Consider the following 60,948-nt stretch of genomic DNA (forward strand, 5'->3'; position numbering starts at 1 on the left):
TATACTATAGCTGCGCATCATCTGGTAGATGGATGTGTCCATCATAGCATGATCCACAATTGCATTATCACTGCCCCCACTCATGTGCAGTAACCCAGTAGCGGATCTTGCCACGGGCAAGCAGGACTTTTGCCCGGGGCGCCGTTGCCCCGAGGGTGCCGACGCCGTGGCAAGATCCGCTACTTGTGCCGCACAGCATTGTGGGAGCGGCCATAGACGCTAGAGGTCATAATTGACCTCTAGTGTCTATGAGGTGGTATGGGAGAGACGTCATGACGTCTCTCCTATAGATCCATTGAGCAGCGTCGGCGGCCGAAGACAGAGGGCAGCAGCGGTCGGGAATCAGGAGCGGGCATGATGAGTATTTATTTTTGTAAGCGGCACAGCTACAGGGGGCACAACTACTGAGGGCACAGCTACACAGGGGGCACGACTACTGAGGGCACAGTACTGGGGCATAACTGACCACGCCCCTTCCCCATGAAGCCACGTCCCTATTTTTGCCGCACTAACCCTGTTTTACCTGTCGGGTGAGGGGGGGGGGGGAAACGGGCGCCAAAGGAAACTTTCGCACTGGGCGCCACAAGGTCTACAACCTGCCCTGCCCAGTAGGGTTGTCTCCAGTTCCTGGATCCCGGTAGAGCTCTCTGAAAATCATGAGTCTCCCTAATGTGCTGGAACAGTAGGCAAGTATGTGCTATACCCAGGAGTATTTAATTTGGATGATTAGTAATGTGGCTTATTTGTTTATATATATTGAGAGATGTAGGTCAGAGACACTGGAGGAGGTTTTGTGAAGGATTCCACTGATCTTGCGGGGTGTGGATTAATAGATCAACAATGTCTAGGTAGACAATCAAACGTCAGAAAGGTTAACAGAACAGGGTCAAAAGGTCAATGGTGCCTAAGGTCAACAGGTCAACACAAAAATGGTCAATGTGGTTTTGTTAGTTTAGCCCAACCCCTAAGAATTCCCTTAGTGCTTAACCCTAACCGTCCCCTCCTAACTATCCCCCTTGGTGCCCAACCCTAACCATTGCCTAAACCCTAAAAACATCATTTCATATGACCTTTTGTACTTGTCGACTTAATGCATGTCGACCATGTGTTATCGACCTAGACATTGCCTATATTTCATCTGGATACTGATCTTGCAATCTTTATATCTCACTAATAGATGTCACTAGAACATTAATTTACGATTCATATTAAAGTATAACATAAAGATATAGATTGCCTTTAATGTCATTCTGCATTCAGGGCTACATGTTGCCTACCTATACTTAATCCTTTTATTTCTCTTTCTTTAGTAGGTTTTTTTTTCGTGACAGAGATTAATCTGTAGAATATGGGTAAAAATGCCACACCTCCGAGATTGCGTGACGTCATGTGGCATCGTTTGTTTAATGTGATTTTTTTTTTTTTAGTGGCTAGTGCAATCACGTCAGCAACCTGTTGACTTGGAAGGTGATTTGAGATTTTTCAGGATGATTCTTCATTCACTATTATTGAAGACTCAGGCCGGTATTCAATTACCGGCGAAGAGTCATCAGCGTGAAAACGCCCGGTTTCTTCATGTTTTTTTTTTCTTTCGAGCTATTCAATTTGAACACCCATAAAAAAGTACTTTATCACCCGAAAACACAGTTTCAGTGAAACCTGTGTGTTTTCGGTAGAAACAGCCCCATTTTGGGGGATTTTGCTTCGCCAGCCGGAGGCAGGTGAAATAAATCCCTGATAAACCGCGGCACCTGCCGGCTTATCTGGGCTAATAGAATAGCTCCCTGGCGATACTTTTACCCGCGATCACTGATTGAGGGTAATTGAATACCCACCTCACAATTGCCACTATGAAGCTGGTTAAAAGTGGACAGTCTGGGTGAAATAAGAACATTCTCAATATTAAATGAATCACATCTCTCATCATGTATATTAAATTCTGCATTATCAGTGCCTGTGCATTGCACTGTCCCCCTCTACTTCCTGTCTGCTGCTGCAGCTGTTCCTCTCTGCTCCATTTCTGCTAGGCTAGGGTCTGTCCCGTCTCTGTATCAGTGGGAGCCGTTGAGGTACATGACTGAGCTCCCACACCTATGCGTGTTGACCACGGGACAGGCCTTTGCACATTATGTAGATGCCCATTATCCACAATACCTTATGGGAAACAATGCATATTTTGACATATCAGACTTAGATGTGTACACATTCACCTTTGTTCAGATTCCGCCAAATAGCTCAGTTTAGTGCACCACATTCCCTGTGACTTAGCCACAACAAGAGGGAAATTCAATTGGGTTCAAGGTTTAGCGAGGTAGAAAGCCTCACGGGCCGCGGGCACAATTTTGGATCCCGATACCGGTGGTATCCAATTCTTAAAAATGGTCATGTGAAAGAAATAAAAGGGTATTCACCTTTGGTCGCAGTAGCTTGCCCCCAGTGGTCTTCCCTCCATCTGGGGAGGGGGCTGCTGGGAGATGTAGTTCTCCCAGCTACCTCCAGGGGCGATGATACTACTACACACACACACAGCACATACTTACCGCTTCTGCAGGAGTCTGGATCCAAGACGCTGTAGGAGAAGACAACGCTTTGGACAGTAATTATTAATGAAGCTAATTGAAAACCTCCAATTGACTAATTAGTCCTGGGGGAGGAGGGAAGGTGGTGGCTCTGGTGATTTTTCCTAAAAATAAAGATTCTAGAAATAATCAGGTTTGCGCTGGAGGTGCAAGAAAAAAAGACGCGTTGATTTCTATAGAGATCACCGCGTCTTGTTTTTTTTCTCTTATAAATGAATTGAGGAATGATTGACAAGCTACAAAGCCCTCCAACTCTCCCCCCCCCCCCCCCCCTTTCACTGGCATCCAACTCAACTATGTCAGTCATTACTTTATGAAACTCCACATAACTACAGAGCGGCAGCTTGGGATCGGGAGCTCTGTTATTGTAAGGCATAGGCGGGGGGGGGGGGGCTGGCCGCATTGCTGCGAGTGCTGAATCCTGGCGCTGTGCAGTGATAACAGTCACGGTGTCAGGTCTCTGGTTTTGTCTGTCCCCGGCGGGGGCGCTAGTGGGTCAGTGTTGGTGCGGTGTACAAAGCGGGGAGGCAATATGAAAGTCCTGCGCATAAGCGCTGATGTTTATTAATGCAAAGCAGATGGTATAATACTGAATACACTGAAAACCGGTAATGTGGAAAACAATGACAGGTAACTGTATCCAAACAACTTAAAAGTCTCTTGCAGCAGAACGTAAAATAACTTGATACTGAATGCAGGTGAAATAACAGAACTCCAATATATACTAGAAACTCACAGTCTCTGTAAAGCATAAGTCCATATAGCCACACTTAGGCTAAAGCAGGAGACAGTCTCTAAGCAAGTAGATGTTATTACTGCTGAGTTGCACAGATGGTATGCTGACAATTAGTGCACAGGTAAGGTAATGAGAAAGAACACCTGAGGAGAGTCTCTTACTGCTGATGGGTTTGAAGCTGGATGTAGCTGAAGTCCGGAGTAACAGGAGAGCTATAGAGATGGTAACTGGAACTATGAAGATAACCACAAGGAACGCTGGAAACAGGAACACAGGAACTGGGAGAACTAGACACAGGGTATGTGACTCGTTGTCCGAGGCGATGTGAGTGAGCCCCGGACAGGAACTTCTACCCCTTGCTCTGCAGTGATTGGTCACAGGGGCCTGGCTGGAAACACAGCGCTGGATTGGATGCCGGGATCAGCTGAGTGCAGGTGTCATGGCAGCGTCCATACAGGCCAGATGCCGGCACACAGCGGAACACATACGCAGGACCAGACTCAGGGGCACTCAGCGGCAGGGGAGATGACGCTCGCGGTCAGCGCATCCATGCAGCCGCGACTGGGGCCATGACCTCTGGAGGCCTGCACACCAGCGCGCTGGTAAGTGAGACGCAGCTGACCGCCGATTCCTGACACACGGTTCTCCACGCACCGCGGCGCCAGCGGGTACACTCATCAGTCTGGAGACCTCAGAAGACTGTGACCATAGTGCAGAGACAGTGCTTCTCAGTTAAACGCTGTACTCTGCTAACAGCAAAGTATGATGCTGTGTTAGACCCGGACCCCACTTCTCGTTTAAGTTGCGAAGGGCTCCTGAGGTTGAGGAAGACTAAAGTACTCCCTTGCATAACAAGAAAAGAAACCAAAAATCAAAGGAAAAGTAGAAACTGAGCTGGAGCTCAGTTAGCAGTGACCGGCTCCCTTCGGCACAAATTCAAAACTGAGGGATGATGGGGGATAGAGGGGGAGGAGCCTGTTTCACGTTTGGATTATGTAAAGTGCCAGCTCCCTGTAAGCCACATCATCACTCCAGCATCTTGATTTTGTGCCAGTGTCCCCTAGTGGCTGACAGAAAATAAGGTTTTTAAAATTTCTTGCCATCAACTGAATTCCGCTCCCCACCCCCTCTCGACACCACTGACAATTAGAGTGCAAGAGTACACAGACTACTGGGGCCAGCAGTACATGTACTTTTGTGTGCGCAAACCTGGGTACATAAGGCAAACAACAGAGTTCTGGTAAGAGTGTTCACTTTATACTGGGTGTACATAAACGTCAAACTACAAGCAATATAATGGCCGTCAATCAAACAGTGTGTATGTAGCAGAAGATGCGCAACTTCGGAAAAAGCGCACATCGTTACAAACGCACATATATGCTAGGTGAGGACACATCTGTGCATTATAGCCTTTGAACAATGTAGAACGTAAACCCGAACACACCCCAGGAGAACCAGGAATGAACAGGAGGGCATTCAGAGTCCCCATGGTATCAGAAAAACAGATTAATCAGGTAAAAATAAAAAATATTGCTTTCTTCTACAGCCATGGGGATATCACAAAGCTATCCACTAAGGGAGAAAACACTCCTGAGCTGCACGGAGGACCCTTCGCCCAAAACTAGCGTACCTAGAGGCATCAAAATGGTAAAACCAAAACAAAGTGTGTGTCAAGTGCCGGCCCTGCAATTCTGCTCCGCCAAAGCCCCATGACGAACTGCCCATGAGGACCCAACTGGCTTGGTAAAGTGGGCAGCAACTAAATGAGGAACCAGGAGACCAGCCAAGGAATAAGCATGAAAGATGACTTACTGTATCAAACGAGCAATGGTTTGTTTGGAGGCAGGCCAACCTCTCTTGACCACCGAATAGAGGACAAGAGTCTGAACGGCGGAAATCCTTAGACCTCTCCACATAAATGCGGAGAGTTTGCACGGTACTTGAAAGATGACTGTGAGTCACTGGTCAGTTAGAAAGACGGGACAACAATCTAGTTTATATGGAACTTGGAAACAACATTTGGAAGGAAAGAACAGGTCGTTCGTAACACCACCCGGTCCAAATAAAACATCAAGAATGTAACTGCTTAGGTTTTATGTCCAAACTGGAAAGTTATCATTGTCTAACTTTGATGTTAAAAATAAAAGAAGGGAAACTCATAAGATTAAGCACTCAGTTATGAGAGCCGGCGAGCTGAAGAGATAGCCAAAAGAAAAGCAGTTTTCCAAGTCGACTGACTCCAATTGTTTAAAAAGGAGGATGTTGTGGAGCCTGGAGAAACAAGAGCTGAACTGGAGGCAAAAACGGGGGTTGGATGTGAAGGTCCTCCTGGAGAAAATTTTGAACAGCAAGGATAGTAGCCAAGAGTTTCTGAAAATAAACAACAAAAATCTAGAAACCTGGACCTTCAAGGCATGGAGGCCAGACAAAAGGCCTACATCCAAACCCAACTGCTGGAAAGACAAAGTTTTTTTCTGCAAGAAAATATTTTGGTCTGAACTTCTGCCGAATACACCAGGAGAAGTAGGTTTTCCAAACTCTGTAGTACGCCCAAGCTGATGTTTGCTTTTGCGCACAGCAAGGTACCAAAAGGTGAGAGGCCATCAAGTCTATGAATAGGTATCCCCAATGGCTTTCTAGTGGATTGAAAACCTCCTGGGGAAGAGACCATTCCCTGGGGAGCACATCCTGACAGCTAAGATAATCAGACTCCCAGATATCCATCATAGGGAGGTAAACTGCCGACAGAGATGGAAGAAACCGTTCCGACCTCCTAATGATTATGCCAACCTCTCGCATGGCCTTGCGGCTTCTTGTACTGCCTTGATATATGTAGGTGATGGCTGTTGCGTTGTCAGAGCAGATCTTGACAGGAAGGCCTTGAAGAAGTGGACGCACCTGACAAAGGGGCCCTGTAGATCCAGAATGTTTATTGGAAGACAAGATTCCCTGTATGACCAGCGACCCTGAAAAGTCGCCTCCTGATTGACTGCCCCCAGCACCTGAGGCTAGCATCCATGGTGAAGAGAACTCACTAATGGACCAAGAATGGATGACCCTTGTCCAGGTGAGATAAGTTAAGCCACCACAGAAGAGAAACATGAGCCTCTAGGAACAAAGAAATCATTAAGATCTGGAGGAAAAGCTGTTACAGTTGGCCAGAAGTTCCATCTGGAATATCCAAGAATGGAACTGGGTAAATTCCACATGTCCTAAGATGTGCATGTATTGATGCACAGATACTCTCTGTAAGTGGAGCAGGTATTGTTATCAACACCCGTAATAATTTTGTGCCTAGGAAGACAAATTCCTTGAAGCTGGATTTCAGAGGGGACTCCAGGTGTACGGAGCGCTGAGTCAGGGTCAAGCGGGATTTGCGCCAGTTGATCAGCCACCCATGAGATTGAAACAAATTTGTCAGGGAAAGATGTTCCTGCAGAAAGACCTGCGACTGGGCCACCTGCAGAAAATAGTACAGGTATGGAATAATCTAGACCCCTTGAAGTCATAGGGCAGCTGCCTGAAACGGCTAGTGGTCTGAGATGACCGCAAATCATAGAAATCATTGATGTTCTGACATGTTCTACTATGAACAACAGGCTAGAACAAAGACCCACACACATGGAGTCAGACCATTTTTAAGAGCCACGCTGTCAAAGCCAGCCTGGCCAGCTCTGGGTAGAGACAAGAGGCCTGTACGAGGTGGTCTGGTCATTGAGGAAATAGAAGAGGACGCTCTGTCGATAGCCCCTGCAGGTCTGAGAACCAATGCCGTCTGGGCCACGCTGGAGCGACTAGAAGTAGTATTCCTCCTTCTTGCTTGAACTTCCGCAGTACCCTGGGCAGGAGTGACACTGGAGGAAACACGTATGGCAGCCGAAAGTTCCATGGAATTGCTAGTGCGTCCACGAATGCTGCTTGAGGATCCCTTGTCCTTGATCCGAAGACTGGAACCTTGTGATTGTGTTGAGACGCCATCAGGTCTACATCTGGTAGGCGCCGCTTGTCCACTAGGAGTTGAAAGAATTCCGGATGAAGACACCTCTCCGGCGTGCACGTCCTGATGACTGAGGAAATCCGCTTCCCAGTTGAGGACTCCCGGAATGAACACTGCTGATATTGCTGGAAGATGGCGTTCTGCCCAACAAAGGATTTCTGACACTTCTATCATTGCCATGCGGCTTCGAGTGCCGCCTGGATGATTTATGTATGCCACCGTGGTGGCGTTGTCTGATTGTACTTGAACAGGCCTCTTCTGCATCAGAGGCAGGGCTAGAGTCAAAGCATTGAACAGTGCCCGCAACTTCAGAATGTTTATCGGAAGGAGAGATTCCTCCCTGGTCCACCGATCCTGGAGAGAGAGTGTTGCTCTAGCACCGCGTCCCAACCCCTTAGACTGGCGTCCGTGGTCAGTAGAACCCAGTTGGGATTCCAGAAGGGATGGCCCCTGCTCAACTGTTGGTCCTGTAGCCACCAGCTCAGTGACAGACGAACCTCCGGAGTCAAGGATATCATTTGAGACCTGATCCGATGAGGCAGGCCGTCCCACTTGGAAAGGATTAACCTTTGCAGAGGGCGGGAATGAAATTGAGCGTACTCTACCATGTCGAAAGCCAACACCATGAGGCCTAGTATTTGCATCGCTGAGTGTATCGACACTAATGGGCGAGAACGGAAGTATCTGATCCTGTTCTGAAGTTTCAGGACTTTTTCTCTGGAGATAGAAATAGTCTTTGGCTGTGTGTGTCCAGCAATGCCCCCAGGTGCACCATGCTCCGAGCAGGGACCAACGAGGACTTTTTCCAGTTGATGAGCCACCCGTGGGCTTGTAGGAATTGGACAGTCAGTTCCAGATGACTGAGGAGAACCACTTGGGAGTTCGCCAGGATAAGCAAGTCGTCCATATACGGCAGAATCCTGATTCCCAGACGATGTAGAAGGGCCATCATCATGGCCATGACCTTGGTGAAGATCAGAGGGGCCGTGGCCAGTCCAAATGGCAGAGCCTGGAATTGATAATGTAGGTTGCCAATAGCAAACTGCAGATATTGCTGATGCGATATGGCAATAGGTATATTCAGGTAAGCATCCTGTATGTCCAGGGATACCATATAGTCTTCGGGTTCCATGGCCAGTACAATAAAGCGCAGAGTTTCCATACGGAATTTGGACAATCTCACAAATTTGCTCAATGATTTGAGGTTGAGTATAGGCCGGAAGGACCCATTGGGTTTCGGGACTAAAAACAGGGTCGAATAGTATCCCCTGCCTCTCTGGGACAGCGGTACCGGCACTACCACTCCTGTGTCCAGGAGAGATTGCACAACCATGTGTAGAGCTTTCGCTTTTAACAGATCTGCTTTTAACCGTCGAGCAGAACTGGCGAGGGGGACGTCTCTTGAAAGAGATTGCGTACCTGTGAGAGACAACTTCCCGTACCCAGGCGTCCGAAGTGGTCTTTAACCAGGCCTGGGTAAACTGCAGAAGTCGGCCTCCCAACCTGGGATTTCCCAGGGGGAGGCCCGCCCCGTCTTGCAGCAGGCTTGTCTTGTTTGGAAGCAGGCTGACGGGCGGCCCAGGATTGCTTAGATTTGGGCTTAGTGGTTTTGGAAGCACGAGCCTGTCTCGGGTACGCCTGAGCCTTTGCTTTCCTTGAAGGTCGAAAGGAACGAAAAGTGGTACTCTTTGACTTCGGTGCAAAAGGATTAGTACTTGGGAGAAACGCAGTCTTAGCAGTCGCCAAGTCATTCACAATCTTATTCAGATCCTCCCCAAATAGGATGTCTCCCTTAAAAGGGAGCAACTCCAAGGTCTTTTTGGAGTCTAGGTCCACCTTCCAGAACTCAACCACAGAATTCGGCGAGCCAGTATAGACGTAGTAGACGCTTTGGCCGCCATTACACCTGCCTCAGGGGACGCCTCCTGAATATAGTGGGAGGCTGTGGTAATATGAGACAGATATTGTCTGGCAGTGTCAGAAATATCCTGAGGCAGCTCATCCTCTAATGCCTGGAACCATGCTTCAATTCCTTGCGGTCCAGGAAGCTGCTATAGTGGGTCTATTAGGTACAGCACCGGTAAGGTAGTAGATAGACTTCAGGCATCCCTCCACACGCTTATCCGTCGGTTCCTTCAGTGAGGTGACAGTGGTGACCGGCAGAGTAGATGACACCACAAGACGGACGACATGAGAGTCCATCGGCGGTGGAGATTCCCACTTGTTACTCAACTCCGCAGGGATAGGATAACGAGCTAGCGTCTTTTTAGACAGGGAGAATTTCTTTCCTGGAGATGACTAAGATTCCTGCCGAATGTCAATTAAATGGTCAGAATGTTGTAAAACTACTTTAGTAACCTTCTGACGTTTGAATTTCTCAGGTTCTTTAGACGCAGTAGTGGGATCTACCTCATCATCAATTTGTAGAATCAGCTTAATAGCCTGCACTAGGTCAGGGACATCAACTTGGGTTGTAGATTCCTCGTCAGAAGCGACTGCATCAGTGGCCGACGGATCAGTATATTCCCCATCCTCATCGGAATTATTTGAAATATTAGTGGATTGTCAGGAGGAAGCGGCCCGCTTAGATGACCCCTTGACCCCAGAGGGGCATGGGGCAGACTTTTGTCTAACCAAAGATTGATTTAATTCTTGTATCTGGGTAGACAGAGTGTCCGACCAGGGCGGATTAACTACAGCGACAATGCATATGCACCTTGACAAAGGGGCGGCTGTGCCCCGAAACGTTGGAGCTTGTATGTTGCAGTTTGGACACATAAATCGACTCATTCAAATCTCTGAGTGCCGCAGTATATTTTCTACTATATATATATATATATATATATATATATATATAGAAGAAAACAAGAAGACTGCGGCACTCCAAATGCAAAGAGATTGTATTAAATTAAAAAGTCATGACAACACTGCATTAAGCAACGTTTCGGTACTCGCAGGTACCGTTGTCAAGCCACATGCTGTCTAGCTGAAGAGCAACAAATGATGCAAACAGAAGTGACAAGAATCACTTACCTAAATACCCCCCGCCGCTGAAGGAAGCCGGGTAACGGCAGCGTCCCGCGTGGTGTCCGTCCAGTGCGGGCGCCGGCCAATGACGTCATGCCGCTGGGCGCCGGCAGTGATCCAGGCGGGCGTCTTGCGTTGCCTGGCAACCGGACGCTCAGTGCAGCGTCGTCTCCCCGGCTTCCCACAGCGGCTGAAGGAGACAGACACATAGTGTGTTATTACTAACATGGAACAAGTAAGGAAAAAACACATTTGCGCATTATGGTACATCTATGCACAGATGTGGGCACACGTAGGTTCTATGATTGGAGACAACATACGTTAAATGAACCAAATGCTTAAATGCAATAAGGACATAAACAGGATAGGTTTGGTTAAGTACCGTTAAGCATAAGCACTGGTAGCAAAGAACCTGTAGACCCTGATCGAGACAATGGAAGTCCTTGGTCACTACCTGTAAATATATACATATTAATATTGCTATTAATGGTTACTGTAACAAAATAAACGCAATTGTGGTGGGTGTGAAACCGCCACTTAGAGGAAAATGTTCCAGTTATAGCGTGCGTTCAAGCCTGCTGGCGATACTGTATTGAGGCTGCGGATCCACTTCATTTCACACTTTAACAGCTTGCCACTGCGGTCGCCACCTCGCAAAGAAGGCAGAATGTGGTCGATGAGCATATGTTTGAGTGAGGAGAGAGGGTGGCTCATCTGTTGAAAATGTCGGGCCACAGGTTGGTCTGAACTCCCGCTGGCAATGGCCTTACCAATCGAAGACCTATGCAGCGCCATACATTCCCGGGCTGTGCGAATTGTTTTGCCCACGTAGTACAAATTACATGGGCAAATAATGATATAGATCACGTGGGTGGAGAGACACGACAGGGTATGCTTAAGGTAAATATTCTTAAATGTGTGTGGATGCTTAAATGAAGGGCTCGTCAGCATGTGGGCGCAAGTAGTGCAACGAGGACACTTGTAGCAGCCTGGTGATTTCGACATGAAATGAGGAGCAGGAATGGCTTTGGTGAAGCCTGTAATGTCCGTGTGGACAACCATGTCTTTTATATTGCGTCCTCTGCTGAAACAGGCCATTGGCCTTTTAGATTTAAAACATGGTAGATTCTTATCAGACGCTACAATGGGCCATAAGGCACGGCTTGCTCGCTGGACTACTTGACTAGATGTTGAATACTCCATCTTCCAGGGGATCGTTGTTTTGGAGTCCTTCACTTTGGGAGTAAGCAATTGGGACCGATCCAATGCTAACACTTCCATTTTCTGTTTCTTTAAATCGGTTAAATTGTATCCTCTAGCCACAAATTTATCAATGATCCCATCAATGCTATTAGCTGCTATTGCTTTATCACTTGCTATTCTTGCCACACGCATCATTTGTGATTTTGGCAAGCCGCGTTTGAGAGGTTTAGGATGGAAGCTTGATCAAGAAAAAAGGAATTTGATTCCCCAGCACCCTGGATGATAACAGTAACCAGATATAAATCCCACATGATAATAGAATTCAGAGATCTTCGTTACACATATTTGCGCAAATGTGTGGTTAAGCCCCAAAGCCGCATCAAGGCCTCTCTGTATATTTGGGGTCCCTAGCGCTATATCTAGGTGCAGGGTGTGGCACCCCAAAACACCAGAATGAGCCAGAAAGCCCAGCGTGGCATACCAGTGTAAAAAACTATAGTGTTAATAAATTAGTATTTAGGAAGCCGAAGCTATAGAGAGGGTGATACAAACATGAAATGTAATTAAAATAGAGAAATAGTGTGAGAAAATTAATAAGTAAAAAGTGTTAATAGAATGTAAAGGTATGCCACACTAAAGCCATCCAGCACAGCCAGTCCAGAGGCACCACACCTCACACCTCAATTACCCCATTCTGGGTCTAATATTAACCAGCAAGGAGCCACATGATAATGGCTCCTTACTAAAATATGTCTAAGCTAAGAGCTACCTACCTTGGAGCAACCCCATAATGCTTCATGTGGCATGTCAGGGCCTGCACCTCCTCCTAATGCAGGACCTCTCTGCCTCTCACAACAGACATATAGATTGGCAAATGCTCAATTAGCTTAGTGATATCATTCAGGTGCTTGAAAGGAAGGGGTATTTCTGAGCAAGAAAAAAGGAATTTGATTCCCCAGCACCCTGGATGATAACAGTAACCAGATATAAATCCCACATGATAATAGAATTCAGAGATCTTCGTTACACATATTTGCGCAAATGTGTGGTTAAGCCCCAAAGCCGCATCAAGGCCTCTCTGTATATTTGGGGTTCCTAGCGCTATATCTAGGTGCAGGGTGTGGCACCCCAAAACACCAGAATGAGCCAGAAAGCCCAGCGTGGCATACCAGTGTAAAAAACTATAGTGTTAATAAATTAGTATTTAGGAAGCCGAAGCTATAGAGAGGGTGATACAAACATGAAATGTAATTAAAATAGAGAAATAGTGTGAGAAAATTAATAAGTAAAAAGTGTTAATAGAATGTAAAGGTATGCCACACTAAAGCCATCCAGCACAGCCAGTCCAGAGGCACCACACCTCACACCTCAATTACCCCATTCTGGGTCTAATATTAACCAGCAAGGAGCCACATGATAATGGCTCCTTACTAAAATATGTCTAAGCTAAGAGCTACCTACCTTGGAGCAACCCCATAATGCTCCATGTGGCATGTCAGGGCCTGCACCTCCTCCTAATGCAGGACCTCTCTGCCTCTCACAACAGACATATAGATTGGCAAATGCTCAATTAGCTTAGTGATATCATTCAGGTGCTCGAAAGGAAGGGGTATTTCTGAGCAAGAAAAAAGGAATTTGATTCCCCAGCACCCTGGATGAGAACAGTAACCAGATATAAAGCTTGATGCCAGTGGTAAGGTGTTACGATCGGTCGGTTTGGAGAACACCTCAGTCCTGAGCTCATGGTTTTCAATGGATACTAGGACGTCCAAATAGTGAATTGATGTTTTACTATAATTTGACGTGATCCTGATGGTGGATGGTCGAGAATTGATGGCTGCAATGAGGCCTAGCAAGGCCTTTTCATCCCCTTGCCAAAGAATGAACAAGTCATCAATATAGCGCATGTATGTTGAGATGTACCTGGCAGTATCAGGGACAGAGAAGAACATGTCCTCCTCTTCAAAAAACATGAAAATGTTTGCGTAGCTGGGCGCGACGTTACTACCCATGGCACAGCCCAGGAGTTGTCTATAGAAAGTGCCATTGTAGATAAAGTAGTTGCGCGTGAGTGTAAGTTCAAGCAGCTGCATGAACAGGTCAACGTTCAAGTCTGAAATCCCCTCATTAAGATAGAAAGTTCTAACTGCAGATAGTCCTTGTGCATGTGGTATCGACGTATACAGGCTATTAATATCCATAGTAACAAGGATAGCATCTGCTGAGATGTCAGTGATGCCTGCTAAGCGATTAAGGAAGCTAGTGGTGTCTTTAATCAGTCTGGCATGTCGAATCACATGCGGTTGGAGAATATGGTCCAGGTACATCGCGATGGGCTGATATAAAGAATCGCGAGCCGAGATAATGGGGCGCCCAGGGGGGTGCATCGGGTCCTTATGAATCTTCGGGACGGTATACAGAATCGGACTCACTGTAAATGGTTGTTGTAGAGCCTGTAAGAGAGCATCATCCAGGAGGCCATCAGACATTGCTTGTTGAAGGATGCTGGTGAGTTCCGTTTGTTATTGATAGGTCGGGTCGGCATCTAGTTTCTGATACACGGCAGTGTCTGCTAATTGTCGCTCAATTTCTGCCATGTAGTCCCCCAGGTTCTGGACCACGATGGCACCCCCCTTGTCCGCCGGACGAATCACAATATCTCTGTACTCGGACAGATTTTTTACAGCCAAATGTTCACTTTTACTTAAGTTGTGATGTGGTGTGGGTTGTGCATCCACGAATTTCTGGACCGAGTCATCCATCATTCTGGAGAAAGTTTGAATGGAGGTATTTTGGGAACTAGGGTCAAACTTGGAGCAACTTCTTTTCCTCAAAAAGTGTTGAGTTGGAGATACGACAGGTGCTTCTGTGACATGTTGAAAGTGCTCCTGCAACCGGAGCGTCCGGGAAAATCTATAAAGGTCAATGTTCCACTTAAGATCATGATGTCTATTGGTCGGTACGAAGGAGAGGCCTTTGTTAAGGACCTTCTCCTCTACCTCAGTCAACACATGGGAAGATAGGTTATAAATCATTTTTTCTTTTGGGAGGGAGCTTCTTTTTTGCCGCGTGTTTTGACCCCCGCGACGGGTGGCTTTGACTTGACGGCCTGGTCTTTTGGTTTCTTGGTGTATCCGCCTGCCAGGGTAGAACCAACTAAGTATTCTGACAGCATTTGAGTGCGGGTTCTCATCCTGGACTATATATTGTGACAAGAACACTGGGATAGTGTTTGAGGGCAGGTATATTTGTCCCAGGTTCTTGTCTTACATGTTTTAGAAAATGTTAACTTCTAGGAAAAATGCTTTTTGTTTTGTCTGAACCTTTTCAGTTTGCTGTAAAAGCTGGGTAAAGGCTCTGAGAGAGAGATAAGGCGAGTTCTAGACATTGGGCCCAGTTCGGGTCTTTGGCCTCACAGAGGGCTAATCAGGGTTTCAGCTGTGTAAGAGTGATATAGTGCTTCTAACCTGATTAGTATGGGCAGACTGCCTGGGAAGGCTGCAGGATCTGTGTGTGAGAGACACGCTTTCTGATGCAAGTAAGCTATACAGTATGTACTGAAGAACTCTGTGTTTTGTTTAGTGACAGTTAGGAACATCTTATGTTTAGTTAGTGCCGGACAGGCAAGGTATTTTTATTTTGGGGTTTGTTTTATTTTCTGTTTCAATAAAACTGGCCGGGGTCAGTTGTACCAGAAACTGGACTTGTGTTGTTCCTCAGCTGCTGCATGCTGCCATATTCCCCAGGAAAAGGCACCTTGCACCCCTACAGTGTTACAACTTGGTGGAGAATGCGAGCACACCGTTCTGCGCATAAGTGAAAGCAGCAGCTTTGTGAGGCCTGCAGAAAACGGTGGTTTATGCAGATACAGCCCAGTGTGAAGTTACTGAGACTCACCCCTGAGGGTTTGATACATGTCCTGGGTGAAAGCAGCTGCAAAGCCGCCTGAAAAATCTGTTGACATGGAGGATCTGCTTAAAGCCTTGCTGCAAGCTACAGCGGCTCAGCAGGAGGCCAACCGACAGCAGCAGGTGGCAATGGAGGAAAATTGGAGACTACAGCGTCAGGATAGAGAGGCCTTAGCAGAAGTGGTGCAGAGACTTGCAGCTCGGGTTGGAGATGTGGCCGTCAGTGCTCCAACCAGCTCTAGTTCTATACGAGCCAGTCACTTCCTGCAGAAAATGACAGAGGCTGATGATGTGGAGGCCTATCTGACCACGTTTGAAAGGACTGCCGAGCGTGAGAACTGGCCGAAAGCACAGTGGGCCAGTCTGCTGGCACCTTTCCTGTCAGGTGAGCCCCAAAAAGCTTACTTTGATTTAAGCCCTGCTGAGGCTCGGGACTATGATAAACTAAAGACTGAGATCCTGACCCGCCTGGGAGTCACGCTGTCAGTACGAGCACAACGGGTGCACCGTTGGCTGTACGCCATGGAGAAGCCTCCGCGCTCCCAGATGCACGACCTTATTCAGCTAACAAAAAAATGGCTGCAGCCAGAGACATTAACTGGTCCCCAGATGGTGGAAAGAGTCGTCATGGACCGCTACTTGAGATCTTTGCCCATGGTCCTGCGCAAGTGGGTGAGCCATGGAAACCCGGGTACTGCTGACCAATTAGTGGACATGGTAGAGAGGTATTTGGCAGCAGAGGAACTACTGATGACCACCCAGCAACCCATAGATCCTCGACAGCGCCCTTCAGTAAAGACTGGTAAGACTGTTCCGTGGGAAAACGTTGCTGGGCGGTTAAGAGAACGCAAGGCTGGAGAGACTGTAAACACTGGCCCTGGAAACAGGCCAATGGGGCTAGAACGGTCTATGCTGCCCAAATGGGTTGATAATCGTGTGGTTAAATGTTTTAGGTGTGGTATGCCAGGTCATGTTATTGCCAATTGCCCAGTCACGCAAGAACCCATGCAATGTGATGCTGCCTTTGAATGTCGCAGAATGTGTTTCTTTGCTAGGTTAGCCTGTACTGTGGTACCTTCACCTGAGCTGGAAAAACAAATGTGTGATGTGTTCTTAGAAGGTAACCGGGTAGAGGCCTTGCTAGATTCAGGAAGTTTAGTTACCCTCGTGAAAGCTGGGTTAGTGAACCCCTTAAAGGTCCAGCAAATACCTATTGGGGTAACTTGCATACATGGGGATACCCAATATTATGCCACTGCTGAGGTGAATATAGAAACTTGTTGTGGGTCAGCAATGGTTAAAGTGGGACTGGTCCCTACCTTGGTGCATGAGGCCATAATAGGGAGGGATTTTCCTCATTTTTGGAAACTGTGGGAATCACGGTTATCAACAGATGTGAGAAGTAAAAAACCAGTTGATAATACCGGTGATTTTTTGGATGTACGTGGGTCTTCGGAACTTTCTGGCCCTTTGCCTTTTGCTAGTTTGGCTGGGGAAGTGACAGATGGGGAGTCCAGTGAGGACCCTCTTGCCGGGAACAGAGACATAGTAGTTAGAACTGAAAGCGTGCCTGACCTGGAGGTAAAGAAGGATCTGTTTGCGTCTGAACAGTTAAAGGATCCTACCTTAATAAAGGCTAGAGAGAATGTTAAGATTGTTAATGGGGAACCTGTGGTACCAGGTGACAGGGTTACGTATCCCCACATGGCCATCTGTAATGAGCTCTTGTACCACATTGTCAAAAGGGGTGAGGATGTGGTGGAACAGCTGGTAGTTCCCCAGCCTTATCGGAGAACAGTACTAGATTTAGCTCATAGTCACGTTACCGCAGGACATTTAGGGGCAGAAAAAACCACTGAAAGAATTTTACAAAGGTTCTTTTGGCCAGGGGTTTATAAAGAAGTGTCTGAATATTGTTCTTCCTGTCCTGAATGCCAGTATCATGCCCCTAGACCCCATTTCAGGAGCCCACTAGTTCCCATGCCTATTATAGAGGTCCCGTTTGACAGAATAGCCATGGATCTCGTGGGGCCCTTGTTAAAGTCTGCTCGGGGCCATCAGTATATCCTGGTAATTATGGACTATGCCACTCGATATCCTGAGGCTGTCCCTTTACGCACTATCACAACCAAGGCGATAGCTAGGGAGCTGGTGCAGGTATTTAGTAGAGTGGGAATACCAAAAGAAATTTTGACTGACCAAGGTACTCCATTTATGTCAAGGATCATGAAAGAATTATGCAAGTTATTTAAGGTCACTCACCTCAGGACGTCCATCTACCATCCCCAAACTGACGGGTTGGTGGAAAGGTTTAATAAAACATTAAAAAGTATGTTAAAAAAGGTTGTTGAGAGAGATGGGAAAAACTGGGATTGTTTGTTGCCCTACTTGTTAATGGCCATCAGAGAAGTTCCTCAGTCCTCTACGGGGTTTTCTCCATTTGATTTGTTGTATGGTAGACACCCCAGAGGGCTGTTGGATGTTGCCAAAGAGACGTGGGAAGGACAGCCCACTCCTTATAGAAGCGTTATTGAGCATGTAACACAAATGCAGGATAGGATTGCAGCCGTGGTACCTGTTGTCAGAGAGCACATGGAACAGGCCCAAAGTGCTCAACAGAGGGTCTATAACCGGAGTGCCAAGATACGGGAATTTGCTCCTGGAGATAGAGTTCTTGTTTTGGTACCCACTGTGGAAAGCAAATTCCTAGCTAAATGGCAGGGTCCATTTGAGATTAGGGAAAAAGTGAATGAGGTTAATTACAAAGTATACCAGCCGGGAAAGAGAAAACCCGAACAGATCTACCATGTTAACTTAATCAAACCCTGGAAAGATAGGTTGTCTCTGTCAGCGGAGCCTTGCCCTTCGGTGTCTTCACCCCGGTTGCTTCCCGCAGTGAAGGTGTCAGAGACATTATCAGCTGATCAGAACAATCAGGTTAAAGAATTTCTCATCCAAAATAGGGAGGTATTTTCAGAGCTGCCTGGCCGAACGACCATAATAAAACATGACATTGTCACAGAACCAGGGGTCAGGGTTCATTTAAAGCCATATAGGATTCCTGAAGCTCAGCGAGAAGCTATTTCTAAGGAAGTTAAAACCATGTTAGAACTTGGAGTCATAGAGGAGTCTAACAGTGAGTGGTCCAGTCCCATAGTGCTCATCCCGAAGCCCGACGGTAGCATACGCTTCTGTAATGACTTTCGTAAGTTAAATGAGGTGTCCAAGTTTGACGCATACCCCATGCCCCGTGTGGATGAGCTTGTAGAAAGGCTGGGAACAGCCAGGTTTCTCACCACATTGGACCTGACCAAAGGTTACTGGCAAATACCTTTATCTGATAGCGCCAAAGAAAAAACAGCCTTTTCGGTTCCGGAGGGGCTGTACCAGTATAAGATGTTACCCTTTGGGTTGCATGGGGCTCCAGCAACCTTTCAACGGGCGATGGATAAAATTTTGAGGCCCCATAGAAAATATGCAGCTGCCTATTTGGATGATGTGGTAATTCACAGTACAGACTGGGGGTCACATTTGGTTAAAGTACAAGCAGTACTGGACTCAATCAGAGAGGCAGGGTTAACTGCTAACCCAAAGAAGTGCTGCCTCGCAATGGAGGAGGTCAAATACTTGGGCTTCACCATAGGCAGAGGTCTGATTAGGCCCCAATTGAATAAAGTTGATGCTATTCAAAACTGGCCTCGTCCAGTGAATAAAAAACAGGTAAGGGCTTTTTTGGGAATTACTGGGTACTATAGACGGTTTATTCCTAATTTTGCGACCACAGCGGTGCCGTTGTCAGACCTTACCAAAGGGAAGCAGTCAAATGTGGTGAAATGGAACCCTGATGCAGAAAAGGCGTTCCAAGCGTTAAAAGTGGCTTTGTGTTCACAACCGGTGTTGATAACACCAGATTTTTCAAAAGAATTTGTGGTACAGACAGATGCCTCAGAGGTAGGGATAGGTGCTGTGCTGTCCCAAACCAGAGATGGGGACGAACACCCTATCATTTATTTGAGTAGGAAACTCAATGAGCATGAAAAAAGGTATGCCATTGTGGAAAAGGAGGCTTTGGCCATTAAGTGGGCACTAGATACCTTGAGATATTACCTCTTGGGTAGACAATTCAGACTAGTGACAGACCATGCCCCTTTAAAATGGATGTATGTAAATAGAGGCAAGAATGCTCGTGTAACTAGATGGTTTCTAGCGTTGCAGGACTTTAAGTTTACTGTCGAACATAGACCGGGAACACAATTGGCCAACGCAGATGCATTGTCTCGCATCTTCTGTTTGGGGGCTACAAGTGTTCCGGCCCCTAGGTCGAAACAGGGGAGGGGGATATGTGACAAGAACACTGGGATAGTGTTTGAGGGCAGGTATATTTGTCCCAGGTTCTTGTCTTACATGTTTTAGAAAATGTTAACTTCTAGGAAAAATGCTTTTTGTTTTGTCTGAACCTTTTCAGTTTGCTGTAAAAGCTGGGTAAAGGCTCTGAGAGAGAGATAAGGCGAGTTCTAGACATTGGGCCCAGTTCGGGTCTTTGGCCTCACAGAGGGCTAATCAGGGTTTCAGCTGTGTAAGAGTGATATAGTGCTTCTAACCTGATTAGTATGGGCAGACTGCCTGGGAAGGCTGCAGGATCTGTGTGTGAGAGACACGCTTTCTGATGCAAGTAAGCTATACAGTATGTACTGAAGAACTCTGTGTTTTGTTTAGTGACAGTTAGGAACATCTTATGTTTAGTTAGTGCCGGACAGGCAAGGTATTTTTATTTTGGGGTTTGTTTTATTTTCTGTTTCAATAAAACTGGCCGGGGTCAGTTGTACCAGAAACTGGACTTGTGTTGTTCCTCAGCTGCTGCATGCTGCCATATTCCCCAGGAAAAGGCACCTTGCACCCCTACAGTGTTACAACTTATATATATATATATACATACACACACACACACACCTGTGTGTGTGTGTATGTATGTATATATATATATATATATATATATATATATATGTCCAAAGAGAATACAGGCACTCACCACTTTCTTAATTGATGAAAGAATTTATTACCACTCACAGGTATGTCTCACATAGAGACGGTCAACAGCATGTCAGCAGATTATGTCGACGTTTCGGCTCCATCTGAGCCTTTTTCAAGACAGGTAAAATCACAACAGGTACATACCCAGCAGCCCATATATATGTATATATATGTATGCATGTGTACATATACATACACACACTGCTCAAAAAAATAAAGGGAACACTGAAATAATACATCCTAGATCTGAATTAAATATTCTTATTAAATACTTTGTTCTTTACACAGTTGAATGTGCTGACAACAAAATCACACAAAAATTAACAATGGAAATCAAATTTATTAACCCATGGAGGTCTGGATTTGGAGTCACACTCAAAATTAAAGTGGAAAAACACACTACAGGCTGATCCAACTTTGATGTAATGTCCTTAAAACAAGTCAAATGAGGCTCAGTAGTGTGTGTGGCCTCCACGTGCCTGTATAACCTCCCTACAACGCCTGGGCATGCTCCTGATGAGGTGGCGGATGGTCTCCTGAGGGATCTCCTCCCAGACCTGGACTAAAGCATCCGCCAACTCCTGGACAGTCTGTGGTGCAACGTGGCGTTGGTGGATGGAGCGAGACATGATGTCCCAGATGTGCTCAATTGGATTCAGGTCTGGGGAACGGGCAGACCAGTCCATAGCATCAATGCCTTCGTCTTGCAGGAACTGCTGACACACTCCAGCCACATGAGGTCTAGCATTGTCTTGCATTAGGAGGAACCCAGGGCCAACCGCACCAGCATATGGTCTCACAAGGGGTCTGAGGATTTCATCTCGGTACCTAATGGCAGTCAGGCTACCTCTGGCGAGCACATGGAGGGCTGTGCGGCCCCCCAAAGAAATGCCACCCCACACCATTACTGACCCACTGCCAAACCGGTCATGCTGGAGGATGTTGCAGACAGCAGAACGTTCTCCTTGGCGTCTCCAGACTCTGTCACATCTGTCACATATGCTCAGTGAGAACCTGCTTTCATCTGTGAAGAGTACAGGGCACCAGTGGCGAATTTGCCAATCTTGGTGTTCTCTGGCAAATGCCAAACGTCCTGCACGGTGTTGGGCTGTAAGCACAATCCCCACCTGTGGACGTCGGGCCCTCATACCACCCTCATGGAGGCTGTTTCTGATCGTTTGAGTAGACACGTGCACATTTGTGGCTTGCTGGAGGTCATTTTGCAGGGCTCTGGCAGTGCTCCTCCTGTTCCTCCTTGCACAAAGGCGGAGGTAGCGGTCCTGCTGCTGGGTTGTTGCCCTCCTACGGCCTCCTCCACGTCTCCTGATGTACTGGCCTGTCTCCTGGTAGCGCCTCCATGCTCTGGACACTACGCTGACAGACATAGCAAACCTTCTTGCCACAGTTTGCATTGATGTGCCATCCTGGATGAGCTGCACTACCTGAGCCACTTGTGTGGGTTGTAGACCCGTCTCATGCTACCACTAGAGTGAAAGCACCGCCAGCTTTCAAAAGTGACCAAAACATCAGCCAGAAAGCATAGGAGCTGAGAAGTGGTCTGTGGTCACCACCTGCAGAACAACTCCTTTATTAGGGGTGTCTTGCTAATTGCCTATAATTTACAGCTGTTGTCTATTCCATTTGCACAACAGCATGTGAAATTGATTGTCAATTAGTGTTGCTCCCTAAGTGGACAGTTTGATTTCACAGAAGTGTGATTGACTTGGAGTTACATTGTGTTGTTTAAGTGTTCCCTTTATTTTTCTGAGCAGTGTGTGTGTGTGTGTGTGTGTGTGTGTGTGTATATATATATATATATATATATTCACACAGATATAACAATGCACAGTAGGTACTGGATGTATATCACAGAATGCTTGTACTAAATATTCATGTAGAAGTACACTTGTTCTTAACACTGTCTAAAATGACATGTAGAATACTTAAGTGACTGTGAATGCACAGCGCTGATGAGGCAGGCGGATTTACAGAGGAGACATTGCCCTGCAGTCCCGGAGATCAGCCCAGCTACTTGTGTAAAGATGGCGCCAAAATCTCTGTCAGGGAGTGAGGGAGAGTGAAATGCAGCTCCAGGGTGGGAACACCAGCAGTAGATGGTGCCGGAGCTGAGGGAGGGGCTACAGGTCAGCGCCTTATCCACTCTGCTGGTCCTCACCACCGGGTACTGTGGAGACTATGTAAAACGGATTTATTAAAATCCGACCTGTGCTCCCTGCCCTGGTGGATATAGTGGGGTCCCTGTGCAGTACAGTGTTCCCGCCAGCGGCGTGATCTGTCTCCTGGGACCGTGACCACACCGCACCTGGGGGACCCTCTTACCTCCTCCCTGATGTGCAGCCACGCGATTCTGGAGAGCGTCAGCGGTGGTGTGCCTGTGGACCGGTGCGTCTCCGCTGTAATTACCCGGGAAACGGGCATGGGAGTATGCAGCGCTGCTGGGGAGGTGATGGAGCAGAAGCACAGAATGTCAGAATGACATAGAAAGTGCTGCGGCCCTTGAAGTCTTCTAAACAAAAGCTATATTCAGGGCTGCCTAGCGCAGCCCCCCCCCCCCCCCCCCCTGTTAACTGACCTGCTATGCAGGCACCAACTTACAAACTGAGCTCCAGTGTCCGGAGGCGGTGCAATGCATCCTGGGAAGTCAAAGATTTAGCCTGTTGGTGCCTTGGATCAAGATCCAACTCTATATCCCCGATGTATTCCCTGTGGAACACAGTGTACCCCGCTGCAGAAACATACTTTTTCCAGATACGATGATAATGTCTTGACGTAACCATCTTCCTGGCCTGAACCATGGTGGAAATAACCCGGGAGGGTAGACCTTTTCTTGCTAGAATCTCCCTCTCAACTTCCAAGCCGTCAAACGTAGCCACTGTAAGTCAAGATATACGAACGGACCTTGTTGAAGAAGATCCTTTAGGAGCGGTAGAGGCCAAGGATCCTCCAGAGCAAAGGTTAGGAGGTCCGAATACCACGCCCGTCGGGGCCAATCCGGGGCAATTAGAATTGCTTGAACGCTTTCCCTTCTTAGCCTTTTTAGAACCCTTGGGATTAGCGGTAGAGGAGGGAACAGGTACACCAACTGGAACGTACAAGGTGTCCACTGCTACAGCCTACAGATCCCTCATTCTGGAACAGTAACGGCATAGCTTCGTGTTGAGACGAGAAGCCATCAGATCTGTGGACAGCCGCACCGGTGAATTAGCTGTTGAAACACCTGGGATGTAGGCCCCATTCCCCCGGATGGAGGTCGTGCCTGCTGAGTCTGCTTCCCAGTTGTCCACTCCCGGAATGAATATGGCTGAGATGGCCATTGCGTTGGCCTCCGCCCAGAGGAGGATTTTTGACACCTCTCGCATCGCCACTCTGATCTTGTTCCCCCTTGTCGGTTTATGTACGCCACAGCCGTGGCATTGTTCGAATTAACCTGGACCGCCCGGCCCTTCAGGAGATGAGAAGCCTGCAGAAGAGCATTGTAAATTGCTTTGAGTTCCATGATGTTTATCGGCAGAGCAGATTCCTGAACCAACCATATCCCCTGGAATTGGGCCCCTTGGGTCACAGCCCCCCAACCCCGAAGGCTGGCATCCAATGTGAGTAGAATCCACGAGTGGAAAATAAAAATCCTGCCATCTACCAGGTGATTAACTTGTAGCCACCATAATAGAGAAATACGGGCTTTTGGAGATAAGGTCACTTCCTGATGCATATGAAGGGGAGACCCCGACCATTTGTCCAGCAGATCTAGCTGAAATGGCCATGCATGAAATCTGCCATATTGGACTGCCTCGTAAGCAGCAACCATCCTGCCCAGCAAACATATGCAAAGATGTATGGACACCTTGCAAGGACGGAGCACTGAGCGGACCATAGCCTGGATGGCCAAGGCCTTGTCCATCGTAAGAAACACCTTTTGAGACACTGTAACCAATATCATTCCCAGGAACTGAAGACGTTGGGTCAGTTCCAGGTGAGATTTCTGGAAATTCAGGATCCACCCATGATCCGTTAGCAGGCGAATCGTTAGATCGATGCTGTGTAATAGACGCTCCCTGGACATAGCCATTATCAGGAGATCGTCCAAGTAGGCTGGCTCTCATCACGCGCAGTTGCAGCATCATCTCTGTCATGACCTTGGTGAATACCCTCGGAGCTGTGGAAAGGCCAAAAGGGCAAGGCCTGAAACTGGAAATGGTCGTCCAATATAGCGAACCTGAGGTAAGCCTGATGAGGGGGGCCACATGAGAATGTGTAGGTAAGCATCCTTGACATCTAGGGATACCAGGAATTCCCCCTCCTTAAGACCGGACACCACTGCCCGCAGGGATTCCATCTTGAATTTGAACACCCGCAGATACGGGATTAGAGATTTCAGGTTTAAGATGGGTTGCACCGAACCGTCTGGTTTTGAAATGACAAACAGACTGGAGTACAAAAACCCCTTTTGTGTAACGAAGGAGGTACCGGAACCACCACTCCCGTCTGCAAAATTCTTTAAATAGCCTCTTGCAAGGTAACTTTTGCTGCGGGCAAAGCTGGTAAGCCTGACTTGAAGAACCTGTGAGGAGGGAATGCTTGAAATTACAGCCGGTATCCCTGGGAAATGAGATCCCTCACCCAAGGATCCTGGCAGGACTTCGATCACACGTGGGCGAAGTGTTGAAGTTGAGCACCCACCTGAAAGTCACCTTGCCGCTGGGGCCAACCGCCACGCGGACGGCTTAGCGGCAGGGGATCCAGAGGTCTGGTCCAGGGAGGCAGCAGCTGCAGGTTTACGGGACTTACCACGGGATCCTCTCGGAGTGTTGGAGATGCCCCTGCCTCTTAACCTTGCCACACGAAAGGACTGCAAAGAGAGTCCTGTGTAAGAACGTAGCAGGTAGCGCAGCCAACGGCAGATAGGTAGACTTAGCCACCGTTGGCTGGGAGATCCATTTATTTAATTAGTCTCCAAACAAGGCATCACCTGTAAAGGGAAGATTTTCTACACTCTTTTTGGAATCAGCATCCGCTGACCATTGGCGTTACCACAGAGCTCTGCGTGCCGAAACAGCCACAGCAGAAGTGCAGCCATTTATCTTACACCGCTCCTTTACAGCCTCGCTCATAAAATTAGCAGCATCCTGTATGTGTTGCAACAGAGTAATGACCTCATCACGGGGCAGAGAGTCTAAAACATCAATAACAGAATCAGACCACTTAACCAATGCCCTGGAAATCCACCCACAAACTATTGTGGGGCGCTGTGCTATGCCCGCTGCCATATAGATAGCCTTTAGCGTGGTCTCAATTTTACGGTCTGCTGGCTCTTTAAAAGATATAGCCCTTGGTACCAGCAGCACCAATTTCTTAGACAGTCTGGACACAGACGTTTCGACTGACGGGCCGGGGGGGGGGGGGGGGGGGGGGTTCCCATACCTTCCTGTCCTCAGCTGGGAGGGGAAAAGTAGTTAAAAACCTGAGGAATTTTAAAATTTTTTATAGGGGTTTAACCATGCTTCCCTGGCCAGGGAGTTTAATTCTTTTGACACAGAAAAAGTTGCAGATGTCTCTGGTCGAACATTAAAGTACAACTCCTCCTGATCCGGAATGTGAAGGACCTCTCACAGCAAAAATGAGAGCCTCCACCGCAGGGGACAGAGAGCTGTCATCATCCACATCAGACTGATCAGAATCAGACTGGAGCAACTGTGGCAGTCAGCGTTGATGTGAAACCACTAGGGGGGCTGAGAAGTCTTCTTGGTATCTGCTGCTTTAACCACACAATCAATAGAGCGCTTTAACACATGTCTCTCCTTCCTAGCTGCAGCTAATTCTGAATTTACATTGTGAATGATGCTTTTAAAACTATCTAGCCAGTCAGGTGCCTGTGAGCTGGGTCCCTGTGGAGATAAGGAACATTGCTCACACATGAGTGACCATGCTGAGGACGGGTAGAGTTACAAGCAGTACACATAACCATGTCAACAGACATCTTACACAATAGTAATATAGCGCAGCTCACTGACCAACACCTCCACACAGACCCTAGAGAGCCCCTGGAGTGACACTGAGGAGCGTACACCAGCACACAGTAGCACAGTGTGTAGAAATGTGTATGACCTGATAGTAGTGCAGCGGCGCTATCGCTGGCGTGCTCCTCCCTTTCTATGAACCCCTGGTACCAGTTTTACAGTCTGTAGCAGCGTGGGTCTTAGAGGAGCAGCGTGCATGCAGCCCTGAAGATCCGCAGCAGCAGGAAATGGCGCCTTCCCGCCGCTGGTCCCACTCCTATTACAGTTTATACTGGCTACTTATAACAAACAGTAGAATATGCGTTTTACAGTACACACAAAGCCTTGAGACAGTGACCACTGCGGGGCAACAGCCCTGATCCAGTTTGTCCGCAGCGGGCACCGCAGCTCCGGGTCCGTGACTTGCCGCCAAAACTGCACCGGGGACCCGCTAACCGGGACCCCGGTGTAACACTCACCGCACCTTGTAACTTCGGCATCTGTTAGAGGGTGGCTTCTAGCTGCTGGTGTGGGCACACATACTAACGATGTGTGATCAGTACCTCAGGAGCTCAGTGTCCTGTCAACTGGGATTATGAACCATTAACCCTCAGGAGGTTGGTTCGGTCCCCCCTCTAAGTCCCACGAAGCAGGTAGACTGGTTGCCAACCAGAGCTACCTGAAAATAAACAAACAAAAAATTTTTTAAGGAAAATCTCTGGAATACACCTGTCTCTTTGGGCACATTTTTCTAAACGGAGTCTGGCAGGAGGTGCATAGAGGGGAGGAGCCAGCACACACATACACACACTAAAAGGTTTTAAAGTGCCAGGCTCCAGTGGACCCGATCTATACCCCATGGTACTAAAGTACAGAACCCCAGTATCCACTAAGACATAAGAGAAATAGTTGCTTCTCTTATTCCCTTCATGAGAGAATATGATATTTAATAATGTATAAATGACAACAAAACCACAAAGATGCAATTAGAACAGTAATACAATACAAAACACACACAAAAAAAATGTGAGGGGTCAGGTTTAGAAAATGTTATAGTTAATACGGTTTATTTTTCAGATGAAATATGATTCATTTACAATCACCTCTGTACGCGTGTCAGAATAATGTCTAGATTAACGAGATCCGATTTCTGTCATTTCCCAGATTGAGAACATGAAAATTGCTTCTCTCCCGTGTGAAGTCTCTTGTGCTTAACAAGAGCTGATTTATGTCCAAAACATTTCCCGCATTCAGAACAAGAAAAAGGCTTCACGCCTGTGTGAGTTATCTGATGTGAAGCAAGATGTGATTTGTATGTAAAACATTTCCCACACTCAGAACAAGGAAAAGGTTTCACACCTGTGTGATCTTTCTGATGGGTAACAAAATTGGATCTCTGTGTAAAACATTTCCCACACTCAGAACAAGAAAACGGCTTCTCACCTGTGTGAGTTCTCTGGTGTGCGACAAGACATGGTTTCTGAGTAAAACTTTTCCCACACTCCACACAGGAAAATATTTTCTCACCTGTGTGATTTCTCTTGTGTGTAACCAGAGCCGATATATATGCAAAACATTTCCCACACTCAGAACAGACAAATGGCTTCTCACCTGTGTGACTTCTCTGATGTGTAATAAGATTTGATATCTGTGCAAAACATTTCTCACACTCTGAACATGAAAATGGCTTCTCACCTGTGTGAAATCTCTGATGTTTAACAAGAGCCGATTTATACACAAAACATTTCCCGCACTCAGAGCAGGACAATGGCTTCTCACCTGTGTGAGCTTTCTGATGTATAACAAGAGCCAAATGCTGTGTAAAACATTTCCCACACTCAGAGCATGAAAATGTTTTGTTATCTATATGAAGTCTCTGATGTCTAACAAGAGACGTTTTGACAGTAAAACATTTCCCACACTCAGAACAGGAAAATGGCTTCTCGCCCGTGTGATGGCGCTTATGAGCAACCAGATCTGATGAGCGCGCAAAACTTTTCTCACACTCAGAGCACGAAAATGGTTTCTCTCCCGTGTGAAATCTCTGATGTATAGTAAGTTCTGATTTCTCTGTAAAACATTTCCCACACTCCAAACATGAAAACGGCTTCTCACCTGTGTGGATTCTCTGATGTTTAAAAAGATCTGACTTCCGCGTAAACCATTTCCCACACTCAGAACAGGGAAATGGTTTCTCCCCTGTGTGAGTGCTCCAATGTGTAACCAGATGTGATTTAGAAAAGAAACATTTCCCACACTCAGAGCAGGAATATGGCTTCACACCTGTGTGGATTCTCTCATGTCTAACAAGAGCCGATTTACTTACAAAACGTTTTCCACACTCGCAACACGAAAATGGATACTCACCTGTGTGAGTTATCTCATGTGTAACCAGCACAGATTTGTATGCAAAACATTTCCCACAATGAGAACAGGAAAACAACTTCTCCCCTGTGTGAGATCTCTCGTGTGTAACCAGCCCAGATTTGTACGTATAACATTTCCCACACAGAGAACAGGAAAACGGCTTCTCACCTGTGTGAGATCTCTCATGTGAAACCAGAACGGATTTGCACCTAAAACTTTTTCCACACGTAGAACATGGAAAGGGTTTCTGACCTCTCTTAGTTGGCTGATGGATAATAAGCTTTGTGTCCTGTGTAAAACATCTGGAATCTATAGGACAGGGAAATATTTTATCTGCTCTAAGTTCTGTAATAGATGTACCAATGTCACAGTTATATGAATATTCCTCAGGATCAGAGGGAAGAGATGAAATCGATGCATCTTGAAATACTGGCTGTGTAATTGGGGTAACAGGGGTTGCTCCTGGAGAATCTCCTTTACCGTCGTTATCTTTTACTTCACCATCTGGAGATAAAACGAGATGTCCTTCCACGATATTCCTACTTCTGCATCCATCTGCTGGGAATAAAATATATGTAAGGAAATAATAAGATTTTACTCACCGGTAAATCTATTTCTCATAGTCCGTAGTGGATGCTGGGAACTCTGTAAGGACCATGGGGAATAGCGGGCTCTGCAGGAGACTGGGCACTCTAAAGAAAGATTTAGTACTATCTGGTGTGCACTGGCTCCTCCCTCTATGCCCCTCCTCCAGACCTCAGTTAAGGAAACTGTGCCCGGAAGAGCAGACATTATAAGGAAAGGATTTTGGAATCCCGGGTAAGACTCATACCAGCCACACCAATCACACCGTATAACTTGTGATACACTTATCCAGTCAACAGTATGAACAACAACAGGGCATCAACAATGGATGCCAACATAACATAACCCATTATTAAGCAATAACTATATACACGTATTGCAGAAAGTCCACACTAGGGACGGGCGCCCAGCATCCACTACGGACTATGAGAAATAGATTTACCGGTGAGTAAAATCTTATTTTCTCTAACGTCCTAGTGGATGCTGGGAACTCCGTAAGGACCATGGGGATTATACCAAAGCTCCCAAATGGGCGGGAGAGTGCGGATGACTCTGCAGCACCGAATGGGCAAACACAAGGTCCTCCTCAGCCAGGGTATCAAACTTGTAGAATTTTGCAAATGTGTTTGAACCCGACCAAGTAGCAGCTCGGCAAAGCTGTAAAGCCGAGACCCCTCGGGCAGCCGCCCAAGAAGAGCCCACCTTCCTTGTGGAATGGGCTTTCACTGATTTTGGATGCGGCAATCCAGCCGCAGAATGAGCCTGCTGAATCGTGTTACAGATCCAGCGGGCAACGGTTTGCTTTGAAGCTGGAGCCCCCAACTTGTTGGGGGCATATAGGATAAACAGCGAGTCAGCTTTCCTGACTCCAGCCGTTCTGGCTACATAAATCTTCAAAGCCCTGACTACATCTAGTAACCTGGAATCCTCCAAGTCACGAGTAGCCGTATGCACTACAATAGGTTGGTTCAAATGAAAAGATGACACCACCTTTGGCAGAAATTGGGGACGAGTCCGCAATTCTGCCCTGTCCATATGAAAAACCAGATAAGGGCTTTTGCATGACAAAGCCGCCAATTCTGACACACGCCTAGCCGAAGCTAAGGCCAATAGCATGACCACCTTCCACGTGAGATACTTTAGTTCCACGGTCTTAAGTGGTTCAAACCAGTGGGATTTTAGGAAACGCAACACCACGTTGAGATCCCAAGGTGCCACTGGTGGCACAAAAGGGGGCTAAATATGCAGCACTCCCTTAACAAACGTCTGAACTTCAGGAAGAGACGCCAGTTCTTTTATGGATCCCAACTTCAAGCCCATAGTCACTCCAGACTGTAGAAAGTGCGGAAATCTGCCCAGTTGGAATTCCTCTGTAGGGGCCTTCCTGGCCTCACACCAAGCAACATATTTTCGCCATATGCGGTGATAATGCTTTGCTGTTACGTCCTTCCTAGCCTTTATCAGCGTAGGAATAACGTCCTCCAGAATGCCTTTTTCCGCTAGGATCCGGCGTTCAACCGCCATGCCGTCAAACGCAGCCGCGGTAAGTCTTGGAACAGGCAGGGCCCCTGTTGCAACAGGTCCTGTCTGAGAGGCAGAGGCCATGGGTCCTCTGTGAGCATTTCTTGCAGTTCGGGGTACCAAGGCCTTCCTGGCCAATCTGGAACAATGAGTATTGTTCTCACTCCTTTTCTTCTTACGATTCTCAGCACCTTGGGTATGAGAGGAAGGGGAGGAAACACATAGACCGATTGGAACACCCACGGTGTTACCAGGGAGTCCACAGCTATCGCCTGAGGGTCTCTTGACCTGGCGCAATACCGTTGTAGCTTTTTGTTGAGACGGGACGCCATCATATCTACCTGTGGCAGTTCCCATCGATTTGTAATCTGAATGAAGACTTCATGATGAAGTCCCCACTCTCCCGGGTGAAGGTCGTGCCTGCTGAGGAAGTCTGCTTCTCAGTTGTCCACCCCCGGAATGAACACTGCTGACAGTGCTTGTACATGATTCTCCGCCCACCGAAGAATCCTGGTGGCTTCCGCCATCGCGACTCTGCTTCTTGTGCCGCCCTGGTGGTTTACGTGAGCCACCGCTGTGATGTTGTCTGACTGAATCAGCACCGGTTGGTTGCGAAGCAGGGGCTCTGCTTGACTCAGGGCGTTGAATATGGCCCTTAGTTCCAGGATATTGATGTGCAGACAAGCCTCCTGACTTGACCACAACCCTTGGAAGTTTCTTCACTGAGTGACTGCCCCCCACCCTCGGAGGCTCGCATCCGTGGTCACCAGGACCCAGTCCTGTATGCCGAACCTGCGGCCCTCGAGAAGGTGAGCACTCTGTAGCCACCACAGAAGAGACACCCTGGCCCTGGGGGACAGGATGATCAGCCGATGCAACTGAAGATGCGATCCGGACCATTTGTCCAACAGATCCCATTGAAAGATCCTCGCATGGAACCTGCCGAAGGGAATGGCTTCGTACGATGCCACCATCTTTCCCAGGACTCGCGTGCAGTGATGCACCGACACCTGTTTCGGTTTTAACAGGTCTCTGACTAGAGTCACAAGCTCTTGAGCCTTCTCCGTCGGGAGAAACACCTTCTTCTGGTCTGTGTCCAGAATCATGCCCAGAAAGGGCAGACGCGTCGTAGTAATCAGCTGCGACTTTGGGATATTCAGAATCCAGCCATGCTGTTGCAACACTTCCTGAGAGTGCGCTACGCTGATCTGCAACTGCTCCCTCAACCTCGCCTTTATGAGGAGATCGTCCAAGTATGGGATAACTGTGAGGGCCTCTGCTCTGTAGGATCAGGCATGGGTTGAGACCCTGACTGGCCCGAGGTATCAGCTTTATCCAACCTTTTATGTAAGGAGTTTACATTATCATTTAACACCTTCCACATATCCATCCAATCAGGTGTCGGCACCGTCGGCGGCGACACATCAGTCAACTGCACTTCCTTTGCCTCCACATAGCCCTCTTCGTCAAACATGTCGACACACGCATACCGACACACCACACACACAGGGGAAGCTCTAAATGAGGACAGGACCCCCACAAGGCCTTTTGGAGAGACAGAGAGAGAGTATGCCAGCACACACCCCAGCGCTATATAACCCAGGGATTACACAGTAACTTAGTGTTTACCCAGTAGCTGCTGTAATATTATTAATGCGCCCCCCCTCTCTTTTTTACCCTTCTACCGTGATTATGCAGGGGAGAGCCTGGGGAGCTTCCTCTCAGCGGAGCTGTGGAAGGAAAATGGCGCTGGTGAGTGCTGAGGAAGAAGGCCCCGCCCCCTCAGCGGCGGGCTTCTGTCCAGCGATTTTTTTGTAAAATAAATGGCGGGGGCTCATACATATAACAGTGTCCCACTGTCTATATGCAGCTTTCGCCAGGAGGTATCAATTGCTGCCCAGGGCGCCCCCCCCTGCGCCCTGCACCCTACAGTGACCGGAGTGTGTGGGTTAGTGTGGGCGCAATGGCGCACAGCTGCAGTGCTGTGCGCTACCTCATGTGAAGACAGGAGTCTTCTGCCGCCGATTTCAATGTCTTCTCCGCTTCTGCCGGCTTCTGTCTTCTGGCTCTGCGAGGGGGACGGCGGCGCGGCTCCGGGAACGGACGACAAGGTCAGGTCCTGTGTTCGATCCCTCTGGAGCTAATGGTGTCCAGTAGCCTAAGAAGCGCAACCTAGCCGCAGTTAGTAGGTTTGCTTCTCTCCCCTCAGTCCCACGTAGCAGAGAGTCTGTTGCCAGCAGAAGCTCTCTGAAAATAAAAAACCTAACTAAAATACTTTCTTATTAGCAAGCTCAGGAGAGCTCACTAAAAGCACCCAGCTCTGGCCGGGCACAGATTCTAACTGGGGTCTGGAGGAGGGGCATAGAGGGAGGAGCCAGTGCACACCAGATAGTACTAAATCTTTCTTTAGAGTGCCCAGTCTCCTGCGGAGCCCGCTATTCCCCATGGTCCTTACGGAGTTCCCAGCATCCACTAGGACGTTACGGAAATGAATTTTAATTAACTGTAAGATTCAGAACCGTCTTTACATGATTATTATAATCCCTAGGTAGTATGAGCTGAGAGCACAAAATAAGTTGCAAAAAATGGATTGGGCGTTTATAGATGGTCTGTATTAAGTGTTCTCGAGGTCAGATGCATAATGCTTCACAGTGGAGGCCATACAGTCACAGAGAATCTGCACCTAGCAAGTGGGCAATGCAAGTTACGATGGTGCGATCGATGGTGGTGTCTAAAGACACAACAAGCGGAATTTGGTCACCTAAAGACTGGGAGTCAGTCCTTGCACATTCAGATGCACAGCTGTACACCAGAGAAGGGCGTGTAGAAAGTATGTGCATAGAGTTGCACAAGACACAATACCGGCAAGACGCACACACAGCACCCGACTCACAATCAACCCTAAGTGCTTGTTACTCTGCAACCCTTCTGACAGTAACTGCATCCAAGATCACTACCTTCATTGTCAACAGTCTCAGCTATAATGGGGCAACATACCTGGACAGAGGGGCTGAGGCCATGGTTCTTCCTGAACCACGAAGGCAATGATTAGAATTATTCCCCCCCCCCCCCCCCATTTGGGGGCTTTTGGGCACTGGTTTGTTGCCACAATGACTATTTAAGGAAACCGGAACACTTCCATAAGTATTTGGAAGACTTTCGGATGTAGATACCATTCTCCTGGAACAGCTTTTGTTCTACTGATTATTCGGCCACCGTGCTTTCATTGCCTGCTACATGGGATGTTGATAGTGACTTAGGTTGGATACACATTTAACCAAAGGATTGGTCACCTGGCTATTCAATGTATCGACTAGTGAGCTGTATGCACATACGATCTTGTGCATACACGCTAACCAATCCGCCAACCAATATGTCTGGTAGCAGACATATGTGACATCATATTCAATGGCTGCTATGGCCACCCTAATCCAATAGGTCAGCCGTACACACAGCCAGATGTGGTACAGGGCCGATCTAATGTGTCTGTGAATGTCATTCACAGAAATACTGTATGTTGTGTAAACAAACGCAGATACGTTTATTCAATGACGGAACGATATATCGAAAAGTGTGTATCCAGTCTTAGACTTGCTTCTGCCCAAGATATCAGCCTTGCTACCTCTACCATGATAGATTTCAGGACTGCCTGAGAGCAAACCACCTTAAAAAGGTAGGTAGTGTAGTTCAACTGGTTCCAGAGACTCAAAAATTAGCCTTTTGAATGGTATCCAGTACAAAGTTTAAATCCAATGGAAGAATTGGTGGAATGTACGGAACCTGTATCCAAAGTACCCTGTGGAAGAATGCCTGCACTTCTGGAATGGCAGCCAAGCGCTTAGAAAAAACGGTCAAGACTTCTTGTACCGCTCTAAGTTACAGCACCACAGCATGTAAAACTGGCACCTGTGGTGAGAAAAAGGGCTGACGTGTCTGAGGGTAGAGTCGGAAGAGTACTGAACGAACGGAGTAAGATCTGATGTTGAAAAGTCAGAGCGTGAAACCTGGAGAATGGGACTGCTTCGGAAGAAACCACCATCTTCTCCCGCAGTTGCATGCAGCAGAAGACAAACCTGAAGGCAGCTGCAGAAGCGACCACACCAAAGACTGAAGGTCCTGAACCTTCTGTGCAGGCAGGTGAACCCGCTGAAAGCGAGCGTCGAACAAAAGGCCCAGGAAAATTATACTGTGTGTGAATGAGCTGAGACTTTTTGTAATTCAGTATCCAGCTGTTAGTCTCCAATGTGAACTCCTCTACATGATACATTAGTAATGCATCTGAAGGGGCTTTTATTAGAAGGTCATCTAGGTACGGGAATATGGTAAAGTTCCTCCATAGTAACAACGAGATCATGTAGGCCAATAACATTATAGACACTGTGGGTGCGTTGGACATAACGATTGGTAAGGCCTGAAATTGAAAATGTTAACAAACCAATGCAAAGTGGAGAAGTTGATAATGGCCTCTCCGGATAGGAACATGAAGGCAAGCATCTTCTATGTCTATGGACGCTAGAAACTCCCCACCTTCCATGGCGCTGATTACCGAGCATAAGGACTCCATCTTGATCTATCTTAGGAACACATGGGGATTCTGCTACTTTAAATTGAGGATTGGATGGAATGACCCATCCGGCTTGTCCACCAGAAACAGGTTGGAGTAGAACCCCAACCCTCGTTGATGTAAAGGAACCAGAATAATGACTCCGGAATCTGTAAGTGAACAAACTGCAGCGAACAGGGAAGTCCATCTGGACGGTCTGGGGAAAGAGGAGTTGATAAGTAGCTTGATGTCATGGGACCATCTAAATCTAGGATGTAAATCCTGGACAAAATGCCTCTTAGCCAGAGATCTGACTGTAGCCAGGCACCCCAGAATTTGAATAAACAGACCCCCACCACATGAGGGTGAGATTGGGCCCTATGATCGTCATGCAGTCTGTGTTTCCATTGGTTTGGTAGCGGGACAGAAAGTGCGAGCGCATGCGCAGGACGGGCGATACGCATGCGCCCGCGAGGCGATCGTAATAATTCCGGTTGGATCGCGATGTGCGATCCAACCTGAATTGGCCCCACAGTGGTGCTCACATAAAATTGTGGGGAGGAGACTGGTCAGATCTCTGGGCTGGTAACACACAGTGACATGATGTGAGGGAGAGAGCAGGAGTATAATAGGGGCTGATGGCTCCTGATGTATGAGATACACCAGAGAGTGTGGGGAGGAGACTGGTCAGATCTCTGGGCTGGTAACACACAGTGACATGATGTGAGGGAGAGAGCAGGAGTCTAATAGGGACTGATGGCTCCTGATGTATGAGATACACCAGAGAGTGTGGGGAGGAGACTGGTCAGATCTCTGAGCTGGTAACACACATTGACATGATGTGAGGGGAGAGCAGGAGTATAATAGGGACTGATGGCTCCTGAAGTATGAGATACACCAGAGAGTGTGGGAAGGAGACTGGTCATATATCTGGGCTGGTAACACACAGTGACATGATGTGAGGAGGAGAGCAGGAATATAATAGGGGCTGATGGCTCCTGATGTATGAGATACACCAGAGAGTGTGGGGAGGAGACTGGTCAGATCTCTGGGCTGGTAACACACAGTGACGTGATGTGAGGGGGAGAGCAGGAGTATAATAGGGGCTGAGGGCTCCTGATGTATGAGATACACCAGAGAGTGTGGGGAGGAGACTGGTCAGATCTCTGGGCTGGTAACACACAGTGACGTGATGTGAGGGGGAGAGCAGGAGTATAATAGGGGCTGAGGGCTCCTGATGTATGAGATACACCAGAGAGTGTGGGGAGGAGACTGGTCAGATCTCTGGGCTGGTAACACACAGTGACATGATGTGAGGGGGAGAGCAGGAGTATAATAGGGGCTGATAGCTCCTGATGTACGAGATACACAAGAGAGTGTGGGGAGGAGACTGGTCAGATCTCTGGTCTGGTAACACACAGTGACATGATGTGAGGGGGAGAGCAGGAGTATAATAGGGGCTGATGGCTGCTGATGCATGAGATACACCAGAGAGTGTGGGGAGGAGACTGGTCAGACCTCTGGGCTGGTAACATACAATGACATGAGTGTAATAGGGGCTGATGGATCCCGACTCTTCCACAGAGGAGGGTGTAGGATAATAGATTGCTGTAGTGACAGAACAAGGAGAATGTGTGACTGTACTTCATGCTTATCTCTCACCTGTGCTGATATCTGTAGGAATTTCCTCCTCCTTATACTCCTGGACACCACTTGAATACTTTTCTTCTTCTCCTTCGATATTCTCTACCTTAATATTATACATGGCTCCACCCTAAATAACCCCAAAAAAAAACCCAGCTCTGTAATAAACTACAATTTCATTAACCGAGATTAGACAGTAGAATATGAGTAGACAAAGTCAAAAAAATAAGAATTTACTTACCGATAATTCTATTTCTCGGAGTCCGTAGTGGATGCTGGGGTTCCTGAAAGGACCATGGGGAATAGCGGCTCCGCAGGAGACAGGGCACAAAAAGTAAAGCTTTTCCAGATCAGGTGGTGTGCACTGGCTCCTCCCCCTATGACCCTCCTCCAGACTCCAGTTAGGTACTGTGCCCGGACGAGCGTACACAATAAGGGAGGATTTTGAATCCCGGGTAAGACTCATACCAGCCACACCAATCACACCGTACAACTTGTGATCTAAACCCAGTTAACAGTATGATAACAGAGGAGCCTCTGAAAGATGGCTCCCTAAACAATAACCCGAATTAGTTAACAATAACTATGTACAAGTATTGCAGATAATCCGCACTTGGGATGGGCGCCCAGCATCCACTACGGACTCCGAGAAATAGAATTATCGGTAAGTAAATTCTTATTTTCTCTATCGTCCTAGTGGATGCTGGGGTTCCTGAAAGGACCATGGGGATTATACCAAAGCTCCCAAACGGGCGGGAGAGTGCGGATGACTCTGCAGCACCGAATGAGAGAACTCCAGGTCCTCCTTTGCCAGGGTATCAAATTTGTAGAATTTTACAAACGTGTTCTCCCCTGACCACGTAGCTGCTCGGCAGAGTTGTAATGCCGAGACCCCTCGGGCAGCCGCCCAAGATGAGCCCACCTTCCTTGTGGAATGGGCCTTAACAGATTTAGGCTGTGGCAGGCCTGCCACAGAATGTGCAAGTTGAATTGTGTTACAAATCCAACGAGCAATCGACTGCTTAGAAGCAGGCGCACCCAACTTGTTGGGTGCATACAGTATAAACAGCGAGTCAGATTTTCTGACTCCAGCCGTCCTTGAAATGTATATTTTTAAAGCTCTGACAACGTCCAACAACTTGGAGTCCTCCAAGTCGCTTGTAGCCGCAGGCACTACAATAGGCTGGTTCAGGTGAAACGCTGATACCACCTTAGGGAGAAAATGCGGACGCGTCCGCAGCTCTGCCCTATCCGAATGGAAAATTAAATAAGGGCTTTTATAAGATAAAGCCGCCAGTTCAGATACTCTCCTGGCGGACGCCAGGGCCAGTAACATAGTCACTTTCCATGTGAGATATTTCAAATCCACATTTTTTAGTGGTTCAAACCAATGGGATTTGAGGAAATCTAAAACTACATTTAGATCCCACGGTGCCACCGGAGGCACCACAGGAGGCTGTATATGCAGTACTCCTTTGACAAAAGTCTGGACCTCAGGAACTGAGGCCAATTCTTTTTGGAAGAATATTGACAGGGCCGAAATTTGAACCTTAATAGATCCCAATTTGAGACCCATAGACAATCCTGATTGCAGGAAATGTAGGAAACGACCCAGTTGAAATTCCTCCGTCGGAACACTCCGATCCTCGCACCACGCAACATATTTCCGCCAAATGCGGTGATAATGCTTCGCGGTGACTTCCTTTCTTGCCTTAATCAAGGTAGGAATGACTTCTTCTGGAATGCCTTTTCCTTTTAGGATCTGGCGTTCAACCGCCATGCCGTCAAACGCAGCCGCGGTAAGTCTTGGAATAGACACGGTCCCTGCTGAAGCAGGTCCTGTCTTAGAGGTAGAGGCCACGGATCGTCCGTGACCATCTCTTGAAGTTCCGGGTACCAAGACCTTCTTGGCCAATCCGGAGCCACTAGTATCGTTCTCACTCCGCTTTGCCGTATGATTCTCAATACCTTTGGTATGAGAGGCAGAGGAGGAAACACATACACCGACTGGTACACCCAAGGTGTTACCAGCGCGTCCACAGCTATTGCCTGCGGATCTCTTGACCTGGCGCAATACCTGTCCAGTTTTTTGTTGAGGCGAGACGCCATCATGTCCACCATTGGTCTTTCCCAACGGTTTATTAGCATGTGGAAAACTTCTGGATGAAGTCCCCACTCTCCCGGGTGAAGATCGTGTCTGCTGAGGAAGTCTGCTTCCCAGTTGTCCACTCCCGGGATGAACACTGCTGACAGTGCTATCACGTGATTCTCCTCCCAGCGAAGGATCCTGGCAGCTTCTGCCATTGCACTCCTGCTTCTTGTGCCGCCCTGTCTGTTTACATGGGCGACTGCCGTGATGTTGTCCGACTGGATCAACACCGGTCTTCCTTGAAGCAGAGGTTCCGCCTGGCTTAGAGCATTGTAGATTGCTCTTAGTTCCAGAATGTTTATGTGAAGAGACTTTTCCAGGCTCGACCACACTCCCTGGAAGTTTCTTCCTTGTGTGACTGCTCCCCAGCCTCTCAGGCTGGCGTCCGTGGTCACCAGGATCCAATCCTGTATGCCGAATCTGCGGCCCTCCAATAGATGAGCCCTCTGCAACCACCACAGAAGAGATACCCTTGTCCTTGGAGACAGGGTTATCCGCAGGTGCATCTGAAGATGCGTGCATTGATGTACAGACACCTTTCCTGGTTTTAGGAGATTCCTGACCAGGTCGGATAACTCCTTGGCTTTTTCCTCGGGAAGAAAAACCTTTTTCTGAACCGTGTCCAGAATCATCCCTAGGAACAGCAGACGAGTTGTCGGCATTAATTGGGATTTTGGAATATTCAGAATCCATCCGTGCTGCTTTAGCACCTCTTGAGATATTGCTAATCCCATCTCTAGCTGTTCTCTGGACCTTGCCCTTATTAGGAGATCGTCCAAGTATGGGATAATTAATACGCCTTTTCTTCGAAGAAGAATCATCATCTCGGCCATTACCTTTGTAAAGACCCGAGGTGCCGTGGACAAACCAAACGGCAGCGTCTGAAACTGATAGTGACAGTTTTGTACAACGAACCTGAGGTACCCCTGGTGTGAGGGGTAAATTGGAACGTGGAGATACGCATCCTTGATGTCCAAGGATACCATAAAGTCCCCTTCTTCCAGGTTCGCTATCACTGCTCTGAGTGACTCCATCTTGAACTTGAACTTCTTTATGTACAGGTTCAAGGACTTCAGATTTAGAATAGGCCTTACCGAGCCATCCGGCTTCGGTACCACAAATAGAGTGGAATAATACCCCTTCCCTTGTTGTAGAAGAGGTACCTTGACTATCACCTGCTGAGAGTACAGCTTGTGAATGGCTTCCAAAACCGTCTCCCTTTCGGAAGGGGACGTTGGTAAAGCCGACTTCAGGAAACGGCGAGGTGGATCTGTCTCTAATTCCAACCTGTACCCCTGAGATATTATCTGCAGGATCCAGGGATCTACCTGCGAGTGAGCCCACTGCGCGCTGTAATTTTTGAGACGACCTCCCACCGTCCCCGAGTCCGCTTGAGAAGCCCCAGCGTCATGCTGAGGCTTTTGTAGAAGCCGGGGAGGGCTTCTGTTCCTGGGAAGGAGCTGCCTGTTGCTGTTTCTTCCCTCGACCTCTGCCTCGTGGCAGATATGAATAGCCCTTTGCTCTCTTATTTTTAAAGGAACGAAAGGGCTGCGGTTGAAAAGTCGGTGCCTTTTTCTGTTGGGGAGTGACTTGAGGTAGAAAGGTGGATTTCCCGGCTGTAGCCGTGGCCACCAAATCTGATAGACCGACTCCAAATAACTCCTCCCCTTTATACGGCAAAACTTCCATATGCCGTTTTGAATCCGCATCGCCTGTCCACTGTCGCGTCCATAAAGCTCTTCTGGCCGAAATGGACATAGCACTTACCCGTGATGCCAGTGTGCAGATATCCCTCTGTGCATCACGCATATAAAGAAATGCTTCTTTTATCTGTTCTAACGACAGTAAAATATTGTCCCTGTCCAGGGTATCAATATTTTCAATCAGGGACTCTGACCAAACTACCCCAGCACCGCACATCCAGGCAGTCGCTATAGCTGGTCGTAGTATAACACCTGCATGTGTGTATATACTTTTTTGGATATTTTCCATCCTCCTATCTGATGGATCTTTAAGTGCGGCCGTCTCAGGAGAAGGTAACGCCACTTGTTTTGATAAGCGTGTTAGCGCCTTGTCCACCCTAGGAGGTGTTTCTCAGCGCTCCCTAACCTCTGGCGGGAAAGGGTATAATGCCAATAATTTCTTTGAAATTATCAGCTTTTTATCAGGGGCAACCCACGCTTCATCACACACGTCATTTAATTCTTCTGATTCAGGAAAAACTATAGGTAGTTTTTTCACACCCCACATAATACCCTGTTTAGTGGTACCTGTAGTATCAGCTAAATGTAACGCCTCCTTCATTGCCAAAATCATATAACGTGTGGCCCTACTGGAAAATACGGTTGATTCGTCACCGTCACCACTGGAATCAGTGCCTGTGTCTGGGTCTGTGTCGACCGACTGAGGCAAGGGCGTTTTACAGCCCCTGACGGTGTTTGAGGCGCCTGGACAGGCACTAATTGATTGTCCGGCCGCCTCATGTCGTCAAACGACTGCTTTAGCGTGTTGACACTATCCCGTAATTCCATAAAGAAAGGCATCCATTCTGGTGTCGACCCCCTAGGAGGTGACATCCCCATATTTGGCAATTGCTCCGCCTCCACACCAATATCGTCCTCATACATGTCGACACACACGTACCGACACACAGCAGACACACAGGGAATGCTCTAAACGAAGACAGGACCCACTAGCCCTTTGGGGAGACAGAGGGAGAGTCTGCCAGCACACACCAAAAAGCGCTATATATGACAGGGATAGCCTTATAATAAGTGCTCCCTTATAGCTGCTTTATATATATCAAGATATTGCCATTAAATTTGCCCCCCCTCTCTGTTTTACCCTGTTTCTGTAGTGCAGTGCAGGGGAGAGACCTGGGAGCCGTCCTGACCAGCGGAGCTGTGAGAGGAAATGGCGCCGTGTGCTGAGGAGATAGGCCCCGCCCCTTTTACGGCGGGCTCGTCTCCCGCTATTTTGTGAATACAGGCAGGGGTTAAATATCTCCATATAGCCTCTGGGGGCTATATGTGAGGTATTTTTAGCCTTTATATAGGTTTACATTTGCCTCCCAGGGCGCCCCCCCCCAGCGCCCTGCACCCTCAGTGACTGCGTGTGAAGTGTGCTGAGAGGAAAATGGCGCACAGCTGCAGTGCTGTGCGCTACCTTTAGAAGACTGCAGGAGTCTTCAGCCGCCGATTCTGGACCTCTTCTTACTTCAGCATCTGCAAGGGGGCCGGCGGCGCGGCTCCGGTGACCATCCAGGCTGTACCTGTGATCGTCCCTCTGGAGCTGATGTCCAGTAGCCAAGAAGCCAATCCATCCTGCACGCAGGTGAGTTCACTTCTTCTCCCCTCTGTCCCTCGTTGCAGTGATCCTGTTGCCAGCAGGAATCACTGTAAAATAAAAAACCTAAGCTAAACTTTCTCTAAGCAGCTCTTTATGAGAGCCACCTAGAATTGCACCCTTCTCGGCCGGGCACAAAAATCTAACTGGAGTCTGGAGGAGGGTCATAGGGGGAGGAGCCAGTGCACACCACCTGATCTGGAAAAGCTTTACTTTTTGTGCCCTGTCTCCTGCGGAGCCGCTATTCCCCATGGTCCTTTCAGGAACCCCAGCATCCACTAGGACGATAGAGAAATATATTGGTGCTACCGGTCTTTGGGTTATGTGTGAGCATTATCACCAAGAACTACTCCGTTACAAGTTTTCTTTCCCTTTGTCTACTATCTATCTGAACGATGGGAGTTCTTATAAAAAGAAGTAGCATTAGGATGTACAAAGAAAACTACTCTATCCAATATTAGTAGAATATTAGTGTAAGATTTCTGATTACTCCAACTCCCCATTCCCCCTCTATGACCATCATCTGCTCTCTTAACTTGTCCCTCTCTGCTTCTCCACCTCTACCTCCTATGGCAGTGATGGCTAACCTTGACACTCCAGCTGTTGTTGAACTATACATCCCAGCATGCCCTGCATCAGTTTTAGCATGGCCAAATAGCAAAACTGTAGCAGGGCATGCTGGGATGTGTAGTTCAACAACAGCTGGAGTGTCAAGGTTAGCCATCACTGTCCTATGGCTACCATCTCTAAGCGTAACACTGAAGCAATCAACGTTTCCTTATCCTCCCTGCTTAACTCACCTCTCTGTCACCTGCCATGAACAAGCCACTTCCCTACACAAAGCCTACCTTACTTCTGCTCTTGACTTTGTTGCTTCTGTGACCACTAGTCACCCTGGTAGATCAACACCTAAACCCTGGCATTCTAAAATCCCCAGATATCTGCAAAAGTGTTCAGGGTCTAAGAGGGACTTGTTCCAATTCAAATATACACAGTGCTGCCCTTTCCCTCTCTAAACAGTCATATTTCAAGTACCTTATCTCCTCCCAGTCCTCAAACCCTGACATCTCTTCGCCACTTTCAACTCCGTCCTCTGCCCACCCCCACCTGGACAGCATATGTCAGAACATCCCATCCCTGACCATCCATCCCAACTGGATCGGGTGATGAAATCATGGCCCTCATCTGGTCCACCCTCTTCCAGCTGCCCACTTAACCCTATCCCCTCCTCCGCAAACTCTTTCTTTCTGCCAAATCCCATCTTGCCCACCTCCTCAATCTCTCCCTCTCATCAGGCAAGTCCTCTCTGCCTTCAAGCAAGCCCTGGTCTCCCCCATTCTTAAAAAAAAAAAAAAACCTACCCTTGATCCTAACACACTCTCAAACTACTGACCCATCTCTGTCCTCTCTTTTGCCTCCAAATTCCTTGAGAATACATGTACAATTGTACATGTCTACAACCATCTTACCACCTTTCTTTCCTCCCACTCCCTGCTTAACCTATTTCAGTCTGGCTTCCGTCCTCTCCACTCCAATGAAACTGCCCTCACGAAAGTCAGCAAGGACCTTCATGCTGCCAAATCCAAGGGCCACTACTCACTGCTACTTCAGACACAGTGAAGCACCCTCTCCTCCTACAAATTCTTCACTCCTTTGGATTGTGTGATACTGACCTCTCCTGGCTGTCCTCCAACTTCTCTGACTGTTCCTTTTCATGACTCCCATGTCCCTCCCCCACTAATAGTAGATGTCTTCCAAGGTTCTGTTTTTGTACCTCTACTATACTCCCTCTAAATTTCCTCTTTAGGTGAGCTCATTAGCTCTTTTGATCTCCAATATCATCTCCATGCTGATGACACTCAGATCTCCCTCTCTATACTTACTATTATCTCTTCCTTAAACTTAACGTCTAATGGGCCCTACACACTTGCCGATGTGTGTGGGCAATATGAACGATCTTGTTCAGTAATGAACGAGAAATCGTTCATATCGCTCAGTATGTATGCACCAACGATGAACAATGCGCGGCCCCGCGTCGTTCATCGTTGGTTCTCCATTGCTTTGCAATGCAAGTCAGTTTGGACGATGATCAATCATCATTCAGATCGATCATCGTCAAAATTTGCATGCATTGCTGAGTGTGTAGGCCCCTCAAGACTAAGCCGATCATCTTCCCATCACCCACAATTTCATTATCTATTAACGGCACAACTACCGCCTCTAGCCCCCTAGTGCACTGTCTAGAGTTATTCTTGACTCCTCCCTCGTCTTCAAACCACACATTTAGTACCTTTCGCAGTCCTGCCGTTTCCATCTTAAAAATATTTCCAAGATCAGACCCTTTCTCACCCTGGATGCTACTAAGAACCTCATCCACTCACTGGTCATCTCCAGATTGGACTACTGTAATCTGGCCTCATTGACTGCGGCCTCTCCCCACTGCAATCTGTTCTCAGTGCTGCTGTCCGGCTCATCGTCCTCTACAAATATACTACGTCTGCTTCCCCTCTTCTACAATCCACACTGGCTCCCCCTTCAGAACCAAGGTTCTCACACTAACATATCCCTCACCCATTCACATCCCTCAGATAATCTCCCTTCACACTCACGCCTGCCCTCTTTGCTCCAGAAATGCAAACCGCCTCTTCTGCTCGATTTCTTCCTCCCTCCACCAAGATGCTCCCTATCGCTGGAATTCTGTACCTCACTCTATCAGACTCTACAAACTTAAAATGGGCTCTCAAGACCCACTTCTTCATCAAACCCAGCCGTCTTTCATTCTAACCCTCTGTTCCATGCTCAGTGTCTACCCCATCTGTGTCACCCCTGTCTGTCTGCCTCTCCCCTTTAGAATGTAAGCTCTCACTAGCAGGGCCCTCTCCCCTCATGCGCTTTACCTTCACTATCTTCTACTCCATATGCCCTAAAACAGCACCTAACCCTCGGTTTCTGCCACCTTGATGCTCATTTCAGTTAGAGATGAGCGGGTTCGGTTTCTTTGAATCCGAACCCGCACGAACTTCACTTTTTTTTTCACGGGTCCGAGCGACTCGGATCTTCCCGCCTTGCTCGGTTAACCCGAGCGCGCCCGAACGTCATCATGACGCTGTCGGATTCTCGCGAGACTCGGATTCTATATAAGGAGCCGCGCGTCGCCGCCATTTTCACACGTGCATTGAGATTGATAGGGAGAGGACGTGGCTGGCGTCCTCTCCATTTAGATTAGATTTAGAAGAGAGAGAGAGAGAGAGATTGCTGTGATACTGTAGATTAGAAGAGAGTGCAGAGTGCAGACAGAGTTTAGTGACTGACGACCACAGTGACCAGTGACCACCAGAGACAGTGCAGTTGTTTGTTTTATTTAATATATCCGTTCTCTGCCTGAAAAAAACGATACACAGTCACACAGTGACTCAGTCTGTGTGCACTGCTCAGCCCAGTGTGCTGCACATCAATGTATTGTATATAAAGCTTATAATTGTGGGGGAGACTGGGGAGCACTGCAGGTTGTTATAGCAGGAGCCAGGAGTACATGATAAATAATATTATATTAAAATTAAACAGTGCACACTTTTGCTGCAGGAGTGCCACTGCCAGTGTGACTAGTGGTGACCAGTGCCTGACCACCAGTATATTAGTAGTATTGTATACTATCTCTTTATCAACCAGTCTATATTAGCAGCAGACACAGTACAGTGCGGTAGTTCACGGCTGTGGCTACCTCTGTGTCGGCACTCGGCAGGCAGTCCGTCCATCCATAATTGTATTATATACCACCTAACCGTGGTTTTTTTTTTCTTTCTTTATACCGTCGTCATAGTCATACTAGTTGTTACGAGTATACTACTATCTCTTTATCAACCAGTGTACAGTGCGGTAGTTCACGGCTGTGGCTACCTCTGTGTCGGAACTCGGCAGGCAGTCCGTCCATCCATAATTGTATTATAATATATACCACCTAACCGTGGTTTTTTTTTCGTTCTTTATACCGTCGTCATACTAGTTGTTACGAGTATACTACTATCTCTTTATCAACCAGTGTACAGTGCGGTAGTTCACGGCTGTGGCTACCTCTGTGTCGGAACTCGGCAGGCAGTCCGTCCATCCATAATTGTATTATAATATATACCACCTAACCGTGGTTTTTTTTTCGTTCTTTATACCGTCGTCATACTAGTTGTTACGAGTATACTACTATCTCTTTATCAACCAGTGTACAGTGCGGTAGTTCACGGCTGTGGCTACCTCTGTGTCGGCACTCGGCAGGCAGTCCGTCCAACCATAATTGTATTATATACCACCTAACCGTGGTTTTTTTTTCATTCTTTATACCGTCGTCATACTAGTTGTTACGAGTATACTACTATCTCTTTATCAACCAGTGTACAGTGCGGTAGTTCACGGCTGTGGCTACCTCTGTGTCGGCACTCGGCAGGCAGTCCGTCCAACCATAATTGTATTATATACCACCTAACCGTGGTTTTTTTTTCATTCTTTATACCGTCGTCATACTAGTTGTTACGAGTATACTACTATCTCTTTATCAACCAGTGTACAGTGCGGTAGTTCACGGCTGTGGCTACCTCTGTGTCGGCACTCGGCAGCCCGTCCATAATTGTATATACCAGTGACCTAACCGTGGTTTTTTTTTCTTTCTTTATACATACATACTAGTTACGAGTATACTATCTCTTTATCAACCAGTCTATATATTAGCAGCAGACACAGTACAGTGCGGTAGTTCACGGCTGTGGCTACCTCTGTGTCGGCACTCCGCAGCCCGTCCATAATTGTATATACCAGTGACCTAACCGTGGTTTTTTTTTCTTTCTTTATACATACATACTAGTTACGAGTATACTATCTCTTTATCAACCAGTCTATATATTAGCAGCAGACACAGTACAGTGCGGTAGTTCACGGCTGTGGCTACCTCTGTGTCGGCACTCGGCAGCCCGTCCATAATTGTATATACCAGTGACCTAACCGTGGTTTTTTTTTCTTTCTTTATACATACATACTAGTTACGAGTATACTATCTCTTTATCAACCAGTCTATATATTAGCAGCAGACACAGTACAGTGCGGTAGTTCACGGCTGTGGCTACCTCTGTGTCGGCACTCGGCAGCCCGTCCATAATTGTATATACCAGTGACCTAACCGTGGTTTTTTTTTCTTTCTTTATACATACATACTAGTTACGAGTATACTATCTCTTTATCAACCAGTCTATATATTAGCAGCAGACACAGTACAGTGCGGTAGTTCACGGCTGTGGCTACCTCTGTGTCGGCACTCGGCAGCCCGTCCATAATTGTATACTAGTATCCAATCCATCCATCTGCATTGTTTACCTGAGGTGCCTTTTAGTTGTTTAGAGGAAAATGTGTGGTTTCTGCGCTATCTCCAGTTGAGATAGGGAAAGAACCTTCTGTAGGAAAGTTTAAGATGAGTGTACAGTTTAAAGTTCCAAAAATGCCCAAAAATTATTGCTTTCCTTATTCTTTCTGGTGAGTCATTGGGTCTCCAAATCTTTCTTCCAATTTTTGGTTCAGAGGGATGTTAATTCTTCATCTCCAATGTATAAAAGAAAAGATAGGAGAAACCACAATAGTGTAACTCAATTTTAATAAGAACAAATGCAATAAAACATATGGCTGGCAGCGTACCTTAAAATAAGGTGTATATATCACACCAAGTCTCGTTTGTAAAATGTCTGTGGTGAATTCCTGGTATGGGAATCCCTTCAGGATCAAAGCTGGGTCGCTGTCCAGGCAGATGCTGTTCACCAACGCGTTTCGGCTCTCCTGAGCCTTTTTCAAGGTGTTTGGGCTAGTAGTATTCTGGGTATATATATACCCCTTACTGCGATATCATTGGTGGATCCTTTCCAGGAAGTGAATTTTCCTTAATGTATCTTAAAATAAGGTGTATATATCACACCAAGTCTCGTTTGTAAAATGTCTGTGGTGAATTCCTGGTATGGGAATCCCTTCAGGATCAAAGCTGGGTCGCTGTCCAGGCAGATGCTGTTCACCAGGTGAACAGCATCTGCCTGGACAGCGACCCAGCTTTGATCCTGAAGGGATTCCCATACCAGGAATTCACCACAGACATTTTACAAACGAGACTTGGTGTGATATATACACCTTATTTTAAGATACATTAAGGAAAATTCACTTCCTGGAAAGGATCCACCAATGATATCGCAGTAAGGGGTATATATATACCCAGAATACTACTAGCCCAAACACCTTGAAAAAGGCTCAGGAGAGCCGAAACGCGTTGGTGAACAGCATCTGCCTGGACAGCGACCCAGCTTTGATCCTGAAGGGATTCCCATACCAGGAATTCACCACAGACATTTTACAAACGAGACTTGGTGTGATATATACACCTTATTTTAAGGTACGCTGCCAGCCATATGTTTTATTGCATTTGTTCTTATTAAAATTGAGTTACACTATTGTGGTTTCTCCTATCTTTTCTTTTATACATTGGAGATGAAGAATTAACATCCCTCTGAACCAAAAATTGGAAGAAAGATTTGGAGACCCAATGACTCACCAGAAAGAATAAGGAAAGCAATAATTTTTGGGCATTTTTGGAACTTTAAACTGTACACTCATCTTAAACTTTCCTACAGAAGGTTCTTTCCCTATCTCAACTGGAGATAGCGCAGAAACCACACATTTTCCTCTAAACCATATTTTGGCCCTACAGGTGGGCATAGAGGTTTTTGCAGCTCTCCGTTTGACGCACCAAATTTACACTTGTTCTTTGTATTTGCTATTTACCTGTATTTAAATTTGTTGTTGCATCATGTTGGGATATCGTGAGAAACGAAAATTGTTAATTAATGCATTATTTGATACAGATGATGGAGAGATGAGATCTCCACAAATAGATGAAGAAATGAGAGAGAATCTTAAATTATTAGAAAGTATATTATGTAAAGAAAGTAAAACATGGTGGGAATTAGTAACCCTGGAAAAATATATATCTGAAGGGATGATCCCAAAGGGATTAAAAATTATTAAAATAGCATCTGGTAATAATGAAAAAGAATCCTTCCTAGAAAAATGGGATAACATTCTAAAAGAATGTTCCATTTCCCTAATTAATCTTATAGTAGGGGAAAGGAAGAAAGATCTGGAAATCTTGGAAAAAGAGATTGAGGATCTCACTGCTAGAATTCTACCTTATAGATCAGTAGAAGGATATGCAGATATCGAAAGAGAAATGGAGGCACGGATTATAAGAAAAGAAAGAGATATAATCCTTAGAAAAAAGAGAAAATACATTAGAGACAAAGAAGAAGTTAATAATGAAAATAGGGATATGGAAGGAGACCTTACCATAGAAGAGGGAGATGATAGATCCCAAAGGAAAACAATCTCACCAGAACATAGACCAAGAAGGGAAAGAGAAAGAAAAAGACTTGTCTCCCACTGTGATTGTAATATGCACAAAAGAACACCTATGAGAAGACGAACAGAGCAAGAAAATATAACACCACAGTATCAAGAAAGAAGAAGATACCATGAGAGAATACCAATACATGAAAACAACTATGGAAGATATAGAAAAGAGAGATTCCAAAGAGAAGAAAATCACAACCAGGAGGGAGTAAGGAGAAGAAATCCTAATATAAGGAATAATAGGAATGCATCAAGAAGACATGAATATATTCTAAAGGATGAATGGTACCCAGAGGCACGGACATCAAGACCGGATCAGATGTCAACGTTAAATCGGTTTAAATTACTCAATGAGGATCATTTTTTAGAGCGGAGCTGGCGGAAGAAAACCAGATTTTAGAAGAAAAGACAAAAAGAAAGCCAACCAGACGGGGGAAGAGAGGAAAAGGAAAAATGAGTAAACAAAAAACAAAATCAGTTCAAAATAAGGAAAGGGAAACAAGTATTAAGATTTTTAATCTCAGTAAACACACATTATCAAAGGAGGAAGATTCCATCCTACAGAAGGGATTAAAATTCGCCCCAGACAATAAATTAAATAAATTTGCCACGTATATTGATATACAGAAATTTGTACGGAAGGTTTCACTGAAAAAATACTTCATAAATCAGAAGGCAGAAGCAAATTACAAAAGTGACATCTTTAAACCAAAATCAAACTTTAACCCTACATACAACAGAGGTTGTTTCATTGAAAGCTTCCAGAAAGCAGTCAGTATGGATTTGGAAGACATTGGACCACAGCGAAATCAACATCAGAATATAACAAGAAATGAAAGAACAGCCCTTAAGAATTTAGAAAAAAACGAAAACCTAACAATAAAACCAGCGGATAAAGGAGGCAGCATAGTTATTATGGACACAGAGAAATATGAAGCTGAAATAAAAAGACAACTTAACGACAAGGAAACATATAAAGTTTTGAAGAACAACCCGAGTGATCGAGTAGAAAAGTCACTTAAGAACTTACTAGGTGAATATAAGGAAAAAGATATATTATCAGAGAACGAATTTAAATATATCATTCATCCCAACCCTATGCTACCGGTATTTTATGTTCTACCAAAAATCCATAAAGACCTGGAAAATCCACCTGGACGACCAATTGTAGCGGGAACAGAATCTATAACTTCAAATTTATCGCACTTTGTGGACTATCATTTACAACCTGAGGTCCTAAAACTAAAATCGTACATAAAGGACTCTACAGATATCCTTAGGATACTGAACAAAATAGAGTGGAAGGAAAGTTACACACTAATTACAGCAGATGTGAGTACCCTATACACAATAATTGAACATCAAAAGGGACTAGAAGCTGCAAAATTCTTCCTAGAAAAATCAGATATGGATCCACAAAAACTTGAATTAATCCTTAGAAGCATAGATTTTATCTTGAAGAATAACTTTTTCTGGCACAATGGAGTATTCTACGAACAGAAAAGAGGAACCGCCATGGGAACTCGCTTCGCACCGGCATATGCCAACTTATTTATGGGATATTGGGAGGAGTCCGTAATTTGGAATAACAACAAATTTATAAAGAATGTCATTTTATGGCATCGATTTATTGATGACATCATATTTATATGGGAAGGTGAATTGGAAGATTTAAATGCCTTCTGTCAAGAGCTAAATAAAAATGAAGTCAATATCAACCTGACGTATAATATCAGCAAAGAAGAAATAACTTTCCTGGACTTAACAATTTATATTAAAGACAACTGCTTACAAACAAGGAATTTCAACAAACCAACCGATAGTAATTCTTATATCCCAAAAAATAGTAATCATCATCCAACCTGGCTAAAAAACATCCCAAAGGGACAAATGAGGAGATTACGAAGGAATTGCACAGAAACATCTACATTCCTAGAACAAGTAACAGACCTGAAGGAAAAATTCTTAACGAAGGGTTATACAGAAGATGAATTAAGAAAACCTCTAGAAGAAATTACGAACTTGGAAAGAGAAGAATTACTTGTAAGCAAAGTGAAAACCAGAAAAGAGGAAATCCAACTGCCATTTATTACCACATTTAATGGACAATACAAACAGGTAGAGAAAATTATCTGTAAACACTGGCACCTCCTGACCAAAGACCCTATAATAGGAACCATTGTCCCAAAGAAACCTAAATTTATTTATAAGAAAGCCAATAATATAAGAAATAAAGTCGTCAAGAGTTCCGTACCACCTAAGAGAGAAGGAAGAATTAAAACAAAGGGATTCCATAGATGTGGACTTTGTATGATGTGTAAAAACCATCAAGGACAAGGAAGTAAAACTACTCACTATCAGAGGTGAACAGCATCTGCCTGGACAGCGACCCAGCTTTGATCCTGAAGGGATTCCCATACCAGGAATTCACCACAGACATTTTACAAACGAGACTTGGTGTGATATATACACCTTATTTTAAGATACATTAAGGAAAATTCACTTCCTGGAAAGGATCCACCAATGATATCGCAGTAAGGGGTATATATATACCCAGAATACTACTAGCCCAAACACCTTGAAAAAGGCTCAGGAGAGCCGAAACGCGTTGGTGAACAGCATCTGCCTGGACAGCGACCCAGCTTTGATCCTGAAGGGATTCCCATACCAGGAATTCACCACAGACATTTTACAAACGAGACTTGGTGTGATATATACACCTTATTTTAAGGTACGCTGCCAGCCATATGTTTTATTGCATTTGTTCTTATTAAAATTGAGTTACACTATTGTGGTTTCTCCTATCTTTTCTTTTATACATTGGAGATGAAGAATTAACATCCCTCTGAACCAAAAATTGGAAGAAAGATTTGGAGACCCAATGACTCACCAGAAAGAATAAGGAAAGCAATAATTTTTGGGCATTTTTGGAACTTTAAACTGTACACTCATCTTAAACTTTCCTACAGAAGGTTCTTTCCCTATCTCAACTGGAGATAGCGCAGAAACCACACATTTTCCTCTAAACCATATTTTGGCCCTACAGGTGGGCATAGAGGTTTTTGCAGCTCTCCGTTTGACGCACCAAATTTACACTTGTTCTTTGTATTTGCCTTTTAGTTGTGCCTATTAAAATATGGAGAACAAAAATGTTGAGGTTCCAAAATTAGGGAAAGATCAAGATCCACTTCCACCTCGTGCTGAAGCTGCTGCCACTAGTCATGGCCGAGACGATGAAATGCCAGCAACGTCGTCTGCCAAGGCCGATGCCCAATGGCATAGTACAGAGCATGTCAAAACCAAAACACCAAATATCAGTAAAAAAAGGACTCCAAAACCTAAAATAAAATTGTCGGAGGAGAAGCGTAAACTTGCCAATATGCCATTTACCACACGGAGTGGCAAGGAACGGCTGAGGCCCTGGCCTATGTTCATGGCTAGTGGTTCAGCTTCACATGAGGATGGAAGCACTCAGCCTCTCGCTAGAAAACTGAAAAGACTCAAGCTGGCAAAAGCACCGCAAAGAACTGTGCGTTCTTTGAAATCCCAAATCCACAAGGAGAGTCCAATTGTGTCGGTTGCGATGCCTGACCTTCCCAACACTGGACGTGAAGAGCATGCGCCTTCCACCATTTGCACGCCCCCTGCAAGTGCTGGAAGGAGCACCCGCAGTCCAGTTCCTGATAGTCAGATTGAAGATGTCAGTGTTGAAGTACACCAGGATGAGGAGGATATGGGTGTTGCTGGCGCTGGGGAGGAAATTGACCAGGAGGATTCTGATGGTGAGGTGGTTTGTTTAAGTCAGGCACCCGGGGAGACACCTGTTGTCCGTGGGAGGAATATGGCCGTTGACATGCCAGGTGAAAATACCAAAAAAATCAGCTCTTCGGTGTGGAGGTATTTCACCAGAAATGCGGACAACAGGTGTCAAGCCGTGTGTTCCCTTTGTCAAGCTGTAATAAGTAGGGGTAAGGACGTTAACCACCTCGGAACATCCTCCCTTATACGTCACCTGCAGCGCATTCATAATAAGTCAGTGACAAGTTCAAAAACTTTGGGTGACAGCGGAAGCAGTCCACTGACCAGTAAATCCCTTCCTCTTGTAACCAAGCTCACGCAAACCACCCCACCAACTCCCTCAGTGTCAATTTCCTCCTTCCCCAGGAATGCCAATAGTCCTGCAGGCCATGTCACTGGCAAGTCTGACGAGTCCTCTCCTGCCTGGGATTCCTCCGATGCATCCTTGCGTGTAACGCCTACTGCTGCTGGCGCTGCTGTTGTTGCCGCTGGGAGTCGATGGTCATCCCAGAGGGGAAGTCGTAAGCCCACTTGTACTACTTCCAGTAAGCAATTGACTGTTCAACAGTCCTTTGCGAGGAAGATGAAATATCACAGCAGTCATCCTACTGCAAAGCGGATAACTGAGTCCTTGACAACTATGTTGGTGTTAGACGTGCGTCCGGTATCCGCCGTTAGTTCACAGGGAACTAGACAATTTATTGAGGCAGTGTGCCCCCGTTACCAAATACCATCTAGGTTCCACTTCTCTAGGCAGGCGATACCGAGAATGTACACGGACGTCAGAAAAAGACTCACCAGTCTCCTAAAAAATGCAGTTGTACCCAATGTCCACTTAACCACGGACATGTGGACAAGTGGAGCAGGGCAGGGTCAGGACTATATGACTGTGACAGCCCACTGGGTAGATGTATGGACTCCCGCCGCAAGAACAGCAGCGGCGGCACCAGTAGCAGCATCTCGCAAACGCCAACTCTTTCCTAGGCAGGCTACGCTTTGTATCACCGCTTTCCAGAATACGCACACAGCTGAAAACCTCTTACGGCAACTGAGGAAGATCATCGCGGAATGGCTTACCCCAATTGGACTCTCCTGTGGATTTGTGGCATCGGACAACGCCAGCAATATTGTGTGTGCATTAAATATGGGCAAATTCCAGCACGTCCCATGTTTTGCACAAACCTTGAATTTGGTGGTGCAGAATTTTTAAAAAAACGACAGGGGCGTGCAAGAGATGCTGTCGGTGGCCAGAAAAATTGCGGGACACTTTCGGCGTACAGGCACCACGTACAGAAGACTGGAGCACCACCAAAAACTACTGAACCTGCCCTGCCATCATCTGAAGCAAGAAGTGGTAACGAGGTGGAATTCAACCCTCTATATGCTTCAGAGGTTGGAGGAGCAGCAAAAGGCCATTCAAGCCTATACAATTGAGCACGATATAGGAGATGGAATGCACCTGTCTCAAGTGCAGTGGAGAATGATTTCAACGTTGTGCAAGGTTCTGATGCCCTTTGAACTTGCCACACGTGAAGTCAGTTCAGACACTGCCAGCCTGAGTCAGGTCATTCCCCTCATCAGGCTTTTGCAGAAGAAGCTGGAGGCATTGAAGAAGGAGCTAAAAGGGAGCGATTCCGCTAGGCATGTGGGACTTGTGGATGCAGCCCTTAATTCGCTTAACAAGGATTCACGGGTGGTCAATCTGTTGAAATCAGAGCACTACATTTTGGCCACCGTGCTCGATCCTAGATTTAAAGCCTACCTTGGATCTCTCTTTCCGGCAGACACAGGTCTGCTGGGGTTGAAAGACCTGCTGGTGACAAAATTGTCAAGTCAAGCGGAACGCGACCTGTCAACATCTCCTCCTTCACATTCTCCCGCAACTGGGGGTGCGAGGAAAAGGCTCAGAATTCCGAGCCCACCCGCTGGCGGTGATGCAGGGCAGTCTGGAGCGACTGCTGATGCTGACATCTGGTCCGGACTGAAGGACCTGACAACGATTACGGACATGTCGTCTACTGTCACTGCATATGATTCTCTCAACATTGATAGAATGGTGGAGGATTATATGAGTGACCGCATCCAAGTAGGCACGTCACACAGTCCGTACTTATACTGGCAGGAAAAAGAGGCAATTTGGAGGCCCTTGCACAAACTGGCTTTATTCTACCTAAGTTGCCCTCCCACAAGTGTGTACTCCGAAAGAGTGTTTAGTGCCGCCGCTCACCTTGTCAGCAATCGGCGTACGAGGTTACATCCAGAAAATGTGGAGAAGATGATGTTCATTAAAATGAATTATAATCAATTCCTCCGCGGAGACATTGACCAGCAGCAATTGCCTCCACAAAGTACACAGGGAGCTGAGATGGTGGATTCCAGTGGGGACGAATTGATAATCTGTGAGGAGGGGGATGTACACGGTGATATATCGGAGGGTGAAGATGAGGTGGACATCTTGCCTCTGTAGAGCCAGTTTGTGCAAGGAGAGATTAATTGCTTCTTTTTTGGGGGGGGTCCAAACCAACCCGTCATATCAGTCACAGTCGTGTGGCAGACCCTGTCACTGAAATGATGGGTTGGTTAAAGTGTGCATGTCCTGTTTTGTTTATACAACATAAGGGTGGGTGGGAGGGCCCAAGGATAATTCCATCTTGCACCTCTTTTTTCTTTTCTTTTTCTTTGCATCATGTGCTGATTGGGGAGGGTTTTTTGGAAGGGACATCCTGCGTGACACTGCAGTGCCACTCCTAAATGGGCCCGGTGTTTGTGTCGGCCACTAGGGTCGCTAATCTTACTCACACAGTCAGCTACCTCATTGCGCCTCTTTTTTTCTTTGCGTCATGTGCTGTTTGGGGAGGGTTTTTTGGAAGGGACATCCTGCGTGACACTGCAGTGCCACTCCTAGATGGGCCCGGTGTTTGTGTCGGCCACTAGGGTCGCTAATCTTACTCACACAGCTACCTCATTGCGCCTCTTTTTTTCTTTGCGTCATGTGCTGTTTGGGGAGGGTTTTTTGGAAGGGACATCCTGCGTGACACTGCAGTGCCACTCCTAGATGGGCCCGGTGTTTGTGTCGGCCACTAGGGTCGCTAATCTTACTCACACAGTCAGCTACCTCATTGCGCCTCTTTTTTTCTTTGCGTCATGTGCTGTTTGGGGAGGGTTTTTTGGAAGGGCCATCCTGCGTGACACTGCAGTGCCACTCCTAGATGGGCCCGGTGTTTGTGTCGGCCACTAGGGTCGCTAATCTTACTCACACAGTCAGCTACCTCATTGCGCCTCTTTTTTTCTTTGCGTCATGTGCTGTTTGGGGAGGGTTTTTTGGAAGGGCCATCCTGCGTGACACTGCAGTGCCACTCCTAGATGGGCCCGGTGTTTGTGTCGGCCACTAGGGTCGCTAATCTTACTCACACAGCTACCTCATTGCGCCTCTTTTTTTCTTTGCGTCATGTGCTGTTTGGGGAGGGTTTTTTGGAAGGGACATCCTGCGTGACACTGCAGTGCCACTCCTAGATGGGCCCGGTGTTTGTGTCGGCCACTAGGGTCGCTTATCTTACTCACACAGCGACCTCGGTGCAAATTTTAGGACTAAAAATAATATTGTGAGGTGTGAGGTATTCAGAATAGACTGAAAATGAGTGTAAATTATGGTTTTTGAGGTTAATAATACTTTGGGATCAAAATGACCCCCAAATTCTATGATTTAAGCTGTTTTTTAGTGTTTTTGGAAAAAAACACCCGAATCCAAAACACACCCGAATCCGACAAAAATAATTCGGTGAGGTTTTGCCAAAACGCGTTCGAACCCAAAACACGGCCGCGGAACCGAACCCAAAACCAAAACACAAAACCCGAAAAATTTCAGGCGCTCATCTCTAATTTCAGTGTCATGTCCTCTGATGCAGCAATGTTTATATACCATGTACTTGTCCACCATCGGGCACCCATGTGCTGTGCAAGCCACCCGACCTCTTCCCTCCCCCTACACGGTGGTGACACGCCTCTGTTTCCACAAATGGAGGACATCACCGCCCCCTCCCTGCCCCCTGTAACAGCATCAGACTGTCAAAGGAAGTCTGATGTCAGGTTGCCTGCAAAGTCGCAGGATCCGTTCTCGCACACGCAGAACAGGTCCTGCGCATGCGCAAAATACAGAATAACCAGTACTCTGCGTGACCCTAGCGACCGCACCTGATTGAGGACCCGCATCAATACACCCGCAGCATGGTACGAATGACTGATCTGGAGAACCCCTTATCTCTTAGCACAGATATCTGAAAAGCCAACCCGATCAAAGTGAAACAGATCCAAATGAAACCATGGGCCCTCAGACAGAAGAATCGGCTGTATAGTCCCTTCTCCCCTATATAATAACACCACCTCATATCATTGTACAGCCATCATATATCACTGTACAGTCCCCTCTCCCCTATATAATAATACCACATATCAGTGTGTGCCGGGAGCTGTGTTGTCCCCCATCATATATCACTGTATAGCCCCCTCTCTTCTATATAATAATACCACATATCAGTGTGTGCCGGGAGCTGTGTTATCCCCCATCACATATCTCTGTACAGCCCCCTCTCCCCTATATAATAATACCACATATCAGTGTGTGCAGGGAGCTGTGTTATCCCCCATCATATATCACTGTACAGTCCCCTCTCCCCTATATAATAATACCACATACCATGTGTGCCGGGAGCTGTGTTATCCCCCATCATATATCACTATACAGTCCCCTCTCCCCTATATAATAATACCACATATCAGTGTGTGCCAGGAGCTGTGTTATTCCCCATCATATATCACTGTACAGTCCTCTCTCCCCTATATAATAATACCACATATCAGTGTGTGCCGGGAGCTGTGTTATCCCCATCATATATCACTATACAGCCCCTTCTCCCCTATATAATAATACCACATATCAGTGTGTGTCGGGAGCTGTGTTATCGGGATGCGGTCAACATCCCGCTGGACGGGATCCCGGCGGTCGAAATACCGACGCCGGAATCCCGACCGCCACAATCCCGACATCTTCTCCCTCCGTGGGTGTCCACGACACCCATAGATGGAGAATATAATAGTGTGCCGAGCGTAGCGAGGCACCGTGCCCGCAGCGTGGCGAGCGAAGCGAGCCCGCAAGGGGCTGCGTTCCGCTTGCCACCCCTGTCGGGATTGTGTGGTCGGGATTCCGGCGTCGGTATTTCGACCGCCGGGATTCCGTCCAGCGGGATTACGTACTGATCCCGTGTTATCCCCCACCATATATCACTGTACAGTCCCCTCTCCCATATATAATAATACCACATATCAGTGTGTGCCGGGAGCTGTGTTATCCCCCCACCATATATCACTGTACAGTCCCCTCTCCCCTATATAATAATACCACATATCAGTGTGTGTCAGGAGCTGTGTTATCCCCCACCATATATCACTGTACAGTCCCCTCTCCCCTATATAATAATACCACATATCAGTGTGTGCCGGGAGCTGTGTTATCCTCATTATATATCACTGTACAGCCTTTTCTCCCATATATTATAATACCACATATCAGTGTGTGTCGGGAGCTGTGTTATCCCCCACCATATATCACTGTACAGTCCCCTCTCCCCTATATAATAATACCACATATCAGTCTGTGCCGGGAGCTGTGTTATCCCCATCATATATCACTGTACAGCCCCCTTTCCCCTATATAATAATACCACATATCAGTGTGTGCCGGGAGATGTGTTATCCCCCATCATATATCAGTGTACAGTCCCCTCTCCCCTATATAATAATACCACATATCAGTCTGTGCCGGGAGCTGTATTATCCCCCATCATAGATCACTGTACAGTCCCCTCTCCCCTATATAATAATACCACATATCAGTGTGTGCCGGGAGCTGTGTTATCCCCATCATATATCACTGTACAGCCCCCTCTCCCCTATATAATAATACCACATATCAGTGTGTGCCGGGAGATGTGTTATCCCCCATCATATATCACTGTACAGTCCCCTCTCCCCTATATAATAATACCACATATCAATGTGTGCCCGGAGCTGTTATCCCCCATCATATATCACTGTACAGTCCCCTCTCCCCTATATAATAATACCACATATCAATGTGTGCCCGGAGCTGTGTTATCCCCCATCATATATCACTGTACAGTCCCCTCTCCCCAATGTAATAACAGTATAATTACCTTACACCTTATATCTGTGTTGTGAGGATTCAAACTAAAGCAGCACAGCAGCCTCTCGCCAACACCAGGTCCAGGGACAATATGCAGCCGCCTGTATCTGTTGCCCCGCCCCCTTCCCAGCCTCAAGCGTTCCATGCCGGAGAGAGAATGGTTAAAAATTAGCTCGGTCCGGCAGACTATGACAAAATGGCGTCAAACGTCTTCCCTGAATACAGTATTCTAAAAGTAACATTGATACTCGTCAGGTCATATAAAAGTTCTGCTATCCATAAAGCAGCATTTGTATAATCGCACAAAGTACCCGTCCATCGTAATGTAATCACCGTGTGGACTACAAGAAAATGGCCGCCAGTATCTAGTGAACTTATTCCACGTGTGTACAGCTGAGAGGGAGGCCAGCCCCAGGTCATACAGCACAGATGGGGCTCTCAGGGTTCTGTGACTGTCTCCATACACTGCACTGGCAGTAACACTATCACACACATTATGTTATACAGGCTGTATATGTTATATGTCTCTGTATTATATGTGTCTCAGCACCTGGAGAGAACCTTTGTCATATTCTTATACTAATATCATTATCCTCACATACTTAATAAATCAATATAATTATACAATTTGTTTGATTTTACTGCAATTGCATTCTTGTATATAGATAACTTTATTGGTGCTATTCACAATATTTTACTTTAAATGTATTTCTGGGTTTGTTTGTTTTTTACACAGCACTTACAATGTTCCAAAGGTGTCACATCGGGTTCGGTATGATTAACCGGTGGTCGGGATCCCGGCAGTCAGGAGACTGACGCGGGAATCCCAACAGCCGGAATGCTGGCAGCAAGCACAGCAAGTCCCCTCGCAGGCGCGGTG

General features: G+C 46.7%; 1 protein-coding gene across 3 annotated transcripts; it reads right to left on the minus strand.

The window, feature by feature from the left end:
* Positions 1–27,534: 27,534 nt before the first annotated feature.
* LOC134983144 (gastrula zinc finger protein XlCGF26.1-like) lies at positions 27,535–60,273 on the minus strand. 3 transcript variants are annotated; one of them, XM_063948879.1, is made up of 3 exons: positions 60,079–60,273; positions 37,174–37,285; positions 27,535–29,417 (listed from the first exon to the last, which is right to left on the minus strand). In XM_063948879.1, the coding sequence occupies exons 1-3, from the start codon at positions 60,211–60,213 to the stop codon at positions 27,649–27,651; spliced, it is 2,016 nt and encodes a 671-aa protein (XP_063804949.1). In that variant the 5' UTR covers positions 60,214–60,273; the 3' UTR covers positions 27,535–27,648. The 3 variants fall into 3 exon arrangements, with proteins under 3 accessions (XP_063804949.1, XP_063804948.1, XP_063804950.1); XM_063948878.1 differs by having other exon boundaries at positions 27,535–29,420; positions 60,079–60,272; XM_063948880.1 differs by having other exon boundaries at positions 27,535–29,420; positions 60,084–60,156.
* Positions 60,274–60,948: the final 675 nt, after the last annotated feature.

Source organism: Pseudophryne corroboree (assembly GCF_028390025.1).
Source record: "Pseudophryne corroboree isolate aPseCor3 chromosome 3 unlocalized genomic scaffold, aPseCor3.hap2 SUPER_3_unloc_1, whole genome shotgun sequence".
NCBI classification, from domain to species: Eukaryota; Metazoa; Chordata; class Amphibia; order Anura; family Myobatrachidae; genus Pseudophryne; species Pseudophryne corroboree.

Excerpts from the sequence above, each read along its gene's own strand:
- LOC134983144 (XM_063948878.1), bottom strand. The coding sequence starts at position 60,213 with ATGGAACGCTTGAGGCTGGGAAGGGGGCGGGGCAACAGATACAGGCGG. Across the intron at positions 37,286-60,078 it reads ACACAGATATAAGGTGTAAG|GGTGGAGCCATGTATAATAT; the intron begins GTAATTATACTG and ends GGGGTTATTTAG. Across the intron at positions 29,421-37,173 it reads TCCTACAGATATCAGCACAG|CAGATGGATGCAGAAGTAGG; the intron begins GTGAGAGATAAG and ends TTTTATTCCCAG.